The sequence below is a fragment of the Triticum urartu genome, chromosome 2A (assembly GCF_056163025.1).
Source record: "Triticum urartu cultivar PI428250 chromosome 2A, HENAU_Tu73, whole genome shotgun sequence".
NCBI lineage: Eukaryota > Viridiplantae > Streptophyta > Magnoliopsida > Poales > Poaceae > Triticum > Triticum urartu.
Genome location: NC_141874.1, coordinates 41457510 through 41529598, shown reverse-complemented (window position 1 = coordinate 41529598; position 72089 = coordinate 41457510).

Below are 72089 nucleotides of genomic sequence, written 5' to 3'. Positions count from 1 at the left end.
AATAGAATTCCAAAGAAAAACTTCATGAAAACAAGGGAGAAACCAACTCCCACAATAACAGTCAAAACTTTCTTACTAAAACTAAATTACTCTAATAACTTTTATACAACATGGAAAATATAATTCTAATAAAACAACAACAAAATAATTTACTAAAGCATTTACTAGCAAAAGGAACTAGTATGAAAACTATTGTAACTGACTAGTTAACACCAGAACAACTATAACAACTAGCAAAAGATAAAAGTAAACAATACTAAAATAATTATCAAACTAATTTACTCCTAAATAACAGAATCAATGACAACATATAATGAAGTGGCAAAAAGAGTTACTTTTGAAACTAATGGAACTACTTTTATCAACTATCACTATGAACTAAACAAACAAATACTAAAATAGTAGCTAAACACTAGTAAATAACTACAAAAATTTATCAACTGCAGTCTAACATAAACATATGACAACATGTTAAAATTTACAAAAAGAATTAACTAAAAATAATTAAAAACACTAATTATATGACTAAAACAACTACATAAGCAAAACAGTACTATTTTCTCAATAAACCTGATTAAATTAAACTAAAAAATGAATAACTATAAGCTACTGGATAGACAAAACAGTAACAAAACAGTAGCAAAAAGAATCAATCAAAAATATTTCATAAAACTCAAGATACGGCCAAAATAGCGATTTGGATAAATTTCATCAAATTCAATTTTAAAATACTCAAATTTGAAATACCATGATACAAACAGAAACTTCAACAAATTTTGAATCTAATGCAAAAAGAATAAATCAATTTGGATCTAAAACATAAAAGTTATAAGCAATATAAAATCAGAACTATTGTGTTTTTAAAACAGAAACGAAAATAACAAAAAATAACAAAAAAACTAACGGGCGCTACGGGGTGTGAGAGCTTAAACTAAACAGCGCTCGGGCGGAAAATAACCGAAACGCGTACGGGCCAAAATATAAAGACCAATCGGCTAAACCGATTAGATCTAAACCGTAAATAAACCGAAGCTAAACCGATCTAGTAAAAAAACCTAACTGTTCGATCCAATCTAATCACGACCGTATAATCTAGATCGGACGGACGAGGAGGGAGAGAGAGCTCAGCACGGTGGTGGTCGACGGCGAGTGCGTCGGGCGACGACGGTGGCGGCGCTCCGGTGATCTTCAGCGTCAGTGGGGTGGCCAGGGAGATGAAGCAGACGACGACGAGTCCAACGGTGGTCGTGGCGCCGGTGGAGGTGGTCGGAGACGGTCGGCGGCGAGGTCAAGGCGGCGGTGGCGTTCGGGCGTCGGCGGTGGCGGCGCTCCGGTGAGTTTCGGGCTCGCGCGAGCGCACGGGGAGGTGTAGATGAGCGAGGGGAGTGCGGAGGTGGTCTCGGGAGGCGGCGAGGGGGTTGGAGTAGCTCGGTGGGGCGGCAATGGCGCGGCGGGGGCGCTCGGCTCCGGCGAGCAATTGAGAAGGAGGCGGAGGTTCTCGGAGGGGGCTTTGGGGCGGAATCGGTCGAGGGAGATGAGTATATATAAGGGGAGGGTGCTTGGAGGAGGGGGCGGATCGAGGAGAGGGTCCCGAGAATTCCGGGATTCGGCGGCGGCGGCGTGGTTCTGGCGTGGGGAGGAAGAAGGTCGCAGGCGAGAGCGATCGGGCAGTGGGGCCCTGCGGTCAGCGGCACAAGGGCGAGCGAGAGGGGAGCGGGCGACCGAGGTGAAGGGGCTCCGGGCGTCTGGCGCGGAGCTGGGCTGGCAGGCTCGGGCGCGCTGGTGGGCTGCGGCGTTGCTGGGCCTATTGGCCTAGCCGCACGCTGGGGCTTTTTTTCTTTTTTTTTGAATCAAAGCAGAGAGGGAAAAAACTAAATATAGAAAAACCTATAGTATTTTTATGTAGGACATATATATATATCAAAATGTTCATAAAAAGAAATCCTAAAAGATGAACATATTTTCATCTACAAAAAAAAAATCAAAAAAATAATAATAAACCAAACAGTGCTAGTATTACATTAAAACCCAACAAAAATCATTTGTAAAATACCAACATGATTTCAAATTTATTTTCTCCTAATTTTCCATTGAAGGGTATCATTTTACCCTTATTTCCATTTATTTAATTTGAGGAGAAAAATAATTTGATTAAAAGTCAAATAACTCCTAAATGGTTTTGAATTTGAATTTCAAACTACTTCCAACTCTATTTCATATAATTTGAAGAAGTCATTTTATCTTCTCTCATGAAAATCATTGAGTTGCATAAATCTTCTGAATTTGAAATATGTCCAAAAGGAATTCAAATCTTTTCAAAACCCTTTTCATTTTAAATGGAAGAAGTCATATTTTCTTCACTCTAGGGTTTTGTGGTGAAATAAAATTTGAATTCATTGAGATAAAAAAATGCAAAGTGAAAGTTTGTGAAAGTAATTTCATTCCCTCTCATTCAACTTTTCAAAAAGTTTCAAATTCCACTCAGTTTCACACAATCAATGACTCACAATCAAACAAATAATCAAAGTTATTTATTTAATATAACATTCCAAAATTTAGAATTTTGGGATGTTACATCTCCCCATCCAGGGGGCAGGCCATGGAGGAGGAAGCACAAGGGGGAGAACCTCTCCTCCTCTCTCTTGGTGGCACCGGAGTGCCGTCGAGAGGGGAATCATCGCCGCGGTGATCGTCTTCATCAACATCACCATCATCATCACCATACTCATATCTTCTACGCGGTCCACTCTCCCGCACCCCGCTGTAATCCCTACTTGAACATGGTGCTTTATGCCACATATTATGATCCAATGATGTTTTGAGTAGATATCCTTTGTCTTTGGGTTGATTGATGATCTAGATTGGTATGAGTTGTATGTTTTACTTTGGTGCTGTCCTATGGTGCCCTCTGTGCTGCGCAAATGTGAGGGATTCCCGTTGTAGGGTGTTGCAATACGTTTATGATTCGCTTATAGTGGGTTGCGTGAGTGACTAAAACACAAACCCGAGTAAGGGGTTTGTTGCGTATGGGATAAAGCGGACTTGATGCTTTAATGTTCTGGTTGGGTTTTACCTTAATGATCTTTAGTAGTTGCGGATGCTTGCTAGAGTTCCAATCATAAGTGCATATGATCCAAGAAGAGAAAGTATGTTAGCTTATGCCTCTCCCTCGTATGAAACTGCAATAGTGATTACCGGTCTTATTAACATTTGCCTAGGACAATTCCGCACACCGATCCACTATTATTCCACACTCGCTATTTATAAGATTTAGTAATATATTCCAACTTTATGATAACAGCACCTACTTTTTTATTTTAGCTCTCCAATATCATACAAAGTTATCCACTTCATACCCACAACGTAGTTTTATTTCTCATTTCTAGTTGGAAGCAAATGTTCGGTGTACGTATAGTCGTGTCAGTGGCAGATAGGGCTTGAGAGAATATTGATCTTACCTTTAGCTCCTTGTGGGTTCGACACTCCATACTTATCACTTCCACCATTGGGAATTCCTACGATGATTCCCTGCACTTGGGGATTATCAGTTTCCCACTTAGGAGCGTATTACTACGCGGTTACAAATACTACTAGTCCAAGATGACTGCACATTCCTCCTCAACTCCCCATCCACAAAAAGTCAAAAACAAACAAGTCAATCATCATCGTTCCTTTGCGTCCGCCATGGCCAGCGTGAGTTCTGGGTCGAGAGATTGCCACCAGGGAGAGGCGAGCCTGGAACCAGGAGCATGAAAGATGTCCCGCCTCGCCGCGAAAGCAGCCAACATGTCCCGCCGCACGGCTGTAGCAGCAGAGAGGTCCCGTCGTGCCGCCGAAGCAGCACGAAGGACCCGCCGCACCGTCGATGTAGCGGACTGGTCCGGCCGCGCCGCAGAAGTAGAAAAGATGTCCTGCCGCACCGCGAATGCAGCAGAGATGTCCTCCCTCGCTGCGGCGGCCTGGGAAAATGCCTTGCGGGCAGGCGAGGACTCTTACATGCGCATGCGGGCCCTCGTCCTTAGGCAGATGGATTAGATCTCCAAGTGGGCGAGGTTGAGGGAGAAGATCGTTGGAAGTGCGGAGCAGCAGGAGCAGACCACTGCCTTGTTGAAGAGGACCGGCGTCATCGTCGAAAACTTATGGACGAGAATGCCATGCTACGCATCGAGCATAGAAGGCCGATGGAGGAATCCATGGATGCTCTCAAGCAGCATCTCGAGGACAAGAAAGAGCTCATTGCCGCTCGCCGCGGAGACTAGTTCCCGCGGCCTGCAGCAAGGCATCAAGAAAATAGAGATCAGCAAGCCTGATCGTTGTCTTCCTTCTACTTTTTCCCTTGCGTATTTCGGGAGTTGCCGCATGTGGATTTTTTAATTATGTTTCTAAATATGTAAGACAATTATTATCCAATGTCATCGTCCTTATATTCATCATGCTTGCTATAAGTCGCAGTCGATGCTATATAGGTCCGTTGGATCTTACATCAAGATCCATTCATACGTCCATTTTGCATGATGCTTTTATATCGATATTTATTGCATTATGGGCTGTTATTACACATTATGTCACAATACTTATGCCTATTCTCTCTTATTTAACAAGGTTTACATAAAGAGGGAGAAAGCCGGCAGCTGGGATTCTGGGCTGGAAAAGGAGCAAATATTAGAGACCTATTCTACACAGCTCCAAAAGTCCTGAAACTTCACGAAAGACGTTTTCCAAATATATAAAAAATACTGAGAGCAAGAACTTCACCAGGGGGCCACACCCTGCCCTCGAGGGTGGGGGGCGTGCCGTACCCCTTGGGCGCGCCCCCTACCTCATGGGCCCCCTGGTGGCCCTCCGGTGGCCATCTTCTGCTATATGAAATCTTTCGATGGGAAAAAAATCATAAGCCACGAGGCGGAACCAATCTAGGGCTCTGGCGGAGCTGTTCTGCCTGGAAACTTCCCTCCCGAAGGGGGAAATCATCGCCATCGTCATCACCAACGTTCCTCTCATCGGGAGAGGGCAATCTCCATGAACATCTTCATCAGCACCATCTCCTCTCAAAACCCTAGTTCATCTCTTGTATCCAATTCTTGTCTCCAAGTCCGGGATTGGTGCTAGTAGGTTGCTAGTAGTGTTAATTACTCCTTGTAGTTGATGCTAGTTGGTTTAATTGGTGGAAGATCATATGTTCAGATCCTATATGCACATTAATACCCCTCTGATTATGAACATGTTTATGCTTTGTGAGTAGTTACTTTTGTTCTTGAGGACATGGGAGAAGTCTTGCTATTAGTAGTCATGTGAATTTGGTATTCGTTCGATATTTTGATGAGATGTATGTTGTCTCTCCTCTAGTGGTGTTATGTGAACGTCGACTACATGACGCTTCACCATTATTTGGGCCTAGAGGAAGGCATTGGGAAGTAATAAGTAGATGATGGTTTGCTAGAGTGACAGAAGCTTAAACCCTAGTTTATGCATTGCTTCGTAAGGGGCTGATTTGGATCCATATGTTTCATGCTATGGTTAGGTTTACCTTAATACTTTTGTTGTAGTTGTGGATGCTTGCAATAGAGGTAAATCATAAGCGGGATGCTTGTCCAAGTAAGGGCAGTACCCAAGCACCGGTCCACCCACATACCAAATTATCAAAGTACCGAACGCGAATCATATGAGCGTGATGAAAACTAGCTTGACGATATTCCCATGTGTCCTCGGGAGCGCTTTTCTCTATATAAGAGTTTGTCCAGGCTTGTCCTTTGCTACAAAAAGGATTGGGCCACCTTGCTGCACTTTATTTACCTTTGTTACTTGTTGCTCGTTACAAATTATTCTATCACAAAACTATCTGTTAACACTTATTTCAGTACTTGCAAAGAGTACCTTGCTGGAAACCGCTTATCATTTCCTTCTACTCCTCGATGGGTTCGACACTCTTACTTATCGAAAGGACTATGATAGATCCCCTATACTTGTGGGTCATCAAGACTCTTTTCTGGCGCCGTTGCCGGGGAGTGAAGCGCCTTTGGTAGGTGGAATTTGGTAAGGAAAAATTTATATAGTGTGCTGAAATTTACTGTCACTTGTTACTATGGAAAGTAATCCTCTGAGGGGCTTGTTCGAGGTATCTTCACCCCGACCAGTAGTGAGCAGAGTACAGTAAGACGCAAGAATATAATACTTAAAATAGAAAATGAGCTCATAGACCTTACCACATTCTTGGTTCGGGACCAGTACAGAACAAGGCGTTCCCAGTCATCGTCCAGTAAATGTGTCTCAGGAGAACGTAAGGGAATTTGATGAGTTTCTTTGCCGATGAAGTCCGTTTTCTTCAGGTAATTCCGCTACTGCCACCAAGCATTCTTGACTCCGTGGGTTCACCATCACAATACGCTTCCGCCCAAAGTAGTGGCTCATATGTGATGCAAGAGATAATATGGGATATATTAAAAATTCGCTTAAGAAGTAGTGGCTCATATGTGATGCAAGAGGTGCTTTGGTTGGGCTTAATATTGATGCAAGAGGCTCATGTGTGCATGCAGTATATGCATGCACAGTAGTACAAAAGGGAAGCTATAAAGAATATTAGTATTCTGTGCATGTGTCCTGTACTGAGAAAGTGCAAAGCAGGCGATCTCTAAGCTGCCCATAAAACCCCACACTGGCTTGATACATGAAATTTGTATCATTTTTTCATCTTCTCCGCTCTATCGTCTAAAAAAATATGCAACTAATATGTGTTTTCTATAGAATTTGGTGTGCAACTCCCTGTCACCAGATGAGACAGTTCGGATGCTACACTGTTCATGCCAACCGAAGACATGCCCTGTTTCAACTTCCACCTGGGCTCCACGCTCATTCACTCCAACACCAGAGATAGAGATCAACATCACGAACGGTTGTGGACGTCTTTGCGATGCTGTTTTCAACACCTCAACTCTGCGCTCATCCATGCCGGCACTATGTTCGAACCGCATTGTCGCCTGATTCGTCGCAACCGAGTTTGCTCCGATCATAAACATGCTTACATGTCGCATTCAAGTAGGACGGTCCAAGGACACCTTTTCTTCCGTTGCAACGCACGGGCATGTTTTGCTAGTTTAACTAAAACGGATAGCATGATATAATTTCACATATATGATGTCTATCTAAACTGGATAGCATAGCATAACATAATTCAAAGATATGATGAATAACTAAACAGGATCGCATGGCATAATTCACCTACATGTTATCTAAGTAATCAGGATCGCATCATTTAATTCACATATGTGATTTATATGCTAAACAGAGGGCATTCGATATGATGTCTGAACTAAGAACATGGTGTTGAATACTGTGTATATGATGTCTAAACTATGCAATGCAAGACATCGTATGCATGATATGAGCAGTATAATCGTGCCAAGTTAGAGCATACACCTCAGTGGGGGAATAGGACTGGTCATCTGTCTCTGAATCCATCTCTGAGGAGCTATCGGGACCCAACAAGAGATCTGCTTCGACAGGTAGCACTGTCTGCTCTGAAGGCCTTGTTTTCACTCCAGATTTTTCCATCTCCCACCCAAATGGCTGATTCACAGGAAGAGTAGTTTAATGTACAAACATTGTCGACAAATGGAAATGTAATGAAGAAAAGGATGGGCAAGATATCATTCAAATATATGATGCCTGGTTAAACAGGATGGCATTGCACATTTCACATATATTATGGCTGGCTAAAAGACATGAGACTGCATAATTCCCACATATGATATAAAAACTAAACAGGTGGCATTACAGAACATGTCTAAACTAAGCAGATGACATATATGATGTCAAAAGTAGGCACTGCAAGGCAACATATGCATGATATGACTAACATCATCATGCCAAGGTAGAGCAAACACCTTGGGGGTAAATAGGAGTGGTCAGCGGCGTCCGAATCCACCTCAGAACAGATATCTTCCTCTGGATTACAATCTGGAGAGGGGTGGGGAGGGTTTGCCATTGAACCCACCATGGAGCGACGTCTCCATGACATTGTATTGCCGCGCAAAACTCTTCTCTTTTTCTCTACATGTTCAGCATGACTGTGTACAATATCTGACATGCATACGAAAAAAATATGGTGAGATGAAAAGCCTCTTGGTGGATGTTAATCGTCTTCGAAATCTTGCCACCAAGAATGCTTTCGTTACCCATGAAACCTGTCGTCGTACATGGAAAGGGCTATCAATGATGTGTACTGAAGCTGAACTTGAAGAGTATGGCTTCACTGAGCGATTCAAGTTTGACACCACACCTCCTAGAAGGGCTGTGATGCGAAGCACACCATCACTTGAAGACTCTGAGTTTTCTTCATCTGCTGCCACAGTCACTGCCAGAATCATTGATGAAGAAGACGATGCTACCTCACCGCCACCTGCTTCAGCACCTCCAAGCTCTTCTGCACCGCCAAACACCTCCAACGACCCTGCTGCTCCTGGGAACGAGTAGAAACTCTATGTCTTCAAACCTTTTTGGTCCTTGCTGACAAAAGGGGGAGAAGCATATGGGTTGATAGTCTTCAAGCGGGTCCATATGGGCGGGTGCTTTATGTTTTGTTATATTTTGCTTCGTGCTTACAACTCTCATTTTACATTTGGTTCTTATGAGTTGTAAGACTTAAACCAGATGGTCGTCTGCTATTCGTTTGCCACCCTGTTTTGCGAAGATAAATTCCGCATGTGCGACGATAAAATTCCGCACTTATCTCATTCTGCAGACGTCCATTTTCCATTATGCATGTCATTATCTTCATATACCTTCACATGCATAGTGGATTGTCATCATAAGTTGAAGTGGATCTCCACAAGTACAACGTGCCATGTGCATTTGCATTCCAAAGGCAAATTACTTATATGCACATCTTCAGGGGGAGCCCTTGCAACCTATGAAGACAATTCCTTATCCTTTACAATTTCACAGACTATATTCCCCGTTGAAAACTTCAACTAGTTTGTCATCAATCACCAAAAAGGGGGAGATTGTAAGTGCATCTAGTGCCATCCCTAGTTGGTTTTGGAGTATTGACGACAAACCTAGTTGAGGGACTAATGTGTTTGTGAGAATTGCAGGATAACACAGGTAGAAGTCCCTCATTGATTCGGTTTTACTACCAGGGATGATCCCTAAAATTGTATGAAGACACTGAAGTCAAAGGTGGTATATGAAGATATTCACATTGAAGACTATGACAAGAGAAGACACGATATGAAGCTAATGGAGCTCAAAGACTTAGATCTTTCATAGTTCTTTTTCTTTTGTGTTGAGTCATAGGAACCACCGTACTATTAAGTGGGGTCCAGGAAAACCAGTCAGAATGACTGAAGTGATGCCTAAACCAAAAACCTATGTCTTCGAGTGAAGACAATGAGAGCGAATCTTGTCCAGAGCCGGACAAGTCAGCTTTGCTTGTAGCCCAAGTAAAGTTGTCGCGTGAGTTTGAAATCTGACCGTTAGAACACGTGTCAGTTCCTTAGTGACCCAGGGTCATTTCGGACAAATCAGGTCGGGTTGCCAAGTGGCTATAAATAGCCCACCCCCTACAACCATAAACGGTTGGCTGCTCAGATTTCAGTGCACGGCTTTTGTCGTTTGAGAGCAACCCACCTCGAAGCCTTTGAGAGAGAGAATTCCTTGCGAGGATAAAGCCCTAACCACCCAGAGCCAGAGAACATTGGGCATCACTTAAGTCTTCTTGTCTATGTGATCTGAAGACTTATTACACTTGAGGTCTGTGCATCCTCCAAACGGTTAGGCGTCGCGTTCTGAGCATCCAAGAGACATTGTGGATTGCCAGTGAATGAAGTCTGTGAAGGTTTGGGAGTCTACCTTGAAGACTTACCTGAGTGATTGGGCGAGGACTATGTGACCTTAGCTCAAGGAGAATACGGTGAGGACTTGGTGTCCTGAGCTGCGTGTTCAGGACTGGGTGTCTGGGACTGTGTGCCGTAAGGTTTAAATACCTAGCCGCTCCAACCAGACGTACAGATGAGCTCCTTACAAATGCGGACTCCTCCTCTGAATCCATCTCCTTTCCAACAAACGCACGTGCCTTGCCAGATGAGCTCTTCTTGTGTGATGAAGACCTTGATGAAGTTTTGGAAGAAGACTTTGAGTATTTCTTCTTCTTCTTGTCGTCAGAATCATATTCCTTGCTCTTCTTCTTCCTTCTGTTCTCATTGTCCCACTGTGGACACTCAGAGATGAAGTGTCCAGTTTTCTTGCACTTGTGACATGTTTTCTTCTTGTAGTCATGAGCAGAAGCTTCATCATTCCTTGAGCTTGATCGTGAAGATTTCCTGAAGCCTTTCTTCTTAGTGAATTTTTGGAACTTCTTCACTAGCATTGCAAGTTCTTTTCCAATGTCTTCAGGATCATCAGAACTGCAGTCAGATTCTTCTTCAGATGAGGAGACAGCTTTTGCCTTCAAGGCACGAGTTCGCCCATAGTTTGGGCCATAGATATCTCTTTTCTCAGAAAGTTGAAACTCATGTGTGTTGAGCCTCTCAAGTATGTCAGACGGATCGAGTGTCTTGAAATCAGGACGTTCTTGAATCATCAGGGCCAGGATGTCAAACAAACTATCAAGTGATCTCAGCAGCGTCTTGACGATTTCATGTTTGGTGATCTCAGTGGCGCCGAGGGCTTGAAGCTCATTTGTGATGTCAGTGAGCCGGTCAAATGTGTGCTGGACATTCTCATTGTCATTTTGCTTGAAGCGGTTGAAGAGGTTGCGAAGAACACTGATTCTTTGATCTCTCTGGGTTGAGATGCCTTCATTGACCTTTGAGAGCCAGTCCCAGACTAGCTTGGATGTCTTCAAAGCACTCACACGGCCATACTGTCCTTTGGTCAGATGACCACATATGATATTCTTGGCAGTGGAGTCCAGTTGAGTGAACTTCTTGAAATCAGCAGTAGTGACACCTTCTCCAGCCTTGGGAACGACATACCATAGGTCGATGTCAATGGCTTCAAGATGCATGCGCATCTTATTCTTCCAGTAGGGATATTCAGTTCCATCGAAGACGGGGCAAGCAGCGGAGACTTTGATTATCCCTGCAGTCGACATAACTAAAACTCCAGGTGGTTAAACCGAATCACACAGAACAAGGGAGCACCTTGCTCTGATACCAATTGAAAGTGCGTTATATCGACTAGAGGGGGGGGGGGTGAATAGGCGATTTTTATGAAAGTCTTCAAAACGTGAGAGTTATGAAGACAAACAGTGAAGATTATGCCTATTACTATGCAGCGGAAGTTAGATTACACTAGGCCAGCCATGGTCATGTATTCAATAGAGTGAAAGCGCAGTGACAAACAGCTTCAGTGTAATAAGGATCAGGTAGGAAGAAGTTATGAAGCCAAACAGATCATACATTCATGTTGTGAAGACAAACGGTAAAGGAGGCATGTAATGGCTTCACAATGAAAAACTGTAAGTAAAAGGAAGTGAAGATGAAACCAGTGACACGTTGAAGACAATGATTTGTTGGACCAGTTCCAGTTGCTGTGACAACTGTACGTCTGGTTGGAGCGGCTAGGTATTTAAACCAAAGGACACACAGTCCCGGACACCCAGTCAAGGACACTTAGTCCAAGACACCCAGTCCTCACCGTTTTCTCCTTAAGCACAGGTCACACAGACCTCGCCCAATCACTCAGGTAAGTCTTCAAGGTAGACTCCCAAACCTTCACAGACTTCGTTCACTGACAATCCACAATTTCTCTTGGATGCTCAGAACGCGACGCCTAACCGTCTGGAGGATGCACAGTCCTCAAGTGTAATAAGTCTTCAAATCACACAGACACGAAGACTTAAGTGATGCCCAATTTACTCTGGCTATGGGTGGTTAGGGCTTTTCTCCTCACTGGGAATTTTTCTTTCAAAGGCTTCGAGGTGGGTTGCTCTCAAACGACAAAAGCCGTGCACTGAAATCTGAGCAGCCAACCGTTTATGGTTGTGGGGGGTGGACTATTTATAGCCACTTCGCAACCCGACCTGATCTGTCCGAAATGACCCTGGGTCACTAAGGAACTGACACGTGTACCAACGGTCAAATTTTGAACTCACACAGCAACTTTACTTGGGCTACAAGTAAAGCTGACTTGTCTGACTCAGGACAAGATTTTCTCTCAAAGTCTTCGCTCGAAGACATAGGATTTGAATTAGGCATCACTACAGTCATTCTGACTGGTTCTCTTCGACCCCACTTAACAGTACGGTGGTTCCTATGACACAACATGAATGAAATAAAACTACGAAGGATCTAGGTCTTCGAGTTCCAAAAGCTTCATAGGGAGTCTTCTCATGTCATTGTCTTCAATATGAATATCTTCATAAACAACCATTGTCTTCAATGTCTTCGTACATTTTTAGGGGTCATCTCTGGTAGTAAAACCGAATCAATGAGGGACTTCTACCTGTGTTTTCCTGCAATTCTCACAAACACATTAGTCCCTCAGCTAGGTTTGTCGTCAATACTCCAAAACCAACTAGGGGTGGCACTAGATGCACTTACACAAGTCATCTTCATCACTATTGAAATCAACATACTCGGGGTGTGATACCTTTGTACCTTTGGCCATGAAGCATCTTCCAATTCCTTCATTTGGTGAATCAAATATGTCATAGGAGTTGGTTGACACAAGTGCTAGACCGGCAACGCCTTCATCTTGAGTATATTCGAAGTCGGAGTGATAGCTTCTCTCGGAGTCATTGTCGAAGTCGGAGCAGGATACCCATTCACCAACATGAGCTTGATGTCTTCGTTTTGTGTAGCTCCTTGATGACTTGTCCTTCCTTTCCGAATGATTGCTTCTCCGAGAGGGTCTTGGTTCATATCGATCATCCATATTCCTTCTCTCCCTTGATGGTGATTCTTCTCTTCTACTTCTTCTTTTGGGAGAATCTTCTCTTCTCTTGTGGGGAGCCGTACACTCATTGGAGTAGTGTCCGGGTCTTCCATAATTGTAGCAGTTTCGCTCTCGACTAGAAGATCTTTTGTCATTGTAGGACCTTGACCTGGAACTTTTCTCTTTGCTTCTATTCTTGTAGAACTTGTTGAAGTTCTTCACCATTAAGCTCAATTCTTCATTGAAGGTTCGTTTCTCACTTGATGATGTGGGGGCTTCACATGAGGCTTTGTAAGCACCAGTTGACTTGTTATGGAGCTCCTCCTTATCCTTGAGTGACATCTCATGAGCAACAATTCTTCCAATGACTTCCATTGGCTTGAGATCTTTGTAATTTGGCATCATTTGGATCAATGTGCATACGGTATCGTATTTTCCATCCAAGGCTCTTAGGATCTTCTTGATGATGAATTTGTCGGTCATCTCTTCACTTCCTAAGCCAGCAATCTCATTTGTGATAAGAGCAAGCCTAGAGTATATTTCAGTGACACCTTCACCATCCTTCATTTTGAACTTGTCAAGTTGACTTTGAAGCACATCCAACTTGGATTCCTTGACGGACTCGGTACCTTCATGCATGTCAATCAAAGTATCCCAAATATCCTTTGCATTCTCAAGACGGTTGATTTTGTTGAATTCTTCGGGGCACAATCCATTGAAGAGGATATCACAAGCTTGAGTGTTGTATTGCAGCATTTTCAACTCTTCTGCGGTGGCTTCACGATTCGGTTCTCTCCCATCAAAGAATTCACCTTGCAAGCCAAAACACACAATAGCCCAAACGGCGGGGTTGTGTCCAAGAATATGCATTTTCATCTTATGCTTCCAACTAGCAAAATTAGTACCATCAAAGTAAGGACCTCTATGGTGGTAATTTCCCTCGCTAGACGCCATACTCTCCTAGGTTGTGAAACCAAGGCTATGACCACCAAAAGCTATGGAAATCAAAGCAAACGGAGACCAAACCTCTGATACCACTTGTAGGATCAAAAGTATGTCTAGAGGGGGGTGATTAGACTACTTGACCAATTAAAAATATATCCTTTTCCCAATTTTAGTCTTTGGCAGATTTTAGCTATCTTAGCACAAGTCAAGCGATCTTAACACAATTCAAGCAAGCATGCAAAGAGTCTATGAGCAGCGGAAAGTGAAGCATGCAACTTGCAAGAATGTAAAGGGAAGGGTTTGGAGAATTCAAACGCAATTGGAGACACGGATGTTTTTGTCGTGGTTCCGATAGGTGGTGCTATCGTACATCCACGTTGATGGAGACTTCAACCCACGAAGGGTAACGGTTGCGCGAGTCCATGGAGGACTCCACCCATGAAGGGTCCACGAAGAAGCAACCTTGTCTATCCCATCATGGACATCGCCCACGAAGGACTTGCCTCACTAGCGGTAGATCTTCACGAAGTAGGCGATCTCCTTGCCCTTACAAACTCCTTGGTTCAACTCCACAATCTTTGTCGGAGGCTCCCAAGTGAGACCTAGCCAATCTAGGAGACACCACTCTCCAAGAAGTAACAAATGGTGTGTTGATGATGAACTCCTTGCTCTTGTGCTTCAAATGATAGTCTCCCCAACACTCAACTCTCTCTCACAGGATATGGATTTGGTGGAAAGAAGATTTGAGTGGAAAGCAACTTGGGGAAGGCTAGAGATCAAGATTCATATGGTGGGAATGGAATATCTTGGCCTCAACACATGAGTAGGTGGTTCTCTTTCAGAAAGTGTGTATTGGAAGTGTAGGTATGTTCTGATGGCTCTCTCCATGAATGAAGATGTGGTGGAGGGGTATATATAGCCTCCACACAAAAACTAACCGTTACACACAATTTACCAATCTCAGTGAGACTGAATTGAGAAACTCGGTCGGACCGATTTAGCAAACCTAGTGACCGTTAGGATTTTCGGTGGGACTGAGTTGCAACTCGGTAGGACCGATATGGTTAGGGTTAGGGCATAACGTAATCTCGGTGTGACCGATTACACAAACCCGGTGGGACCGATTTTGGTAATAAGCTAATAAGAGAGTTGGTCAGGTAAACTCGGTGGGACCGATCGTTCATTTCGATGGGACTGAAATGTTACAAAAGGGAAACAGAGAGTTTACATTGCAATCTCGGTGGTACCGATCGCTCATCTCGGAGGACCGAAATGTTACGAAGGGAAACAGAGAGATTACAACCCCATCTCGGTGTGACCGAGATCCCTATCGGTGAGACAGATTTGCCTAGGGTTTGTGGCAGTGGCTATGACATCTGAACTCGGTGGCGTCGGATAGAAAGAATCGGTGGGGCCAAGTTTGACTTTTGGTTTAGGTCATATGTGGATGTGGGAAGGTAGTTGAGGGTTTTGGAGCATATCACTAAGCACTATGAAGCAAGAACCTCATCAAGCAACACCTCATCCCTCCTTGATAGTATTGGCTTTTCCTATAGACTCAATGTGATCTTGGATCACTAAAATATAAAATGTAGAGTCTTGAGCTTTGAGCTTGAGCCAATATTTTTGTCCTTAGTATTTTGAGGGGTCCACTTTCCTCATCCATGCCATGCCAATCATTGAGCTTTTCCTGAAATATTAATCTTGGAATAGCATTAGCTCAATGAGCTGTATGTTATTAGGAATTACCAAAACCACCTAGGGATAGTTGCACTTTCAACTATCGGTATACCTTACTCAGAGCTATATTTTTATTCGTCACATGATATGTGTTTTGCTTGGAGCGTATTTTCAATTTTACTTGTTGTTTGAATAAAATCATTGGATCTGAAATATTAAATGAAAAAGAATCCTCCCATGGCTACTTAATTATTTGACTACTCAGTGTCCTTCACTATTATCTTTTGGAGTAGTTTGTCATTTACTCACGTGCTTCACGTATATCCTATGAGTAAATGGTTGAATAATTGAATATCATAAATCTGAATTTATATATGTTTCATATGCTTATACCATGGGGAGTAATGACTTCACATAGAATAAGTATAGGTAGTAAACTTATTGAAAGTTAGCAAACGTAGAATTAGTCACTTGAACAATTCATGAAAGAATATTGAAGGAAGAGAGATTTCACATATAAATATACTATCTTGGACATCTTTTGTAATTGTGAGCACTCATTAAAATATGACATCCTAAAAGGTTGATGCCGGACAAGGAAGACAACTTAATGGGTTATGTTTTCTTATATCCGAGATAAAGTATATTGTCTTGGATCATCCAACATGTTGAGCTTGCTTTTCCACCTCATGCTAGCCAAATTCTTTGCACCAAGTAGAGATACTACTTGTGCTTCCAAACATTCCTTAAACCAGTTTTGCCACGAGAGTCCACCATACCTACCTATAGATTGAGTAAGATCCTTCAAGTAAGTTGTCATCGGTGCATGCAATAAAAATTTCCCTCTAAATATGTATGATCTAGTAATGTGGAGAAAATAAGCTTTATACGATCTTGTGATGTGGAAGAAATAAAAGCGACGGACTGCATAATAAAGGTCCATATCACAAGTGGCAATATAAAGTGACGTTCTTTTGCATTAAGATTTTGTGCATCCAACCATAAAAGCGCATGACAGCCTCTGCTTCCCTCTGCGAAGGGCCTATCTTTTACTTTTATCTTCTACCTTATGCAAGAGTCATGGTGATCTTCACCTTTCCTTTTTACATTTTATCCTTTAGCAAGCACATCGTGTTGGAAAGATCCTGATATATATATATATATATATATATATATATATACGGCCGGTCAATTCTGATAATATTATCAGAATAACTATTCTGATAACACTTCCGCACTGCACGCTCAACGCAAGTGCACGTCATTGTTTGAACTAAGTGTGCTGCAGTACTGAGGCGAGTGAACTTCCCGTGGCAAAAAACTGCACGCAGTGTTTTTTCTGGTACTGTTTTCTCTCTAGTTTTTTAACCGTTTGTCGGAACGAGGCGTGTAATATATCATTGAAAAGCTATGGATTAGGCACAACTTCTCCATGTTGAACACTTTCCGAGATTCCTCACGGTTTAAGAGCAATTTTGAAAATGGGGCAGCCACAACGAGTGGCAGCGAGCGTTTTTTCGTATTTTTTTCTAAACCGCTTGTCGGAATGAAGCAAATGATACACCATTGGATAGATATCGTCGAGGCGCATCTTTTTCATATTTATTTCTTTCTCTAATTCCTTACGGTTTAAGAGCAGTTTCAAATTTACTAAATCGCGGAATTCTGTTTTTTTTTTAAATTCAATTTTCGGTACTGTTTTTGCTCTAGTTTTTTAACTGTTTGTCGAAACGAGGCGTGTAATATGTCGTTGGAAAGCTATGGACAAGGTGCAACTTGCACATGTAGAAATAGTTTTGAGATTCCTTACAGTTTTAAGTTAATTTTGAAAACCGTGTGGCAGACGACAAGTGGCTGTAGCCGTTTTTCGCGAAATTTTTACAAACCGGTCGTTGAAATGATTCAAATGATATGCCGTTGGAAAGATATCGACGAGGCGCGACTTTTTTCATGTAGAACACTCTCTCTAATTCCTTACGGTTTAAGAGCAGTTTTAAATTTACCGAAATGCGGACACTCTGTTTTTCGCGACACCCAAATCGACGTGGGTACTTCATCCGACTGAAAACCGCACTGCATCGGATGGAAAACCACACTGCATCAGACGGGCAACAGAACTGCATGGTTTCTTTATTCGAACGTAATTTTTTCAAGGACGAGAAAGTAGAGTGCACTTCACGTCGGGTGTAAATGAACCACAACACTATCAAGAAGTGAACCTTATTTTTTTCGCTTTCCATAACAAGTTTTTTGCACTTATTGGATGAACAACTTCACACGGCCTACCGCACTGCTTCAGAATGAAAACCGCACTGCATCGGATGGGCAAGCGAGCTGCATAATTCCTTTTGTTGGACGTAAATTTTCTTCGAGTTTTTGTTGTCTTTTTTTCTAACGTTTTTGTGATTGAGAAGGACCGCAGAAATGATGGAAGGCAACCACGACATATATCCAAAGTGAACGTCCATGTTGAATGAAGTGAGTTGCATGATTTTTTACATCATTGCCGTCTGCTCTGAACCATGGGAGTAGTGCACTACACCGATAAAAGAAAACCTCTTCGTGGGACAAGAGTGAACCTCTTCGATAAAAAATCATACAAAAAAATCAGGCAGTAGAAAAATATTTTCACCGTAGCACACAACCATATGAACTGCATGGGCTACATCTGCCGTTGACCTGGTACTCTGCGCATTACATACAGGCATACATGTCTGCGACGGAGAAAAAACTATAAAAATGACACCATACAGGCATATAGGTACACGCTCACACACACACATACATTGCCGTCCACTATGCCCAATTCAGCACTGAAGCACCATGAGCTATAAACTGCACTGCCAATGCATAACCAAAGCTGAATGTAATAACATTACTTGCACTCGAGAAACTTAGTCAGAGTTTAATTTCTAAAGTTTCTTAACACACAGAAAACTCCAAACTGCACTACATATCTGGAATGGGTAAAAACTCCAAAGTGCACGGCCACAGACCCGAGCTCTGAATCCGAGCTCAGGCATGTGGCCATGATGCCGCCGCTGTGGAGGGGTGGTGTCGCTGCTCTTCCATCGGGAGTCACCGGCAAACTGCACGGCCACGACGAGCGTACTTCATGACCGTTATGTATAGGGGTGGGGTTTGCTCTCACCGGTGTCAGGGAGTTGCACGTACCGTGTTGATGAACTGCACGGTCGCCCGGGGTGCACTGCACAGAGAGGGTGAGAGGAACTGTAGGTAGACACGTAGCGGGGGCCTCGTCGTCTCTTTCTAGAGGTCGTTGATGCCTAGCCAGTGATCTCGTGGCGAGATGGATCCGCGTGGGGGAGGGTGTGGCCGTTCGAGATCCCTCAGGACGCCTGGATCCGTCGTCGAAGGGTCGTCAGATGTGGATGGACCTCCTACCACCACCTCACCGGCAGAAGCCCAGTGGAGCACCCCTTGATGTGATCTAGTGGCATGGGGATGAGGCTGCCAACCGGCGCGGTATTCGGCGAACTGCAAGTAGGGGAGGAGTTAGCTGCGGGTGTGACTGCCATGAATTGCAGGTAGGGGAGGAATGAGCTGTGGGGGCGACTGCCGCTGCTGGGGGGAGGCGATGGCGGAGTGGGTGGGAGCACCTGATTTGGATCCGGAGGCAGGCGATGTGCATCCGGTCTCTTCGGCGTGGATCGTAGCCGCTCGATGGGGGTGGGGATGAGAGGATGGGGTGCTGAGGCGTCGGGCAGGAAGTGACTGCTGGGGCAGGGTGGGTCCTGGGCGACGGAGGGAGGAGGAAGTTGGAGCTAGGGTGCTCTTGCTGCGCGATGAAGGTGGAGCGGGGCGAGGTACCAGAGTGAAGAGAAAGGTGGGCATTAGGGGCGCTTTGCCGCCCATGGCGAGGTCGGGGTGGCCTACCTCGTCATGAGGTGCAGGCACGCGGGAGGGGGGGTTCGGGTGCCCGGGATGGCGCCTGCGGGGGGCATGGCGGCACGGTTTGACCAGGGCCGCCTGGATCCTTCACCGGAGCGCCGTCGGAGGAGAAGGTGGCGTGGATTGGAGCCGCATCGCCTGGGAGGATGGGGTGGTCGGGCGTCGTGGTGGTCGGAGCTCCGTAGTAGTTGGCGGCGTCGGGGGAGTGGGTCGTGGGTGAGGAAGAAGGTAGTCAGGATGGGGTGGGGGAGGTGCAAACGGATAAGGTCTGGACGTGCGGGTGGGGTGGATTTTGTTTTTGTTGGGGCGGTTCGGTTCGTAGGTGGACGCAGCGTGGGCTGTTAGCAGAATAAGCGAAAGTGTTATCAGAATAAGACTCTTAAGGGTGTTATCATAATAGACCCACCCTATATATATATCCAATTGGATGTAAGTTATCATGAACTATTATTGTTGACATTACCCTTGAGGTAAAAGTTGGGAGGTGAATCTATAAGACCCAATCTTTCTCTGTGTCCGATTAAAACTTTGAACCCATAAATATCACGTGAGTGTTAGCAATTGTGAAAGACTAAATGATAGTTGAGTATGTGGAGTTTGCTAAATCAAAGCTCTGACATAGACCCTTCCTGAAAATAAGATGAATTGCAATTGTTTGATGACTGAGAATATAGTTTGTTAGTTTCAAGAGAGTTTATGATCTATACTTTAACATGTGAATAGCTTGTTACTTGATCATGAAATTTTTATGAAAAGTAGCTACTGTAATGATATATAATGATGCTAGAAAAAATGATTAGAACTATCATTGACGAAACTTATGCACTTGCTAGCATTCACACTTCATAAATTATTTCTTTTATCATTTACCTACTCGAGGACGAGCAGGAATTAAGCTTGGGGATGCTGATACGTCTCCAACGTATCTTTTATTTATGAAGTATTCATGCTATTATATTATCAACCTTCGATGTTTTATATGCATTTATATGCTATTTTATATGGTTTTTGGGACTAACCTATTAACCTAGAGCCCAGTGCCAGTTTCAGTTTTTTCCTTGTTTTTGATTTTTACAGAAAAGGAATATCAAACGGAGTCCAATTGACGTGCCAATTTTTGACGATTTTTTATGGACCAAAAGAAGACCCCGGAGTAAAAGAGTTGGGCCAGAATAGTCCCGGGGCGTCCATGAGGGTGGGGCGTGCCCACCCCCCCACCCCCACCCCCCAGGCGCGTGGGCCTACCTCGTGGACGACTCAGGCACCTCCTTGACGTGAGACCGACGCCAAAAATTCCTATAAATACAAAAACCTCCAAAAATTAACCTAGATCGGGAGTTCCGCCGCCAGAAGCCTCCGTGGCCACCAAAAACCAATCTAGGCCATCTCCGGCACCCTGCCGGAGGGGGCCATCATCACCGGAGGGCATGGAGGAGGATCCCAGAGGGGCCATCATCACCATGAAGGCCAAGGACCGGAGGGGGAACCTCTCCTGTAGCGACCCGACCTCAAACGGTCAAGCCTCTTTGTATCTGTGCCATCCCTGGATCGGTATGTATCAAAGTGCAATCACATGTATAAATAACATAAAACTGATATATATATACCTCATAAGTCTCAGCGGAAACAAATAATCGGGTGTGGAGTCCCATCAACGCCATCGGCAGGTTGAGTGTAGATCGTAACCCTGTACCGTACTCTTACTCGTCGGAAGAAATATCTGCAACATGATACGTTGCAGCCGTGTAGGTCAGTACATTGAATGTACCGGCAAGATCACAATAAGAGAAAACAAATGATAAACTATACTATATGCAATATGGCTTTGTGGCTCTGTAACTGAGTTTTGTTTGCATAAAAGCTGGTTTTATTTTCCCTACATCAAAGGAATTAACCAGAGTCTGTACTACGGAGTTTTCTATCATGACATGGTTCCGCCAACCGATGTCTCGTAGCCCAAACCATCATAAGTTGCCCACAATTAAATTATCAGTCCGGTGTTGAGAGTTCCGAGATAGATCCAAGTCCAGAGGCTCAAATTGTCCGTAACCGGGGACACGGCTAATCGATTAGGTTTTAACCCTCTGCAGAGGTTTGTACACTTTACCCGCAAGATTCGATCCCTCTCTTTACATTCTCGCACTTCAGGGTGTTTGAGAATAAGATGACCGAAACATGGTCTTCCGAAGAGTTCCTCTGACCACTGTCCGGTGCTCATCCAATCCTACCATAGTTCTACATCTGCTAGCACCGTCCCAGCCAGAGTCACCACTAAGGTCAACCAAGCCAGAGCCCATAGTGACTTGCCTTTGCACAGGTAAGCTTCCGGGCGTGAAGTATCCTTCTGTCTCTTTGAGTCTAGGTGAAGCTTTCCGCAAGATGTCATGGCGCTTCTCCATGCATCCCGGCCAACCACTGGTTTCTCCAGGGTGCCCGTCAACCGTCCTTCACCCAGTAGTGTGTATTGAATTCTTGTCTCCAGTCTCGAAATCTCAAGGCCTTGAAGTCTTGCGGCCTTGAAAATGCAGTCCTTGCAGATGCCATCATGGAGTTGCCGTCATTGGCGTAGAGTCCTCCATTCTCACACCACTCTCGTGCACTCATACCAAACCCCGTCTACTATAGCGTAGCAATAAAACTATATAACGTCCTGGGTTTGGTAACAGGGAGATGGGTTTCTACCTCATGCATTCTACTCAACTACAAGATTCAATAACACTACTGGAGGGATTATTGAAAGGGTGTTACTACATGCAAATAAAGCATAGGTAGGAAAAACATGGTCAAAGTGAACTTGCCTGGTATTACTTGATGAAGATAACAACGCTCTCGGAATCTTTGATAAACTATTCATCACTCCGAGAAAATCTATCTAGTCAAACATTATACTCACATAAGCAATAATCTTAGCAAACAATACTAGCAATCAAAATAACAATCGAAAAGCCATAAATAAAACAATAATGAAGTCAAAGAAAACCAAATAGAATTCCAAAGAAAAACTTCATGAAAACAAGGGAGAAACCAACTCCCACAATAACAGTCAAAACTTTCTTATTAATACTAAATTACTCTAATAACTTTTATACAACATGGAAAATATAATTCTAATAAAACAACAACAAAATAATTTACTAAAGCATTTACTAGCAAAAGGAACTAGTATGAAAACTATTGTAACTGACTAGTTAACACCAGAACAACTATAACAACTAGCAAAAGACAAAAGTAAACAATACTAAAATAATTATCAAACTAATTTACTCCTAAATAACAGAATCAATGACAACATATAATGAAGTGGCAAAAAGAGTTACTTTTGAAACTAATGGAACTACTTTTATCAACTATCACTATGAACTAAACAAACAAATACTAAAATAGTAGCTAAACACTAGTAAATAACTACAAAAATTTATCAACTGCAGTCTAACATAAACATATGACAACATGTTAAAATTTACAAAAAGAATTAACTAAAAATAATTAAAAACACTAATTATATGACTAAAACAACTACATAAGCAAAACAGTACTATTTTCTCAATAAACCTGATTAAATTAAACTAAAAAATGAATAACTATAAGCTACTGGATAGAAAAAACAGTAACAAAACAGTAGCAAAAAGAATCAATCAAAAATATTTCATAAAACTCAAGATACGGCCAAAATAGCGATTTGGATAAATTTCATCAAATTCAATTTTAAACTACTCAAATTTGAAATCCCATGATACAAACAGAAACTTCAACAAATTTTGAATCTAATGCAAAAAGAATCAATCAATTTGGATCTAAAACATAAAAGTTATAAGCAATATAAAATCAGAACTATTCTGTTTTTAAAACAGAAACGAAAATAACAAAAAATAACAAAAAAAACTAACGGGCGCTACGGGGTGTGAGAGCTTAAACTAAACAGCGCTCGGGCGGAAAATAACCGAAACGCGTACGGGCCAAAATATAAAGACCAATCGGCTAAACCGATTAGATCTAAACCGTAAATAAACCGAAGCTAAACCGATCTAGTAAAAAAACCTAACTGTTCGATCCAATCTAATAACGACCGTATAATCTAGATCGGACGGACGAGGAGGGAGAGAGAGCTCACCGCGGTGGTGGTCGACGGCGAGTGTGTCGGGCGACGACGGTGGCGGCGCTCCGGTGATCTTCGACGTCAGTGGGGTGGCCAGGGAGATGAAGCAGACGACGACGAGTCCAATGGTGGTCGTGGCGCCGGTGGAGGTGGTCGGAGACGGTCGGCGGCGAGGTCAAGGCGGCGGTGGCGTTCGGGCGTCGGCGGTGGCGGCGCTCCGGTGAGTTTCGGGCTCGCGCGAGCGCACGGGGAGGTGTAGATGAGCGAGGGGAGTGCGGAGGTGGTCTCGGGAGGCGGCGAGGGGGTTGGAGTAGCTCGGTGGGGCGGCAATGGCGCGGCGGGGGCGCTCGGCTCCGGCGAGCAATTGAGAAGGAGGCGGGGGTTCTCGGAGGGGGCTTTGGGGCGGAATCGGTCGAGGGAGATGAGTATATATAAGGGGAGGGTGCTTGGAGGAGGGGGCGGATCGAGGAGAGGGTCCCGAGAATTCCGGGATTCGGCGGCGGCGGCGTGGTTCTGGCATGGGGAGGAAGAAGGTCGCGGGCGAGAGCGATCGGGCAGTGGGGCCCTGCGGTCAGCGGCACAAGGGCGAGCGAGAGGGGAGCGGGCGACCGAGGTGAAGGGGCTCCGGGCGTCTGGCGCGGAGCTGGGCTGGCAGGCTCGGGCGCGCTGGTGGGCTGCGGCGTTGCTGGGCCTATTGGCCTAGCCGCACGCTGGGGCTTTTTTTCTTTTTTTTGAATCAAAGCAGAGAGGGAAAAAACTAAATATAGAAAAACCTATAGTATTTTTATGTAGGACATATATATATCAAAATGTTCATAAAAAGAAATCCTAAAAGATGAACATATTTTCATCTACAAAAAAAAATTCAAAAATATAATAATAAACCAAACAGTGCTAGTATTGCATTAAAACCCAACAAAAATCATTTGTAAAATACCAACATGATTTCAAATTTATTTTCTCCTAATTTTCCATTGAAGGGTATCATTTTACCCTTATTTCCATTTATTTAATTTGAGGAGAAAAATAATTTGATTAAAAGTCAAATAACTCCTAAATGGTTTTGAATTTGAATTTCAAACCACTTCCAACTCTATTTCATATAATTTGAAGAAGTCATTTTATCTTCTCTCATGAAAATCATTGAGTTGCATAAATCTTCTGAATTTGAAATATGTCCAAAAGGAATTCAAATCTTTTCAAAACCCTTTTCATTTTAAATGGAAGAAGTCATATTTTCTTCACTCTAGGGTTTTGTGGTGAAATAAAATTTGAATTCATTGAGATCAAAAAATGCAAAGTGAAAGTTTGGGAAAGTAATTTCATTCCCTCTCATTCAACTTTTCAAAAAGTTTCAAATTCCACTCAGTTTCACACAATCAATCACTCACAATCAAACAAATAATCAAAGTTATTTATTTAATATAACATTCCAAAATTTAGAATTTTGGGATGTTACATCTCCCCATCCAGGGGGCAGGCCATGGAGGAGGAAGCAAAAGGGGGAGAACCTCTCCTCCTCTCTCTTGGTGGCACCGAAGTGCCGTCGAGAGGGGAATCATCGCCGCGGTGATCGTCTTCATCAACATCACCATCATCATCACCATACTCATATCTTCTACGCGGTCCACTCTCCCGCACCCCGCTGTAATCCCTACTTGAACATGGTGCTTTATGCCACATATTATGATCCAATGATGTTTTGAGTAGATATCCTTTGTCTTTGGGTTGATTGATGATCTAGATTGGTATGAGTTGTATGTTTTACTTTGGTGCTGTCCTATGGTGCCCTCTGTGCCGCGCAAATGTGAGGGATTCCTGCTGTAGGGTGTTGCAATACGTTTATGATTCGCTTATAGTGGGTTGCGTGAGTGACTAAAACACAAACCCGAGTAAGGGGTTTGTTGCGTATGGGATAAAGCGGACTTGATGCTTTAATGTTCTGGTTGGGTTTTACCTTAATGATCTTTAGTAGTTGCGGATGCTTGCTAGAGTTCCAATCATAAGTGCATATGATCCAAGAAGAGAAAGTATGTTAGCTTATGCCTCTCCCTCGTATGAAACTGCAATAGTGATTACCGGTCTTATTAACATTTGCCTAGGACAATTCCGCACACCGATCCACTATTATTCCACACTCGCTATTTATAAGATTTAGTAATATATTCCAACTTTATGATAACAGCACCTACTTTTTTATTTTAGCTCTCCAATATCATACAAAGTTATCCACTTCATACCCACAACGTAGTTTTATTTCTCATTTCTAGTTGGAAGCAAATGTTCGGTGTACGTATAGTCGTGTCAGTGGCAGATAGGGCTTGAGAGAATATTGATCTTACCTTTAGCTCCTTGTGGGTTCGACACTCCATACTTATCACTTCCACCATTGGGAATTCCTATGATGATTCCCTGCACTTGGGGATTATCAGTTTCCCACTTAGGAGCGTATTACTACGCGGTTACAAATACTACTAGTCCAAGATGACTGCACATTCCTCCTCAACTCCCCATCCACAAAAAGTCAAAAACAAACAAGTCAATCATCATCGTTCCTTTGCGTCCGCCATGGCCAGCGTGAGTTCTAGGTCGAGAGATTGCCACCAGGGAGAGGCGAGCCTGGAACCAGGAGCATGAAAGATGTCCCGCCTCGCCGCGAAAGCAGCCAACATGTCCCGCCGCACGGCTGTAGCAGCAGAGAGGTCCCGTCGTGCCGCCGAAGCAGCACGAAGGACCCGCCGCACCGTCGATGTAGCGGACTGGTCCGGCCGCGCCGCAGAAGTAGAAAAGATGTCCTGCCGCACCGCGAATGCAGCAGAGATGTCCTCCCTCGCTGCGGCGGCCTGGGAAAATGCCTTGCGGGCAGGCGAGGACTCTTACATGCGCATGCGGGCCCTCGTCCTTAGGCAGAATGATTAGATCTCCAAGTGGGCGAGGTTGAGGGAGAAGATTGTTGGAAGTGCGGAGCAGCAGGAGCAGACCACTGCCTTGTTGAAGAGGACCGGCGTCATCGTCGAAAACTTATGGACGAGAATGCCATGCTACGCATCGAGCATAGAAGGCCGATGGAGGAATCCATGGATGCTCTCAAGCAGCATCTCGAGGACAAGAAAGAGCTCATTGCCGCTCGCCGCGGAGACTAGTTCCCGCGGCCTGCAGCAAGGCATCAAGAAAATAGAGATCAGCAAGCCTGATCGTTGTCTTCCTTCTACTTTTTCCCTTGCGTATTTCGGGAGTTGCCGCATGTGGATTTTTTAATTATGTTTCTAAATATGTAAGACAATTATTATCCAATGTCATCGTCCTTATATTCATCATGCTTGCTATAAGTCGCAGTCGATGCTATATAGGTCCGTTGGATCTTACATCAAGATCCATTCATACGTCCATTTTGCATGATGCTTTTATATCGATATTTATTGCATTATGGGCTGTTATTACACATTATGTCACAATACTTATGCCTATTCTCTCTTATTTAACAAGGTTTACATAAAGAGGGAGAAAGCCGGCAGCTGGGATTCTGGGCTGGAAAAGGAGCAAATATTAGAGACCTATTCTACACAGCTCCAAAAGTCCTGAAACTTCACGGAAGACGTTTTCCAAATATATAAAAAATACTGAGAGCAAGAACTTCACCAGGGGGCCACACCCTGCCCTCGAGGGTGGGGGGCGTGCCGTACCCCTTGGGCGCGCCCCCTACCTCATGGGCCCCCTGGTGGCCCTCCGGTGGCCATCTTCTGCTATATGAAATCTTTCGATGGGAAAAAAATCATAAGCCACGAGGCGGAACCAATCTAGGGCTCTGGCGGAGCTGTTCTGCCTGGAAACTTCCCTCCCGAAGGGGGAAATCATCGCCATCGTCATCACCAACGTTCCTCTCATCGGGAGAGGGCAATCTCCATGAACATCTTCATCAGCACCATCTCCTCTCAAAACCCTAGTTCATCTCTTGTATCCAATTCTTGTCTCCAAGTCCGGGATTGGTGCTAGTAGGTTGCTAGTAGTGTTAATTACTCCTTGTAGTTGATGCTAGTTGGTTTAATTGGTGGAAGATCATATGTTCAGATCCTATATGCACATTAATACCCCTCTGATTATGAACATGTTTATGCTTTGTGAGTAGTTACTTTTGTTCTTGAGGACATGGGAGAAGTCTTGCTATTAGTAGTCATGTGAATTTGGTATTCGTTCGATATTTTGATGAGATGTATGTTGTCTCTCCTCTAGTGGTGTTATGTGAACGTCGACTACATGACGCTTCACCATTATTTGGGCCTAGAGGAAGGCATTGGGAAGTAATAAGTAGATGATGGTTTGCTAGAGTGACAGAAGCTTAAACCCTAGTTTATGCGTTGCTTCGTAAGGGGCTGATTTGGATCCATATGTTTCATGCTATGGTTAGGTTTACCTTAATACTTTTGTTGTAGTTGTGGATGCTTGCAATAGAGGTAAATCATAAGCGGGATGCTTGTCCAAGTAAGGGCAGTACCCAAGCACCGGTCCACCCACATACCAAATTATCAAAGTACCGAACGCGAATCATATGAGCGTGATGAAAACTAGCTTGACGATATTCCCATGTGTCCTCGGGAGCGCTTTTCTCTATATAAGAGTTTGTCCAGGCTTGTCCTTTGCTACAAAAAGGATTGGGCCACCTTGCTGCACTTTATTTACCTTTGTTACTTGTTGCTCGTTACAAATTATTCTATCACAAAACTATCTGTTAACACTTATTTCAGTACTTGCAAAGAGTACCTTGCTGGAAACCGCTTATCATTTCCTTCTACTCCTCGATGGGTTCGACACTCTTACTTATCGAAAGGACTATGATAGATCCCCTATACTTGTGGGTCATCAAGACTCTTTTCTGGCGCCGTTGCCGGGGAGTGAAGCGCCTTTGGTAGGTGGAATTTGGTAAGGAAAAATTTATATAGTGTGCTGAAATTTACTGTCACTTGTTACTATGGAAAGTAATCCTCTGAGGGGCTTGTTCGAGGTATCTTCACCCCGACCAGTAGTGAGCAGAGTACAGTAAGACGCAAGAATATAATACTTAAAATAGAAAATGAGCTCATAGACCTTACCACATTCTTGGTTCGGGACCAGTACAGAACAAGGCGTTCCCAGTCATCGTCCAGTAAATGTGTCTCAGGAGAACGTAAGGGAATTTGATGAGTTTCTTTGCCGATGAAGTCCGTTTTCTTCAGGTAATTCCGATACTGCCACCAAGCATTCTTGACTCCGTGGGTTCACCATCACAATACGCTTCCGCCCAAAGTAGTGGCTCATATGTGATGCAAGAGATAATATGGGATATATTAAAAATTCGCTTAATAAGTAGTGGCTCATATGTGATGCAAGAGGTGCTTTGGTTGGGCTTAATATTGATGCAAGAGGCTCATGTGTGCATGCAGTATATGCATGCACAGTAGTACAAAAGGGAAGCTATAAAGAATATTAGTATTCTGTGCATGTGTCCTGTACTGAGAAAGTGCAAAGCAGGCGATCTCTAAGCTGCCCATAAAACCCCACACTGGCTTAATACATGAAATTTGTATCATTTTTTCATCTTCTCCGCTCTATCGTCTAAAAAAATATGCAACTAATATGTGTTTTCTATAGAATTTGGTGTGCAACTCCCTGTCACCAGATGAGACAGTTCGGATGCTACACTGTTCATGCCAACCGAAGACATGCCCTGTTTCAACTTCCATCGAGGCTCCATGCTCATTCACTCCAACACCAGAGATAGAGATCAACATCACGAACGGTTGTGGACGTCTTTGCGATGCTGTTTTCAACACCTCAACTCTGCGCTCATCCATGCCGGCACTATGTTCGAACCGCATTGTCGCCTGATTCATCGCAACCGAGTTTGCTCCGATCATAAACATGCTTACATGCGCATTCAAGTAGGACGGTCCAAGGACACCTTTTCTTCCGTTGCAACGCACGGGCATGTTTTGCTAGTTTAACTAAAATGGATAGCATGATATAATTTCACATATATGATGTCTATCTAAACTGGATAGCATAGCATAACATAATTCAAAGATATGATGAATAACTAAACAGGATCGCATGGCATAATTCACCTACATGTTATCTAAGTAATCAGGATCGCATCATTTAATTCACATATGTGATTTATATGCTAAACAGAGGGCATTCGATATGATGTCTGAACTAAGAACATGGTGTTGAATACTGTGTATATGATGTCTAAACTATGCAATGCAAGACATCGTATGCATGATATGAGCAGTATAATCGTGCCAAGTTAGAGCATACACCTCAGTGGGGGAATAGGACTGGTCATCTGTCTCTGAATCCATCTCTGAGGAGCTATCGGGACCCAACAAGAGATCTGCTTCGACGGGTAGCACTGTCTACTCTGAAGGCCTTGTTTTCACTCCAGATTTTTCCATCTCCCACCCAAATGGCTGATTCACAGGAAGAGTAGTTTAATGTACAAACATTGTCGACAAATGGAAATGTAATGAAGAAAAGGATGGGCAAGATATCATTCAAATATATGATGCCTGGTTAAACAGGATGGCATTGCACATTTCACATATATTATGGCTGGCTAAAAGACATGAGACTGCATAATTCCCACATATGATATAGAAACTAAACAGGTGGCATTACAGAACATGTCTAAACTAAGCAGATGACATATATGATGTCAAAAGTAGGCACTGCAAGGCAACATATGCATGATATGACTAACATCATCATGCCAAGGTAGAGCAAACACCTTGGGGGTAAATAGGAGTGGTCAGCGGCGTCCGAATCCACCTCAGAACAGATATCTTCCTCTGGATTACAATCTGGAGAGGGGTGGGGAGGGTTTGCCATTGAACCCACCATGGAGCGACGTCTCCATGACATTGTATTGCCGCGCAAAACTCTTCTCTTTTTCTCTACATGTTCAGCATGACTGTGTACAATATCTGACATGCATACGAAAAAAATATGGTGAGATGAAAAGCCTCTTGGTGGATGTTAATCGTCTTCGAAATCTTGCCACCAAGAATGCTTTCGTTACCCATGAAACCTGTCGTCGTACATGGAAAGGGCTATCAATGATGTGTACTGAAGCTGAACTTGAAGAGGATGGCTTCACTGAGCGATTCAAGTTTGACACCACACCTCCTAGAAGGGCTGTGATGCGAAGCACACCATCACTTGAAGACTCTGAGTTTTCTTCATCTGCTGCCACAGTCACTGCCAGAATCATTGATGAAGAAGACGATGCTACCTCACCGCCACCTGCAGCACCTCCAAGCTCTTCTGCACCGCCAAACACCACCAACGACCCTGCTGCTCCTGGGAACGAGTAGAAACTCTATGTCTTCAAACCTTTTTGGTCCTTGCTGACAAAAGGGGGAGAAGCATATGGGTTGATAGTCTTCAAGCGGGTCCATATGGGCGGGTGCTTTATGTTTTGTTATATTTTGCTTCGTGCTTACAACTCTCGTTTTACATTTGGTTCTTATGAGTTGTAAGACTTAAACCAGATGGTCGTCTGCTATTTGTTTGCCACCCTGTTTTGCGAAGATAAATTCCGCATGTGCGACGATAAAATTCCGCACTTATCTCATTCTGCAGACGTCCATTTTCCATTATGCATGTCATTATCTTCATATACCTTCACATGCATAGTGGATTGTCATCATAAGTTGAAGTGGATCTCCACAAGTACAACCTGCCATGTGCATTTGCATTCCAAAGGCAAATTACTTATATGCACATCTTCAGGGGGAGCCCTTGCAACCTATGAAGACAATTCCTTATCCTGTACAATTTCACAGACTATATTCCCCGTTGAAAACTTCAACTAGTTTGTCATCAATCACCAAAAAGGGGGAGATTGTATGTGCATCTAGTTCCCTCCCTAGTTGGTTTTGGAGTATTGACGACAAACCTAGTTGAGGGACTAATGTGTTTGTGAGAATTGCAGGATAACACAGGTAGAAGTCCCTCATTGATTCGGTTTTACTACCAGGGATGACCCCTAAAATTGTATGAAGACGCTGAAGTCAAAGGTGGTATATGAAGATATTCACATTGAAGACTATGACAAGAGAAGACACGATATGAAGCCAATGGAGCTCGAAGACTTAGATCTTTCATAGTTCTTTTTCTTTTGTGTTGAGTCATAGGAACCACCGTACTGTTAAGTGGGGTCCAGGAAAACCAGTCAGAATGACTGAAGTGATGCCTAAACCAAAAACCTATGTCTTCGAGTGAAGACAATGAGAGCGAATCTTGTCCAGAGCCGGACAAGTCAGCTTTGCTTGTAGCCCAAGTAAAGTTGTCGCGTGAGTTTGAAATCTGACCGTTAGAACACGTGTCAGTTCCTTAGTGACCCAGGGTCATTTCGGACAAATCAGGTCGGGTTGCCAAGTGGCTATAAATAGCCCACCCCCTACAACCATAAACGGTTGGCTGCTCAGATTTTAGTGCACGGCTTTTGTCGTTTGAGAGCAACCCACCTCGAAGCCTTTGAGAGAGAGAATTCCTTGCGAGGATAAAGCCCTAACCACCCAGAGCCAGAGAACATTGGGCATCACTTAAGTCTTCTTGTCTGTGTGATCTGAAGACTTATTACACTTGAGGACTGTGCATCCTCCAGACGGTTAGGCGTCGCGTTCTGAGCATCCAAGAGACATTGTGGATTGCCAGTGAACGAAGTCTGTGAAGGTTTGGGAGTCTACGTTGAAGACTTACCTGAGTGATTGGGCGAGGACTATGTGACCTTAGCTCAAGGAGAATACGGTGAGGACTTGGTGTCCTGAGCTGCGTGTTCAGGACTGGGTATCCGGGACTGTGTGTCCTAAGGTTTAAATACCTAGCCGCTCCAACCAGACGTACAGTTGTCACAGCAACTGGAACTGGTCCAACACATCATTGTCTTCAATGAGTCACTGGTTTCATCTTCACTTCCTTTTACTTATTGTTACTCATTGTGAAGCCATTGCATGCTTGTTATATCTTTTGTCTTCACAACGTAACTGTATGATTTGTTTGGCTTCATGACTTCATCCTACCTGATCCTTATTACACTGCACCTACTTGTCATTGTGCTTTCACTCTATTGAATACTTGACCATGGCTTGCCTAGTGTAATCTAACTTCCGCTGCATAGTGATAGGCATATCTCTACTGTTTGTCTTCATAGCTTCCACGTTTTGAAGACTTTCATAAAAATCGCCTATTCACCCCCCCTCTAGTCGATATAGCGCACTTTCAATTGGTATCAGAGCAAGGTGCTCCCTTGTTCTGTGTGATTCGGTTTAACCACCTGGAATTTTAGCTATGTCGACTGCAGGGATAATTAAAGTCTCTGATGCGTGCCCCGTCTTCGATGGAACTGAATATCCCTACTGGAAGAATAAGATGCGTATGCATCTTGAAGCCATTGACGTCGACCTATGGTATGTCGTCGAGAACGGTGTTCCCAAGGCTGGAGAAGGTGTCACTGCTGCTGATGTCAAGAAATTCGTTCAACTGGACTCTACTGCCAAGAACATCATCTGTGGTCATCTGACCAAAGGACAGTATGGCCGTGTGAGTGCTTTGAAGACATCCAAGCTGGTCTGGGACTGGCTCTCCAAGGTCAATGAAGGCATCTCAACCCAAAGAGATCAAAGAATCAGTGTCCTTCGCAATCTCTTCAACCGCTTCAAGCGAAATGACAATGAGAATGTCCAGCACACATTTGACAGACTCACTGACATCACAAATGAGCTTCAAGCCCTTGGCGCTACTGAGATCACCAAACATGAAGTCGTCAAGACGCTGCTGAGATCACTTGATAGTTCGTTTGACATCCTAGCCCTGATGATTCAAGAACGTCCTGATTTCAAGACACTCGATCCATCTGACTTACTTGAGAGGCTTAACAGACATGAGTTTCAGCTGTCTGAGAAAAGAGATATCTACGGTCCAAACTATGGGCGAACTTGTGCTTTGAAGGCAAAAGCTGTTTCCTCATCTGAAGAAGAATCTGACAGTAGTTCTGATGATCCTGAAGACATTGGAAGGGAACTTGCAATGCTAGTGAAGAAGTTCCAAAAATTCACCAAGAAGAAAGGCTTCAGAAAGTCTTCACGATCAAGCTCAAGGAATGATGAAGCTTCTGCTCATGACTACAAGAAGAAAACATGCCACAAGTGCAAGAAAACTGGACACTTCATCTCTGAGTGTCCATAGTGGGACAATGAGAACAGAAAGAAGAAGAAGAGCAAGGAATATGACTCTGACGACAAGAAGAAGAAGAAATACACAAAGTCTTCTTCTAAGTCTTCCTCAAAGTCTTCATTACACAAGAAGAGCTCATCTGGCAAGGCACGTGCGTTTGTTGGCAAGGAAATGGATTCAGAGGAGGAGTCCGCTTCTGAGGAGGCAGAGGTGGAGTCTGAGGAGGAGTCTGATTCTGGCATTGCAAGTCTGGCTACAGCATACGTCGCCAAGTCCATCTTCAACACTGAAGACAATGATTTCATCACCGACACCGATGCAAATGACAAGGACTACTCCACTCCTACCTACTGCTTCATGGCACGCGGTGCCAAGGTAACAAACGCACTACTCACTATCAAACATCTAGTGACGATGACTCTGATTGTGATTCAAAACCCAGTTACAAAACACTTGCTAAAATTGCAACTGAACAACAGAAAGCCATGGAACATATTCAAAAACTATTAGACAGAAGCAACGATCTGTTGGGTGCTGAAATGACTCGATCTGAATCCTTAATTGAAGACATAAAAAATCTTCACGTTAAGTATCAGGAACTTGAAGATCGTCAAGATACTCTCTCAACAACTCATGAAAAGCTTTCCTATGATTATCTTCAAAGGAAGAAAGAACTTGAGAAATTGAGAGCGGCTCATGAAGATCTTCAAAAGGAAAACGAGTCACTTCGCGCCGAACAGATCAGTTCCGCTCAGGAAGGATTTGAACCACCATGTCTTAAATGCATTGAGCGTGATAATGCTACTTCTGTTGCTGAATGTTCCACTGCTACTGCTGTTGCAATATCTGCAACTGTTGATGTGGTAACTAACCCCTCTGCCGAGGATACCACTGCTATTGCTGATGAGAATGCTAGGTTGAAGACATTGCTTGAAACAGGGATGTACAAAAGTCTTAAAGGACATCAGACATATTGTGATGTCCTCAAGAAGCAGATTCTGAACCGAAACCCTAGGAAAGAGGGTGTTGGGTTCGTAAGGAAAATAAATGTAGATGGCTCTTACTGGAAACCTAAGCAGTACCCCCAAACCAAGTGGGTTGCTGCAAAGGAACCTTCAGCAAATCCATCCAATTTGTCTGGCTTCACTTGTGCTAACCCCATTATCATTGATGAATCCTTTGATGCAAACTATATACTGTTTAAGAATCAGAATGGTGAAGTGTTTGCCAGGTACATTGGTACTAACTGCAGGAATGGACCGCCTATGAAGAAGATCTGGGTTCCGAAAAATTGTCTGGAAAATCTTCATGTGAATGTCTTCATGACACCTCACGTGAAGAAGGCAAACCTCAGACCAAAGTCTTCATACGGTCCAAAGGCTTCATACAAACAAAGGACTCACCTGAGTCACACTAACGCAAATGTTTTGCGGGGAAACCATACTCAGGCATATGAATATGAGAGCGGTTCATCAAACCGTCATGTTCATATGACCAAAAACTATTCTGCTTATTCTTATGAGTACTATTGTCCACCTGCAAGACTGTTTGCTAAGGCTTCAAAGCCAAAATTCTCAGATGCTGCACTTAGACTTATTGCTTCTAAGCCACCCTTGAAGATGTGGGTGGTTAAGAAGGCTTAACTCTCTTTTGCAGGGAAAGGTCTCCAGCAGAAAACCAAAATCTTCTGACGCTATTGCTGGGGACCTTAAAAAACTTGTAGGGCGCAAGATAAAATGCCCGAATGGCATCATTATGTACTTTGTCCCTGAATCGCATGCTACTCTCCCTATTAGTCCTAATCTGGATCTAAGTTTTCATAACCCACTGGTTCGTCAAATGTTTTTGCTTCACAATTCTCTTCGTGAAGCCTATCCCCCTAACTGCACCGTAGGGTACGACATCAGCGTCTTCAAAGTCTTCAGAATGGATTATTGACAGTGGGTGTACAAATCACATGACTGGCAAAAGAAGCCTTCTTATGGACTCAACCTTACGTCCATCTGACAAGAGCCACATCACATTTGCTGACACTGGTAAAAGTAAGGTATTGGGTCTAGGTAGAGTTGCAATCTCAAAGGATCAACACATGGATAAAGTCATGCTTGTTGAATCCCTTGGTTTCAACTTAATGTCTGTCTCAATGCTTTGCGATTTGAACATGGTCGTAATATTTGGAAAATATCATTGCCTGGTACTAATGGAATCTGACAAGTATCTAGTGTTTGAAGGGTATCGGAAAGATGATTTTTATGTGGTAGATTTCTCAGCAGGGCCACAACTTGCAGTATGTCTTCTTGCAAAAGCTTCAGAATGCTGGCTTTGGCATCGGAGGCTTGGGCATGCTGGCATGAGGAACCTCCACCCCCTCGCGAAGAAGAAACATGTCATAGGCATCGAGGGCGTCAAGTTCAAGAAAGATCACTTATGCGGTGCCTGTGAAGCAGGGAAGATGACGAGGGCAAAACATCCCTCGAAGACAATCATGACCACTACTCGACCCTTCGAAATGCTTCACATGGATCTTTTTGGTCCCACTCACTACTCAATTTTTACTACTACTGCTTGCCTCTATGGCTTCGTTATTGTTGATGATTATTCTAGATATACTTGGGTGCACATAATTCTTTACAAGACTGAAGTGCAGGATGTCTTCAGACGCTTCGCCAATCCTGCTATGAACAATTTTGGCGCCAAGATAAAGCACATCAGAAGTGACAATAGCACTGAATTCAAGAACACTGGCCTTGATACATATCTTGATACCTTGGGCATCACACATGCATTCTCAGCTCCGTACACGCCATAGCAGAATGGCGTCGTCGAACGCAAGAACAGAACACTCATTGAGATGGCCAGAACGATGCTAGATGAATACAAGACTCCAAGAAAATTCTGGACTGAAGCCATTGACACTGCATGCCATACAATCAATCGTGTTTATCTTCACAAGCTTCTGAACAAGACATCTTATGAGCTCCTTACTGGCAAAAAGCCAAACGTCGGTTACTTCAGAGTATTTGGCGCAAGGTGCTAGATCAAGGACCCACATCACACCTCAAAATTTGCACCAAAAGCACATGAGGGTTTTATGCTTGGATATGGAAAAGATTCGCACTCCTACAGAGTCTTCAATCTCTTTCATTACAAAGTGGTTGAAACAGTGGATGTGCGGTTCGATGAGACCAACGGATCACAAAGAGAGCAGCTGCCAAGTGTGCTAGATGAAGTTACATCCAGTGAATCAATCAAGCTAATGGGAACTGGGGAGATTATACCTTCTGAAGCTCATCCTGAAGAAGAACTTAACATTTCAGCACCTGATCAATATGAAGACATTGCTCAGCCTGAAGACATTCCTTCCAACAACGACAGTGAACAGCAAGAGCAAAGTCTTCGCCCTGTACATCCTCGCGTTGCCAATGAAGTGCAGATTGAAAGAATAATTGATAGCATCAATGCACCTGGTCCACTCACTCGTTCAAGGGCAACTCAGCTAGCAAATTTCTGTGGGCACTTCGCATTCGTCTCAATATCAGAACCCAAGAAAGTTGAAGAAGCCTTCATGGAACCTGAATGGATTCAAGCTATGCAAGAAGAGCTTCAACAGTTTGAGCTGAATAATGTATGGGAACTGGTTAAGCGTCCTGATCCACGGAAGCACAACATAATAGGCACCAAATGGATATACCACAACAAGCAAGATGAGCATGGTCAAGTTGTCAGAACTAAAGCTCGTCTTGTTGCTCAAGGATATACTCAAGTGGAAGGCATTGACTTCGATGAAACATTTGCTCCTGTGGCTAGGCTTGAAGCCATACGCATACTGCTGGCCTATGCAAATCATCATAACATACTTCTATATCAAATGGATGTGAAGAGTGCCTTTCTCAATGGCAAGATTGAAGAAGAAGAAGTGTATGTTGCACAACTGCCTGGCTTTGAAAATCCAAAACATCCTGACATGGTATACAAGCTCAACAAGGCGTTGTATGGCCTCAAACAAGCCCCTAGGGCCTGGTATGACACACTCAAATACTTCCTGAAGAGCAAAGGCTTCATACCTGGTTCCTTAGATCCCACTCTTTTCACGAAGACATATGATGGTGAACTGTTTGTGTGCCAAATATATGTGGATGACATTATCTTCGGCTGCACAAATCAGAAGTACAGTGAAGAGTTTGGATATATGATGCAAGAGCAATATCAGATGTCCATGATGGGGGAGCTGAAGTTCTTCCTTGGTCTTCAAATACGACAATAACGCAATGGCATCTTCATATCTCAAGAGAAGTATCTCAAAGATTGCCTGAAGAAGTTCAGTATGCAAGACTGCAAAGGCTTCACAACACCAATGCCAGCCAAACATCATTTGGGTCCTGACGACAATGGTAAAGAGTTCGATCAAAAGGTATACCACTCCATGATTGGTTCTTTACTTTATCTATGTGCATCTAGGCCAGATATTATGCTTAGTGTTTGCATGTGTGCTCGATTTCAAGCGGCACCAAAGGAGTCGCATCACTTAGCTGTGAAGCGAATTCTTCGATATTTGGCTCACACCCCAACTCTAGGATTATGGTATCCAAAGGGCTCAGAGTTTGATTTGGTTGGATTTTCGGATGCTGATTATGCTGGTGACAAAGTTGATCACAAGTCTACATCAGGCACATGTCACTTTCTGGGACGATCACTTGTATGTTGGTCTTCAAAGAAGCCGAACTGTGTATCTCTCTCCAGTGCTGAATCTGAATACATTGCTGCTGGATCTTGCTGCGCTCAGCTTCTGTGGATGAAGCAAACACTCAAGGACTATGGCATTCATCTGAAGCAAGTGCCACTTTACTGCGACAACGAAAGCGCCAGCAAGATTGCCAACAACCCAGTTCAGCACTCGAAGACAAAGCACATTGAAATTCGTCATCACTTTCTCAGAGATCATGTTGTGAAGGAAGACATTGATATCATACACGTCAACACTGAAGAGCAATTGGCAGATATCTTCACCAAGCCCTTGGATGAGAAGAGGTTTTGTGAGTTACGGTGTGAGCTAAATATCCTGGAATCCTCAAATGTCCTGTGATCAGGCACGCATCCTAACACTTATGCATATGATGACTTAGATGTGCAACACACAAAGTAAAGTATATCTTCAATCAATGAAGACATACATTCTAAGTGTGAATACATTAATGTGGAATTTGACTTCGGAGCGCCACGATAATTGTGCGCCGTGTCTGGGTCTAATACTTCCTATACGGTGGGTAACGCCACCACCAAACGTTCTATTTTGAAGTGTTTCACTCATGGCATTACCTTGCAATGTCTTCACATTTGGTTTGGCTTCGAACTCAACATATTTTCATGATTATCTTCACTATGTTGATTATATATATATATATATGCTAGTGTTCTGTCCTCTACAGCATTCACTTATAGCTATATCTTCATGTTGAATCTTTTGAACTAAGTGAATGTGATCGGACCCAAACTTTTCTATGCTTTCTATCTCAAACTCTATCTCTCTAAGTCATATGCATTCTATTGAAACTGTCGAATGTCTTCACTGCGTCCTTGTCAGCAGAAGATATAGAGACAACCATAAAGTCCGCTTTCAATGCTCATTCCTCCACATAAAATCCGGAGAAGCAGGAACGACCGCCCGACAACCCAGGCGTGCGTGGGACGTGGAACAAACCCCAAACTTCCGCAAACTGGCCACGCGTTCCTTAGATGCGAATCGCCAGGGGCACCTGTGTAATAGCACAGTGCCACCCCTATGCCTATAAATACACACTCACAGTGGTAACTATCTCTTCTTCCACCCTCGCACGAACCCTAGGGCCACCGCTAGCTCTCGACGACGCCAGCGACGAAGCGCTTCGCTGCCGCAACCTCTCCGACGCCGTCTTCACGCCGATCGCGGACATCGTCCTCTCCGCCGTCGCCGTAGGTGTCTTCCGTCGCCAAGTTAGGGCATGGAGAATTGAACTGCTCGGCATCATCTCCCACTCCATCTAGCAGTTCCAAGCGTGGTAAATAAAACTCCTTTTTACAGCCCCTTTTGATCTCATGGTTCTGTCACTTTCTACCATAAGAAGTTTCTCTTCACACAAGTTAGATCTCTCAATCTGCATCTCATAACATGCCTAGTATATTCACTTGTGCTTCATGAAGTAGTTAGATTCCTCACTTGTACTGATCTGTGGGTTCGTACAAATCTGGAACCAACTTCTTATCTATGAGTGAATGTCTTCGCACGATGAGGTCAATGTCTTCTAAACTGATTAATCTTCAAAACCTTCTGAGAATGCATATGACCTCTTCTCCTTCCCTCGCACCTTAATGCTGTCACAGGTACATGTCCGTGGGAGAATCCTTTGGTTCTCATAGTCTGCATTCATTTTCAGAGTTCTTACAGCATCACATAAATTCTCCTGAAGCCAGTTCCTGTTGGTCCAGCAAAAGAAAGCCTTTGAAGCCTTTGAACGTCTTGAAGCCTTCCAAGTTAAGGTTTATGGCTTCAGAAACAGCAGCAAGGAAGGGGGGCAGATAGAGACGTGGAGGAACATCCAAAGATCTGCCTGATGAACTGGCAGAAATGTACAAAACAGATCCTGAAGAGAATTATGGTCAGCGCAAGACCCGAATCCAATGGATTCGACGCTATTGGGCAGAACAATGGTTCCAATACCGCTTCGTCACCCAGGAGTATGCTGAGAAAAGTGCCATCAAGAGACTGTGGGGGGACATCCTTTACAAGAACCTCATACCCAGGACCAAAGATGAAGCCATTGCTCAAAGCTTCTACCCATGCATGGTCCGAGGACCACAGCCTGCTGAAGCACATCCGTCGTCACTACTCTGGTGTCGTGACGACAATCTGTTCAAGCGCAACTTCCAGTTTGCCCAGAACTCAGCGAAGCAGAACAAGAAGAAGTTGGGGTTAGACTTCAACCCTGGTCCCTCCGCACCAAGGGCAGATGGCACACGCGACGCAGAACCCAATATCATCGGTCCGTATGCCAACCTTGAGGGCCTCATCACCCGCATCTTAGTCCATGAGCCTGCTTCCACAGAGGCTCCTGAAGCTGAAGACATACCAGCAGCCGACCCCATCGCTGCTGAAGACATTGGTCATCAGGACAATGTACAAGATGATGCAGCCCTTCCTCAGTATGAACACAACGAACTCATCAGCATTGGTCGTCCTCTGACGCCAATTGCACAAGATGCGTCATGGGCGGATCGCCCTCAAGAGGAAGAAGACAATGAGGCCCAGCCCACACCAACCCCACAGGCGTCGTCTGCATTCCGCAGGCTTCACAAAGGTCCAAGGCCTCAAGTCTATGCTGATGACATTCCGGCTGCATCAGCCGCAGAAGAAGCACCATAAGAGCCCACTCCTATGCTCCATCAAGAAGCAGTTCTCCAGGAGAACGTGCTTGTGACCGACCCTCCAGCTAGTCAAGCGGAGGCTGAAAATATTGAGGCTGCCACAACCAACACTGAAGCCAATGTGGAGCCCTCCCCACTAAAAGCTTCAGAAGACAGCGAAGCTACTGATCCAGACACTTGTGTTCCTGAGTCTGCTGCAGGTCCTCAATTTGATTACCATGTTGAGCACAGGCCTCATGTCCAGAAGCCAGTCCCAAGGCTACCGAGGTTCCCAGGTCCTGCATCAGCACCTGGCTCCTTTAACATAAATAGCTTCAAGGCAGATAATACGTTCTTCAACAACTCCAAGAACCCCTATTCAAGGGAAAGGATTTCATCAGATAGGTTCTGGAGCTATCCTCAGCGCAGCTACTATTCATGCATCCTATACAACCAACGTCGCATCTTCCCGCACAAGCGCCTTGATGTTGAAGCCATTGCTGGTCTGCCTTGTTTAGAGGAAGTGTTGGATTGCTTCAAGCAGGTGGGTCTGCTGCAGTTTGTAACTGATGAAGAGCACTGGAATTAAGAGCTTCTGCTGCAATTCTATGCCACCCTCCACATCAAAGGATACAACAGAGATCCGAAGACTTGGGCCCTGGAGTGGATGACCGGCAATGTCCATCACGAAGCCAATGCATTTGATATCATTGAGCTCACCGGCCTGCCCACTCCTGGTGAATTCTTCGAGGAAGGCTGTCCACTACACACTGAAGCTCTTGAGAGCATATTCCAGAGGCCTGAACCGAATATGAGTCAGATGCTCTCAATGATGAAGCCATTGCCCCACGATGCTCCTTATCCAACAGAATTCTTCGTTGAAGACTTTGAGTACCTGCCCAGAACCATCTATCACATTATCCGGCGGACTCTCTGGCCTATCAAAGGGCACTCTCCAAATGCCAAGATCGTGGGTGCAATGAAGTCTCTGCTGTTTTGTATCCTTCATGGCAAATGCTTCAACGCACAGGACTTCTTCATACGCCAACTAGCTGCATCAGGCTTAGATTTACTTGGTTTGAAGTTCTATGCTCCTTGGGTAATGAGACTGATCAAGCTTCACTCTGCGATCTCATATCAGCCCTCAGCTCGCAACCATCGGATCTTCTTGCCAGATGTGGATACCTCTGCTGAAGCTATATATCCTGAGCCTGCCAAGCAACCTTTGAGTCTTCAGAATGCAGAACACCAGAGCTTCACTCAGAATGTTGAAGGTGTTGAAGCCATCTCCAGGGTGTATCCTTTGGCTGGCACTACACGTGCACCACACCCTGCTTCAACTGAAGCCACTGACAGTGCAACTGCTGAAAGACCCAAGAAGCGCGCTCGTGTTCTCAATGACCGAGAGCTTCTTGTGGCCCTTCATCAAAAACAAGATAGGCATCATGACTGGATAAAGCGTCAGATGAAAAGCCTCTTGGTGGATGTTAATCGTCTTCGAAATCTTGCCACCAAGAATGCTTTCGTTACCCATGAAACCTGTCGTCGTACATGGAAAGGGCTATCAATGATGTGTACTGAAGCTGAACTTGAAGAGGATGGCTTCACTGAGCGATTCAAGTTTGACACCACACCTCCTAGAAGGGCTGTGATGCGAAGCACACCATCACTTGAAGACTCTGAGTTTTCTTCATCTGCTGCCACAGTCACTGCTAGAATCATTGATGAAGAAGACGATGCTACCTCACCGCCACCTGCTTCAGCACCTCCAAGCTCTTCTGCACCGCCAAACACCTCCAACGACCCTGCTGCTCCTGGGAACGAGTAGACACTCTATGTCTTCAAACCTTTTTGGTCCTTGCTGACAAAAGGGGGAGAAGCATATGGGTTGATAGTCTTCAAGCGGGTCCATATGGGCGGGTGCTTTATGTTTTGTTATATTTTGCTTCGTGCTTACAACTCTCGTTTTACATTTGGTTCTTATGAGTTGTAACACTTAAACCAGATGGTCGTCTGCTACTTGTTTGCCACCCTGTTTTGCGAAGATAAATTCCACATGTGCGATGATAAAATTCCGCACTTATCTCATTCTGCAGACGTCCATTTTCCATTATGCATGTCATTATCTTCATATACCTTCACATGCATAGTGGATTGTCATCATAAGTTGAAGTGGATCTCCACAAGTACAACCTGCCATGTGCATTTGCATTCCAAAGGCAAATTACTTATATGCACATCTTCAGGGGGAGCCCTTTCAACTTATGAAGACAATTCCTTATCCTTTACAATTTCACAGACTATATTCCCCGTTGAAAACTTCAACTAGTTTGTCATCAATCACCAAAAAGGGGGAGATTGTAAGTGCATCTAGTGCCATCCCTAGTTGGTTTTGGAGTATTGACGACAAACCTAGTTGAGGGACTAATGTGTTTGTGAGAATTGCAGGATAACACAGGTAGAAGTCCCTCATTGATTCGGTTTTACTACCAGGGATGACCCCTAAAATTGTATGAAGACACTGAAGTCAAAGGTGGTATATGAAGATATTCACATTGAAGACTATGACAAGAGAAGACACGATATGAAGCCAATGGAGCTCGAAGACTTAGATCTTTCATAGTTCTTTTTCTTTTGTGTTGAGTCATAGGAACCACTGTACTGTTAAGTGGGGTCCAGGAGAACCAGTCAGAATGACTGAAGTGATGCCTAAACCAAAAACCTATGTCTTCGAGTGAAGACAATGAGAGCGAATCTTGTCCAGAGCCGGACAAGTCAGCTTTGCTTGTAGCCCAAGTAAAGTTGTCGCGTGAGTTTGAAATCTGACCGTTAGAACACGTGTCAGTTCCTTAGTGACCCAGGGTCATTTCGGACAAATCAGGTCGGGTTGCCAAGTGGCTATAAATAGCCCACCCCCTACAACCATAAACGGTTGGCTACTCAGATTTCAGTGCACGGCTTTTGTCGTTTGAGAGCAACCCACCTCGAAGCCTTTGAGAGAGAGAATTCCTTGCGAGGATAAAGCCCTAACCACCCAGAGCCAGAGAACATTGGGCATCACTTAAGTCTTCTTGTCTGTGTGATCTGAAGACTTATTACACTTGAGGTCTGTGCATCCTCCAGACGGTTAGGCGTCGCGTTCTGAGCATCCAAGAGACATTGTGGATTGCCAGTGAACGAAGTCTGTGAAGGTTTGGGAGTCTACCTTGAAGACTTACCTGAGTGGTTGGGCGAGGATTATGTGACCTTAGCTCAAGGAGAATACGGTGAGGACTTGGTGTCCTGAGCTGCGTGTTCAGGACTGGGTATCCGGGACTGTGTGTCCTAAGGTTTAAATACCTAGCCGCTCCAACCAGACGTACAGTTGTCACAGCAACTGGAACTGGTCCAACACATCATTGTCTTCAATGAGTCACTGGTTTCATCTTCACTTCCTTTTACTTACTGTTACTCATTGTGAAGCCATTGCATGCTTGTTATATCTTTTGTCTTCACAACGTAACTGTATGATTTGTTTGGCTTCATGACTTCATCCTACCTGATCCTTATTACACTGCACCTACTTGTCATTGTGCTTTCACTCTATTGAATACTTGACCATGGCTTGCCTAGTGTAATCTAACTTCCGCTGCATAGTGATAGGCATATCTCTACTGTTTGTCTTCATAACTTCCACGTTTTGAAGACTTTCATAAAAATCGCCTATTCACCGCCCCTCTAGTCGATATAACGCACTTTCAAACCTACACCCCCCTGAGCCGCCAGCCACCACCGGCCTCGCCGCCGGCCCCAGCGCCGCCTCGCCGCCCCGAAACAACTCGCCACCGCTGCCCCGGCCATCCCTCTAGGCCCCCCGCCCTCCACCCTGAACCCTAAGATAGATAGTGGGGTACCTCTCCGGCGAGCCCCCGTCCCCGCTGCGGCTGGTTCTTCCTTAACTCTGGCGATCCCCCCAACCCCCAAAAATCGACTGACCCAAAAGTCGATTCAGTCAACTGAAGTGTGGCTTAATCGGAGCAGAGCAGCAGCACGAGCGAGGGGGAGAGCAGCAGCAGCTGGGCGAGCGAGCGATCGAGCGAGAGCCGGAGCAGCAGCAGCAGATCTGGCTGGTATGGACGTCGCCGCCGAAGGGGCCTCGCACTAGGGGAGAGCCGCCGTGGAGATGTCGCCCGTGGCGCCGGCTTCAAGGTAGCCGCTCCATGGGGGTGTGGGATGGAGCACCGTCGTCACCGGGAGGTCGAGTTAAGGAGAAGGGTGATGCGATGAGTGTACAACCTCTTTGGTGGTGCCGAGTAGGCCTCGGCTTCGTCTGAGGAGTCGGTGAGGATGTTGCGGTTCCGGTTGAGCAGGTTAAGGCGGCGCTGTGGGGATGGAGCAGCCGCGATAGACGAGGCGGTCGTCGGAGCAGCTCCTTGGAGGTGGAGGACGAGGCGGCTGAACCAACGGGACGGCGAGATGGACGACGGATCCTCATCCGGGGAGGTGGACGAGGGACGTCGAGCTGTTGCGCTGGACAACGTCATCGGGGAAGAGGCTCTGGCTCGGCAGCGGTGACGTGGCGGACGGAGGAGGGTGGGGTTTCGCGGGTGGAGCGGAGAGGTTATGGCGGCCTGGGATTTCGAATGGCGAAAAGGGGGGCGATGGGAGGGGGTGCAGCATGACTTAGGAACGCGCTTGTCCAAAATGTAGGGTGTGTTACAAAAGTACCCCCCACCGATTTGAACTAGCGGCCCTTTCGGCTCAGGGTTAGAAGGGGGATTTCGCGTGTCGGGATTTGGCAGCTGGAGGGAGTTTTCACGCGCGTTGTAATTTCGGGATAGCAAAGCGCGGGTTGTGAAGGCGCCAGTTTTGGGAGCACGATATCTGAATTTTTGGGATATAACAAGACGAGGGTTGAATTTTAGGGACAAGCCTAACGTGTAGTAATATTGTACTTGTACTTACCAAATTAATTTGCACTTCCCTCAACCAAAAAGAAAATGAAAAAAATAAAACTATTCACACCACACAAAGAGAGAGTCTTGCCCCATTTTACTATACAAATGCTATTCAAAGCTACTCCCTCCTTCCATCTATATAGGGCCTAATGCGTTTTTCGATGCTAACTTTGACCAAATATTAGAGCAATGATATATGACATGCAACTTACACAAAGCACACCTTTAAATTCGTCTGTGAAAGGTTCTTTCAATGATATAATTTTCACATTGTGCATGTCATGTACTATTAATCTTGTCAATAGTCAAAGGCGGTCTTAAAAATCTCATTACGCTCTATATAGATGGAAGGAGGGAGTATGAATCCATGTTATGTTTGATTAAATTTTTTCGCTTGCTGTATAATGCATGTAACCTACTCATACCAACATTTTGGTGCATTCCAAATGTCTATACTACCGCTGGAATTCGAACTAGATTTGAATTCGTTTCTCTATTTCAATAAGAATCTACAATCATGATTGTTGCCAACTTCAACCATCATAGTTTCCTTGCTATCCGCCAGATATAAATCAGACGGCCTATAATGGAGGATGGCAGGCACACCATCATCAACAACTCCGTTTTTTATAAGAGTAGAGATAAAACATATTAAATGTAGTATACCATGTTCATAACCACACCATGTGTATCACCGTTATACATATTCACACATCCGTCGGTTTGAAACACTATGATAAATTCTTCAAATATCTGAATTCGCTTTTTATAATGAAGTATATATGATCTCTATTCATCTTTTACACTCACACAACCCTCTTATCTTTGTAGCTAGCGCTAACTTTCTCTTGTGCAAGCACACGCCCGCATCCCTCTCACCCTCCCTCACCATTCTCTAGCTCCATCGCGCAAATTCGTCTTTTCACTTTAGGTCGTTCACCCACGGTGTGTGTAGGCCCCCCAGCTCCTTCTTTACGGCACACATCGATCGATATGCCTCTCTAGCCAGGTGTGCCTAGCACAAACACAAGCTTCCCCTCTTCTCTTGTCACCGTCCATGCCTCACTCCCACCACTCTTTTCATCGTTCTCGCACTCGCACACTCCTCCCCTTCGATATAGTATGCCTCTCGTACCACCTCCTACATGCATCCCTCTCTCTCTATCCTTCTCCTCGTGCCCCATTTGCTTCTAACACACACATGCATGTATACCGATCGATCTCCCAACATATACCTAGATCGACTTTAACTACCCCCCCCATCGATCGACGTACCTCACAAGTTATGTCTCTCCTTTATCTTACAAAGGGCGATTGATCTTCCTATGTAGTTACATCTGCTTACCACAGCCACATCGTCCCCCCTCATCATTCGTGCATGCCTCCTGACCCGTCTCTCACCAGCACGTGCACAAAGAACAAGCAGCCATCTCCTCTCTTATTGATATTGCAGGCGTGCCCTCCGCCCTATCCCACCATTTGTTAGAAGCAACTCCACTACCACCCCTCCAACACTCTAGCTCTGTCTCTCTCCCAACCTTATTCATCTCCTGCACATATGCATGGATGCCGATCGATCTCCCTTAATACATGAGGCAGATCGATCTCCTTAATACATGAGGTAGGCCTCTCTCCTCCTCCACACATATACCAGCCATTGTACCTCTATAGTTAATTGGGCCTCCCTCTTCCCCCACCACACACCGATAGTCGAGCGCTGCAGGTAGGTATCCATGCCACAGAGACAAACTGCACATGTCCCATCTCACGTTCCAGTAGGCCAGCCACTCTATATCTTTGACGTGGGCACACACAAATTCGATGACACTCTTTATCGATCGCGCGCGCACACACACACACACACATCATCCCTCTCTTCGATTCTATGGACACCTCAAGCTGATGATACCTCCACTCTCTTCTCGTGGATCGCCCCCTCTATATATATATATGTTATATCCAGGACTCTATTTCACACACATTGCATATGTTAAATTTTTTGATTGACCCCCCCCCCACAAAAAAAACTCTCAAGAACCCACACACTATATCTCTCTAGGTTTGTATCTCTCTCACACAACCCCACGTAGGTGGTGTACGTATACAAGAACAGAATAGGTGCACCGTGCACGTACTCACGCTTCGTGCCCAGCCACACCCGCGTGGGTACACGGTGGAGCTCATTTCTCCGTAGAAGCTGAATTTGTTTATGAAACATCAAGTGGCCAGAGACTCGAAAACTTATTTGCCCATTAGTGACTTGTCAGGGCGGTGGATTTTAGTTTGTAAGATAATGCTGCATCCACCTAAGGTAACGAAAGTTCTTACGTAAACTTCCTAGTAATTCCTTCTTCGTAGGTGCAGCATTACTCCTAACATTTGTAATATCAGTTTGAAACTTGTAATATTGCCGTGTCCTATTCCTGCGTTTTTCAAAATCCTGCGAATCAAACAGGTCCTGAGTTGGTGATGATGTTGTGCCTCCCATCTTTCACCAATAGCCGTCGGATCCAGATCTGACGCATACAAACCAAGCTTCTCCATTTTTGCAAAATGATGCCCGCACTTGTTCCCTTTTTACAAACAACTCCTTGTCTCTCACAATCTAGGAGTAGAAGGTCGTGGAAAAATCTGGCACGATGGCCGCTACCAGAGCCGTCCACCCTCAATCTTGGTGTTTCGTGCAATGCACGGGCATCTACGCATGGGAAATTATGTTGAACATGGATAGTTGTAAGCAGGCTAGCTCTACAGCCATGATGATAGTGACTGTAGACGGTGAGGCTGACTATGGTATGCCAAACACGGCGCCTATACTCAGGTGTCATCTCCGGCGCAGGGTCTTCTCACTTCACTGTGAGGAGCAGCACGTAATAATTTGACCAACGGGTAGTACAGTGCTAGTACTCCTACTACTACATTGGTAGTACTACTACTAGTACTAGTAGCACCACCGTCTGGATTTAGGAGTACTACCACGTCCACCGGCACCGAGGAACGTCTCCAGGTAGTGTTGCTTGAGGCCGCCAGGGCGAGGGGCCGCTTGGACGACAGCTTCGTCTCCTTGTTCGACGAGGTCCTCGTCGGTTTCCTCGACAAGTTCACCGTCGTCAAGAAGCTTGCGGACGACTTTGACGTAAGCCTCCAGCCGACGCGCCCAGGCTCTGCGATGCCCGCCACCCTCAATGGCCACTATGGTAACAACCTCTTCGACACACTGGTGGCCCTGCGACTGCCCGCCGTCGCACCGGAGAATGTCCACCTCGAGGTCGCACTCGCCGCGCAGCGCCTGGCGCAGCAAGACACCATCGACATAATCACCCACGTCTACGCGCAAATCGTCCACAAGGACTACTACATGCAAGAGGAGGACGATAGGACGCTGGCCTTCTTGGAGCGCAGAGCCACCTTGGACGGCAGTGTTCAGAAGCACGTTGAGCTCGCCGCCAACGCCGATGCTCCTCACACGTCGGTTGGTGACCCGGCGCACTAGGGCGTGAGGATGTCGTTGAACGTTGATGGATCCGTATTTATTTTTATCTTTCCATCAAACCCATGTAGTAGTATATGATACTACAGTGATTATCTTGTCGGATGGCTGAGTAAACAGGAGGGAGAAGAGATGGATGTAGCATGGACTCCAAGAAAATTGGTGTCGGATGGGACTCATGTGGGTGGCGTGTGCCGTACTGCTAGACGTGAATGCTACTGAGTTATGGCCCATGCCACCCCACTATATCGAGGTACGTAGAACAAATTTCCTGCAGTCCGTGCTCAGCCCTCCTCTATCTCTCTTCTCAGCCAGCCAGCGGACGCGCGGAGCCCATCGTCTGTTTGCTCACATGCGGCCCCACATGTTAGTGAAAACGCAAGAGGACCCACTGAACCTGCACATCTTTCACCTCGACGTGCTGGTGATGAAAAACAAATCCAATAAAGATCTTCGGTGGCCGCTTTTGGAGTTACTCAAGAGTAGTAAGATTCTATTTACAGTTTAACCCAAGATGCACATCTCATGGCTTCAACTACCACTCTATTTTCTTTCATGAGACAACCTGGATGCTGGATGTCCCACGTGTCGGCAAAAGGAGGAAGAACCCGATCAAATCTTCGGTTCTGCTCTCGGATTAGACTAGTTGTGCTAACTTAAAAAATTTATTGCGTACTCCCTCCGTTCCAAAATACTTGACTTCCATTTGTCCAAAAATGGATGTACCTATATACTAAGACATGTCTAGATACATATATATTTTGACAAATAGAAGGCATGTATTGTGCAATGGAGGGAGTAGAATGGATGCAAGTTTTTGTATTGGGAAGAAGAGTACATCCATATATTGATAGAGCGCAATTTAGTAGATGTTCTATCACTTTTAGCTAGCACAGACGCAAGATCGAGCCTCCGCAGATCAACAATGAATGCATCGAGAAGGCACTAATCCAACTTATAGGAGTAGTAAAATGTATTCTTGTGGTTCTTGCTTTCTTTGGTCTTGCTTTTCTAGTCAAAATTATCGTTGGAGTCCGTGCAAAACGGAGGTGCGTTTGGGGTCGTGCGTTGGAGTTGTCCTTACAAGTGGGAACGCAGTTAAGAAAACCGACTATCGGCAAACCCCCACCTCGCCCGCCGCGTGATGGCTGAAGTTAGAGAAACGACGAGGTTGAAGAGATTGCTCTAGAACGGACTCCAAGAAATAATATGGTGTTAGATGTATGTCGTGGTGGTGGCGTGTGTTGTACTCCTGGACGTGAATGCTTGTTCTGGCCCATGCCACCCTACTACTCCTACTACTTACTCCTACTAGTATATAGTATACTAGTATCGAGGATTCGAGGTGCTGGTTACGTACAACGAACACATTAACATATGGCTACAGTAAAAACACCCGCCCGACGCGTGAAGCATGTGAAGCTAGTACAAATTTAGAGAAGCGACTCGAAAGCCATTCATAAATTTAGTAAGTTTATCACAGGCATATCATTTTATTACATACAACAGGTCATCAACCCACATCGACAATGAGGATACATAATAAATACTAAAGTTTTCACCACACAACAAATAACAAGCCATGAAATGAACTTCAACTCAACCATTCCGCGACATTGGAAACGCTTGCTTTGAACCACAACTGATTCTCTGGGACGGGCCATCTGTTGTTGATCTGGAGACCAACGCAGGACCGATCATCCAGGCTGAAGCGGCCTACTATATCAGTACGAGGGTAGGGAACCACCCAAATGTCCGAGGTATAGACACAGTTGCTTCTCATAAATGTGTCAACAGCAGTTGGATCGCCTTTCACCATCATCGGATAGTTTTGTCCAAGGAAGAGCGAGTTTTCTCCAAGACTATCAATTCTGTGCCAGGGAGAAGGAGTTGGCGCTAGCACACTAGTATCCATCCCGAATACCATGCAACGGGTGTTGGAATAGGTCCGGAGAGTGCAACCATGGGAGACACCTTCTTCATTACCAGTAACATCATCAGTGGGTTGTATACACACAAGAAGAGGTGATCCATCGGAATTAGTTGCCAGGCGCCACAGAGTATATCGGTGTTGCTCGTCCTCATGCTCGTGATCATCACCATCGTCATCTCCCCCTTGGTTATAAAAATTTTCAAGTATAGGTGGTGGGATGTTCACAGGACCTTGGAAACACAAGAACAAGGTTAATTAGTAAAGGGAAACTTGCTAACCCGCATGCATGTGGATCAAACAATTATAATTATGGTGGAAGACAAACGTACCGAAACTACTAGGATGCCATGCAAAAACAGTGCCACGAGTGGTGGCAGCAAACACAAGGCCCTCGTATTGAATTGCATCACAGTACTCATCCGTGTATAGAAACTGATTTTTGAGCAATATCCATCGAGTCGAACCACGAAGGATGGCAACAAGCTTGTCGAAGATAGCAACAACTTGATAGTTGTTGTAATTCCAAGAGCGGTTGGGAACTCGACAAATTGCTATCTTCCATAGAAGACAGTCACCATGATCGTATTTGAACATGCGTACATTACCGGTGTGCTCAACCTCTGGGCAGTGTGCTGAGATTTTTGGAAGTGGAACCCGGTGACGAGTGTACACATTCACAAGTTCCCACTCGTAGTTGGACCCAATGTAAACAACCCAATCTCCATTTGCGCCCGCCCAAGCCTTGCCCTCGAGCGATGTCATCTTAACATCATACGTATCATTATCAAGCGGCATCAACTGGCATAGGGCGAGGCCTCCTTCGTGCCGGCGCCAGTCATCAGGGTCACGGCGAAGAAGATAGGGGAGATTAAACTGCTCCTTGACTCTTGGGTTCTTTGTAATGATGTTATTAGTTGATTCGAGAATGGGCTTGAACGAACCTGCCATGCTAGCCGAGGGGATTACGTCGCACCGATCAATGAGTTCCTCCACCACGTCATCTTTCAGATCGGGGCAAGAATAACGGGGTCGTTTCCGGCCTGTTCCCTCCATGGAGAAGACGATCGAACAATGGCAGAAGAAAGGGTGAAGGGCTGAAGAAAAATGGAGGAGGGAGAGGAAGAGCGTGCGACAGCAGTTCCAAATCGAGAGGGAAAGGCGAAGAGTCGGTGGACGGTTGCGAGTTTGCCACGGTTCACGAAGAGGCGCCCTGGCCTACACGTCCGTTTGGAAATACTCCTACTACTCGCCGTCGTCTCACTGATATGTTGGAACGGGACCACATGTCAACGAAACATGGTGTGTAATTTCTCGTGCAAAATTCGATCTGGCCACGTTGGCCCGTGGTGCCACATTAGTTATCGACCTTTATTTTTTTAATGGCGTGCCCATCAGTTTTGAAGCATGACTAACTAGTATTGTACGTGGAGAGGATGACAGCAGGGACCCGCCAAGGTCATGGCAGTACGCAAGCAAGTGCCTCCTTATTTCAAGCCAATAAAAAAATGGCTCCTCCTAGTGGATTTCTGACATCTGGGTCCCATGCCATTGTCAACGTAGTCAATAAACGAGAGAATTGCACAACGTGCGGCTGACACCAGGGACCCAGCAGCTCGCCCAGTTATTTTTGTTTTGGGTTAATTGGATAAATGCCACTCCAAATCTGGTGTATCTGAGAAATGCCACTTCAATTTCCAAACTTTGAAAAATGCCATTTCATTCCATTTCTAGTGGCATTTTTCGAAGTGTGGAGTGGCATTTTTCAAATTTGCAAACTGCAGTAGCGTTTTTCAAAGTATGCAAAAATTGCAGTGGCATTTTTCAAAGTTTGGAAATTGTAGTGGCATTTTTATGAATCGCCATAATTGGAGTGGCATTTATCTAATTTGTTTTTGAGACGGAAGCAGGGTGTCAACTGGGCTGTGCAGGACACTCTGGCCTGTCTAGACAGCCTTTTCTTTTATGTTTACCACACACCAGCCCAGTAGATTTTTCTTTCTGAAAATGGCTAGCCCAGTTCTTTTGTGATTTGTCAAGTAAGTCACTTTATCAGGCCTGCTGGGCTAAAAATATTTCAAGACGAGGAGAGCTTCATTCGGCTGACCGAGAAAATGGCCTATCAGTAATGAGAAATGGGCTATACATTTTTAAAACACATCAAACCGGCAATTATTTTCAAATATCTTTTTTTCATTTCGAGATTTTAAATTGCATTGATTTTTATGCATGGACAATTTATTGGATTTTATATTGATATACATTTATTTTTAAAATCAGTCTGAATGTGACTCAAAATTTTATGATTAAAAACAGTTCAGACCGCACCGACATATGCAAAATTTCGTATAATTTTTTAACCATGGCCACAATATGGGCTGAAATGCTAACATAAAGAATATGGGCTCCAAAAAACCCGTAAGAATTTGCAAATGGGCTGTAAATTATTTAAAATAATGGCAGATGGGTTGTATGCTGTTTTCCACAGATTTGAGGCTTTCCATAGATGGCCTGTATACTGTTGGATGTCCATCCAACGGCCGTCGTGCTTCTTCAATCTCTGCTCTTCCTGCTCCAGCCGCTCAAACAAGCGCCGGCGGGATTGCCTGCTCCCTCCTCCCCGCGGCCGGCTGTGCTGCCGTGCAAGCCTCACCACCCCACCGTACTCCCATCGCTGGCCTAGCCATCCCTCTACTCACTCACACCTGTTTTTATTCTCCGGCGACGACAGATGAACCAGTAAACCCTCATACAGTCGTACTCCCCTCCGTGTGGGAAACAAAAACAACGGCCGAGTCTTCCCTGCCTCCATGTCGTTCCCTTCCTAGGCCTCGCTGTTGTCCACCACCCTGGTGCTCTCGGCGTGGCGTGGTCAGCGTGGTCAACGACCGACATGCATCTGAAGTGGACTGTACGTGGAGAGGCTGACAGCTGGGTCCATGGCCGCACGCAAGGAAATGCCTCCTTATTACGCACAAAATAATGACTTCCTCCACCTGACATCTGGGACCCACCAAAACGGCCTCTGTATTTCGTGAAAAAAAACGTTACCGCCGCTGACAACTCGGACCTACCAGCTATATCTTCGCACGCAAGGAAGTGCCTCCTTATTACGCATAAAAAATGAATACTCCCCCTGCTAGCTGGGACCCAGTATAGTGGGCCTACTAAGTTGACGGGGACGAGGGGCTTTGTCAACTTAGTCAATATGCACGATTCTAGATCGATTGACCGTACGATGAAAATCCAACGGCTGTAGTGCTTCTTCAACCTCTGGCCTTCTTGCTCCAGCCGCCCAAAGCAGCGCCGGTCGTGCCGCCTGCTCCTGCCTCCCGTGGCCGGCTGTGCTGCCGGAGAGGCCTCACCGCCCCCTACTATTCCCACCGCTGGCCAGGCCATCCCTCCACTCCACTCACCCACACCCCCTGTTATTCTGCGGCGAAGGCAGCGCAGCCGAAGCAGTGAACCCTCGTACTCCTCTTCGCGTGGGCATCCACTGCCGCGTCTTCCCCGGCTCCGCGTCATCCCCTTCCTAGGCCTCGCCGTCGTCCACCGCCCTGGTGCTCTCGGCGCGGCGTGGTCAACGTGGTCAAGGATAGGCTTCCATCAGACGTGGACTGTACGTGGAGAGGCTGACAGCTGGGTCCACGGCCGCAGCAAGGAAGTGCCTCCTTATTACGTGCAAAATAATTATTCCTCCACCTGACAGCGGGGACCCACCGGACGGGCCACCAGTATTTTGCGAAAAAAATCTTTTCCCCCTGACTGCTGGGACCCACTGGACGGGCCACCGTATTTTGCGAAAAAAACGTCCCCCCCCCCCCCCCCGCTGTCAGCTCGGACCCACCGGAAGTGCCTCCTTATTACACAAAAAAATGAATACTGCCCCGGCTAGCTGGGACCCATCTTGCTGGGAGGCTGACTTGTGGGCCTACTAAGTTGACGGGGACGAAGGGCGTTGTCAACTTAGTCAATATGAACGATTCTAGCTCCAGTGACCTTACGATGTCCATCCAACGGCCATAGTGCTTCTTCAACCGCTGGTCTTCTTGCTCCAGCCGCCCAAAGCAGCGCCGGTCGTGACGCATGCTCCTGCCTCCCGTGGCCGGCTGTGCTGCCGGAGAGGCCTCACCGCCCCTACTATTCCCACCGCTGGCCAGGCCCTACGGCGACGGCAGCCTCCCACCGCAGCCGAATAAGTGAACCCTCGTATTCTTCTCCACGCGGGCTTCCACTGCCGCGTCGTCCCCTTCCTAGGCCTCGCCGTCGTCCACTGCCGTGGTGCTCTCCGCGCGGCGTGGTCAACGTGGTCAAGGAACGACTTCCATCAAAAGAGTATTGTACGTGGAGAGGCTGACAGCTAGGTCCACGGCCACAGCCCAGTTTTTTTGTGATTTGCCAAGTAAGTCGCTTTGTCAGGCCTGTTGGGCTGCAAATCTTTCAAGACGAGGAGAGCTTTCATTTGGCTGGCCGAGAAAATGGCCCATCGGTAATGAGAAATGGGTTGTACATTTTTAAAACACATCAAACTGGCAATTAGTTTCAAATATCTTTTTTTTCATTTCAAGATTTTAAATCACATTAATTTTTATGCGTGGAGAATTTGTTGGATTTTATATTGATATACATTTATTTTTAAAATCAGTTTGAATGTGAGTCGAAATTTCGGGATTAAAAACAGTTCGGACCGCACCGAAATATGCAAAATTTCGTATAATTTTTTAACCGTTGCCACAATATGGGCTGTAATGCTAACAAAAAGAATATGGGCTCCAAAAACCTTAAGAATTAGCAAATGGGCAGTAAATTATTAGAAATAATGGCAGATGGGCTGTATGCTATTTTCCACACATTTGAGGCTTTCCTAAAAAAAGGTTGACGCACAAGCACTGACTGTTGGATGTCCATCCAACGGCCCTCGTGCTTCTTCAATCTCTGTTCTTCCTGCTCCAGTCGCTCAAACAAGCGCCGGCGGGACTGCCTGCTCCCTCCTCGCGGCCGGCTGTGCTGCCGCGCAGGCCTCACCGCCCGACCGTACTCCCATCGCTGGCCTAGCCATCCCTCTACTCACCCACACCTGATGTTATTCTCCGGCGACGGCAGACGAACCAGTAAACCCTCGTACAGTCATACTCCCCTCCGCGTGGGAAACAACTACCGAGTCTTCCCTGCCTCCGTGTTGTCCCCTTCCTAGGCCTCGCCGTCGTCCACCGCCCTGGTGCTCTCGGCGTGGCGTGGTCAACATGGTCAAGGAACGACTTCCATCGGACGTGGACTGTACGTGGAGAGGCTGACAGCTCGGTCCACGGCCGCAGCAAGGAAGTGCCTCCTTATTACGCGGAAAATAATGATTCCTCCACCTGACAGCTGGGACCCACCGGAAAGGCCACTATATTTTGCGAAAAAACGTTTCCCCCTGACTGCTGGGACCCCCAGCTACATCTTCGCACGCAAGGAAGTGCGTTCGGGCAAAAAAGCGATTCACCCCCTGACTGTTGGGACCCACCAGCTACATCTTCGCAGGCAAGGAAGTGCCTGACAGTCGGGACCCACCTGGTCGAAGCGTACGTAGCGTTGTCATTCTGGTCGCGAACGTGTACGTACATACTGGTCGATGTAAAGGCGTGCACGTGTCGTAGTAGAGGCGCGCACATGTCGTAGTAGAGGCGCGCACGTAGCATGTACACGTACATGCAGCGGTCAGGGTGCAAGAAAGAAAATACGGCCACGTATGTGTACATACGGGCAGGGTCTCGAATGGCTACTCGCGCATACGTACGGCGAGGGCTCGTGTATATGGCTGGGTCAGAACGGAGAAACAGTGTCGTCGTCGTGTTCATGGGGAGGCAACCGAATGCGTCGTGTTCATGGGGAGCCAACGGAATGCGTCATGTTCATCGGGAGGCAACGGAATGCATCGTGTTCATCGGGAGGCAATGGAACGCATGGGAGCCAACCGGCTGGGTCGGAACGGAATGCGTGGTCATGTTCATCGGGAGGGCTTGGACGGAACAGGCGATGGAAACGAGGCCTGGCGTACCGCACAATGGAGGAAACGGACCTCCTACGTTCGGAACGGGGTCCTGTTGATCGGGAGGGGTCTGGTGTACCGCAAAACGGAGGAAACGGACCTCCTACGGTCGAAACGGGGGTCCTGTTGATCGGGAGGGGTGTGGTGTACCGCAAAACGGAGAAAACGGACTTGTGTTGGAGCGCTACGGTCGAAACAGGGGTCCTGTTCATCGGGAGGGGTGTGGCGTACCGCAAAACAGGACACTGTTTATCTCCACCGTCGACCCCCTCCAACCTCCACGATCTACTGTTCATCCACCGTCGACCTCCTCCAGCCTCCACCTGGGATTGTTCATCCACGGGCTCCTGTTCATCTAGCCTCCACCGCGCGCTACTCCACCAGCTACTGTTCAACTAGCCCTCTCCACGGGCTCCTGTTCAACCACCCCTCCACGGGCTACTGTTCATCCTGCCCTCCACTGTCTACTGTTCATCCTGCCCTCCACGGGGTGGTCCTGTTCATCCAGCCCTCCACGGGGTCCTGTTCATCCAGCCCGAACCGGCTCGATCGATCGGGGTCATGTTCATCCAGAGGCAACACCACGGGGTCCTGTTCATCCACCCCCACATGGAACTGTTCATCCAAAGGCAGTATCGATCGGCTTCAGTTAGCAGCAGTAGCGAAGGAATCGCTCGATCGGGTTCAGTTAACAGCCATCGATCGATCGCTCGGGTCTAGTAACGCGTAGCCTGCAATGCAATCACTCGAGTTCAGTTAGAGCCCAACGCCTCGCTCGGGTTCTGTTAGAGCCAACTCCTCGCACACATGCGCGTACGTGTACGAGAGAAACGCGCATCGCTCGGCCCCCAACCTCCCACCGTAACCGGGAACTCCCCGAAATTTCCTCCCCCTCGCTTCTACCATGGTTTTTTCCGTCATGGACGGCCCAAAGAATGTCATGCAGCTGCATCTCCGGCCTGCCCAGGACGAAAAGCCCATTTTCTGTCATCATTTTTTGTCATAGAAGTAGGTGCCCTCCACATCTATGATGATACCGGGTTTTGTCACAATTATCGTCATAGAAGTGTCATATGTATGACAGAAAAAAAATTCGTTCGGCCCAAAATGTCACGGATGTGTCTTTTTTTTGTAGTGATGTCATGAGACCATGCTAAGTTTCATGATTTTCAGGCGTGTTTTGGAATTACAGGAATTAAAAAACCAAGTTTCTCAATCTTTCCGGTTAAGCCACAACACCCAGATGTTTGAATTTCACTCACATCTCTTGCATGGGACCAAGACAATTCACCTAAGGATACACATGTGATTTTTTAAACAACTTTGGTGCACCAGAGTGTGTGCTTATAGTTCAAATTTGAATTATGCGCATTAAATGCCCAGAAGCTCAATTAATGTATAAAAAAAGGCCAAACGAATCCGGAATAATTCCAAAATTTAGCACGATACTTCTATTTGGTCTAATCTAGCTGTGTAAAAAAATTAAGGCGGGAGAAGGCAGTGTGCGTATGTCGTTTCACACACGGATGTGACACGTTCCCTCTCGGAACCACAAGCCTTCTTGAGGGAAGCTCCGGTTTGCAAGAAGCTTACACCAAAGCTTGTCCCAATTTGGCCAAAGAAATTACTGCAGCATGTTGGTGCCATGTCATGACACCATGCCAAGTTTCATGATTTTCAGGCGCGTTTTCGAATTACAGGAATTAAAAAACCAAGTTTCTCAATTTTTCCGGCCGAGCCACGATGCCCAGATGTTTGAATTTCACTCCCATCTCTTGCATGGGAGCTAGAAATTCACCCAAGGACACACATGTGATTTTTCAAAAAACTTTGGTGCATTGGAGCACGTGCTTGTAGTTCAAATTTGAATTATGCACATTAAATGCGCAGAAACTCAATTAGTGTATAAAAAAGGGCAAACAAAACCGGAATAATTCCAAAATTTAGCACAGTGCTTCTATTTTGTCTAATCTGGCTATGTAAAAAAATTAAGGCGGGAGAAGGCAGTGTACGTATGTTGTTTCACACACGAAGGTGACACATTCCCTCTCGGAACCATGAGCCTTCTTGAGGGAAGCTCCAGTTTGCAAGAAGCTTACACAAAAGCTTGTCCCGATTCGGCCAAAGAAATTAGCGCAGCATGTTGGTGCCATGTCATGGCACCATACCAAGTTTCATGATTTTCATGTGTGTTTTAGAATTACAGGAATGAAAAACTAAGTTTCTAAATCTTTTCGGCCGAGCCACGACGTCCAGATGTTTGAATTTCACTCCCATCTCTTGCATGTGACCTAGAAATTCACCCAAGGACACACATGTGATTTTTCAAACAATTTTGGAGCACTGGAGCCTGTGCTTGTAGTTCAAATTTGAATTGTGCACATTAAATGCCCGGAAACTCAATTAATGTATAAAAAATCCAAACGAACCCAGAATAATTCCAAAATTTAGCATGATACTTATATTTGGTCTAATCTGGCTGTGTACAAAAATTAAGGCGGGAGAAGGCAGTGTACGTATGTCTTTTCGCACACGGAGGTGACACATTCCCTCTCGGAACCACGAGCCTTCATGAGGGAAGCTCCAGTTTGCAAGAAGCTTACACCAAAGCTTGTCCCAATTCGGGCAAAAAAATTACCACAACATGTTGGTGCCATGTCATGACACCATGCCAAGTTTCATGATTTTCAGACGTGTTTTGAAATTACAGGAATTAAAAAACCAAGTTTCTCAATCTTTACGGTCGAGCCACGATGCCCAGATGTTTGAATTTCACTCTCATCTCTTTCATGGGACCTAGAAATTCATCAAAGGACACACATGTGATTTTTCAAACAGCTTTGCTGCACTGGAGCATGTGCTTGTAGTTCAAATTTAAATTATGCACATTAAATGCCCAGAAACTCAATTAATGTATAAAAAAGGCCAAACGAACACGGAATAATTCCAAAATTTAGCATGATACTTCTATTTGGTCTAATCTATCAGTGTACAAAAATTAAGGCGGGAGAAGGCAGTGTACGCATGTCGTTTCGCACACGGTGGTGGCATGTTCCCTCTCGGATCCACGAGCCTTCTTGAGGGAAGCTCCGGTTTGCAAGAAGCTTACACAAAGCTTGTCCCAATTCGGCCAAAAAATTTACTGTAGCATGTTGGTTCCATGTCATGACACCATGCCAAGTTTCATGATTTTCAGCCGTGTTTTGGATTTACAGGAATTAAAAAAGCAATTTTCTCAATCATTCCGGCAGAGCCACGACACCCAGATGTTTGAATTGTATTCCCATTTCTTGCATGAGACCTATAAATTCACCCAAAGACACACATGTGATTTTTCAGGAAACTTTGGTGCATTGGAGCATATGCTTGTAGTTTGAATTATGCACATTAAATGCCCAGAAACTCAATTAATGCATAAAAATGCCAAACGAACCCGGAATAATTGCAAATTTAAACACGACAGTCATGTACTAGTTGCATGTTCACTATAAGTAAATGTTCTAGCAATTCAAACACCATCCTTTCCCTCCGTAACACCATTTTGTCTTTAAAAACATAATGAAAAAAAATCAGGTATACCACAAAGAGTTTACTAGAAAGAATCGTGTGGGATGCGATATAAAATATCTTGGGGCACCGTCTTGTCTGGCTTACACAGGAAGCTTCGTCGTCTACAGTCCACCGCCCCAGCTTGAACCACACTTGCGCGCCAGTTTCTCGCAGCACCGAGCGAAATTTTTTTGTCACTGCGGAAATATCTATCTCCCCGCCCCCTCCCTCCTACCAAAAGCCACATTTCCACGGTTCCTCCTTGCTTTCCAAGTTCAAACCTTCACTGCTGCTGATACGTCTCCGTCGTATCTATACTTTTTTATTGTTCCATGCCAATATTCTACAACTTTCATATACTTCTGGCAACTTTTTATACTATTTTTGGGACTAACATATCGATCCAGTGCCCAGTGCCAGTTCCTATTTGTTGCATGTTTTTTCTCAGAAAATCCATATCAAACGGAGTCCAAGCGGAATAAAAATGGACAGAGATTTTTTTTGGAATATATGTGAATTTTGGGAGGTGAAATCAACGCGAGACGATGCTCGAGGGGCCCACGAAGCAGGGTGGCGCGCCCCTAACCCTCGTGGCCACCCCGTAAGGCGGTTGATGCCCTTCTTTAGCCGCAAGAAAGCTAATATCCGGATAGAGATCGTGTTAAAATTTCAGCCCAATCGGAGTTACGGATCTCCGAGAAACGGTGAAAGGGCAGAATTTGAGAACGCAGAAACTGAGAGAGACAGAGAGACTGATCCAATCTTGGAGGGGCTCTCGCCCCTCCCACGCCATGGAGGCCATGGACCAGAGGGGAAACCCTTCTCCCATCTAGGGAGGAGGTCAAGGAAGAAGAAGAAGGAGGGGGCTCTCTCCCCCTCGCTTCCGGTGGCGTCGGAGTGCCACCGGGGGCCATCATCATCACCGTAATCTTCACCAACAACTTCACCGCCATCATCACCAACTCTTCCCCCCTCTATGCAGCGGTGTAACCTCTCTCTTACCCGCCATAATCTCTACTTAAACATGGTGCTCAACGCTATATATTATTTCCCAATGATGTATGGCTATCCTATGATGTCTGAGTAGATCCGTTTTGTCCTATGGGCTATTTGATGATCAAGATTCGTTTGATTTGCATGTTTTATTATTGGTGCTGTACTATGGTGCTCTCCGTGTCGCGCAAGCGTGAGGGATCCCCGTTGTAGGGTGTTGCAATACGTTCATGATTGGCTTATAGCGGGTTGCGTGAGTGACTGAAACACAAACACGAGTAAGGGGGTTGTTGCGTGTGGGATATAGAGGACTTGATGCTTTAATGCTATGGTTGGGTTTTACCTTAATGATCTTTAGTAGTTGCGGATGCTTGCTAGAGTTCCAATCATAAGTGCATATGATCCAAGTAGAAAAAGTATGCTAGCTTATGCCTCTCCCTCATATAAAATTGCAATAATGATTACTGGTCTAGTTATCGATTGCCTAGGGACAAATAACTTTCTCGTAACAAAAAGCTCTTTACTAAAACCAACTTAGTTATTCCTTTATCTAAACAGCCCCTACTTTTTATTTACGTAATCTTTATTACCTTGCAAACCTATCCAAAAACACCTACAAAGTACTTCTAGTTTCATACTTGTTCTAGGTAAAGCGAACGTCAAGTGGGCGTAGAGTTGTATCGGTGGTCGATAGAACTTGAGGGAATATTTGTCCTGCCTTTAGCTCCTCGTTGGGTTCGACACTCTTACTTATCGAAAACCATTGTGATCCCCTATACTTGTGGGTTATCAAGACCTTTTTCTGGCGCCGTTGCCGGGGAGCAATAGCGTGGGGTGAATATTCTCGTGTGTGCTTGTTTGCTTTATCACTAAGTAATTTTTATTTGCGGTTCTTAGTTGTTCTTTATCTTTAGTTATGGATATGGAACACGAAATACCAAAAAAATTAGGTGTACTTTCTGCTCATGGAGATGGGGAACCTCCTAAAACCCTCGATGTTGGTTATGTGAAAGATATTATGTACTACTTTAATAATCCTGAGAAAACCCCATTCAATTATGTAATGGGAGTAACATTGGATCAACGCGAATACTTTAGGGATTACCGCTTGACACAAAAAGGGAAACTATTATGGGATCAAATTCATATATTGAAGTGGTATGCTAGGCAACTACGCTTGAGATATGATTATACTTGTTGCTCTAGGATGAAGGCTCAACACCTTCCCTTTTCATGCGAATTTAATGATAATAAAACCTTAGCTAATCGTATATATGATTACTATGATGTGGAACAAATAGAAGAATTTGTTGCTTTTATGGGTGCTTATGAAATTGAATCTATGTTTAAAGAGTTTGAAGACTTTGATGATTTGGTTTATAGACCTGAAAATTTAGCTATCCTTAAATATTGTTAAGAGAATTATGATTACAATTACGATATTAATGCACTTATTGAGAAAGTCTCCACTGTCCAAGAACATACTAATATTTTGCAGGAGTCTATGGAAGAAGAAATTGATGAAACTGTGAGCTCATTGGATGAAAAAGATGAGGAGGAGAGCGAAGAACAAAAGGAGGAAGAGCGGATTGATCACCCGTGCCCACCTTATAATGAGACTAACTCTTCAACTCATACATTGTTTAATTTCCCTTCGTGCTTATCGAAGGATGATTGCTATGATGACTATTATGATCCCGTTGATTCTCTTGAAATATCCCTTTTTGATGATGCTTTCTATGCTTGTGGCCAAGATGCCAATATGAATTATGCTTATGGAGATGAACTTGCTATAGTTCCTTATGTTAAACATGAAATTGTTGCTATTACACCCACGCATGATAGTCCTATTATCTTTTTGAATTCTCCTGATTATACTATATCGGAGAAGTTTGCACTTATTAAGGATTATATTGATGGGTTGCGTTTTACTATTACACATGATGATTTTGATAGATATAATATGCATGTGCTTGCTGCTCCTACTTGCAATTATTATGAGAGAGTAACTATATCTCCACCTCTCTATGTTTCCAATACAACAAAATTGCAAGAAACTGTTTATACTATGCATTGGCCTTTAATATGTGTGCATGAATTGTTCTTTTATGACATGCCGATGCATAGGAAGAGAGTTAGACTTCGTCATTACATTATATATGTTACTTTGCACTCACTACTAAATTACAAATCATTGTTAATTAAAATTGGCTTTGATATACCTTGGGATCTGGGTGGATCCATTACTTGAGCACTATATGCCTAGCTTAATGAATTTAAAGAAAGCGCTGCCTGGGAGACAACCCGGAAGTTTTAGAGAGTAATTTATTTCTGTTGAGTGCTTTCATATAGTTTAAAAACAACAAAAATAAAGAGGGGAACCCAAAACTTTTTCAAAAAGGAAAGTGAAAGTGAGAAAGACAAGCATTGTTGAAGTGGGAGAGCTCCTTGTACTTTGTTCATGCTCACTGAAACTTTGTGAATCTTGATTACAGAAACTTTTCAACAAAAATAATTATCCCCTTGTACAATTCCATTGTATTATAAAAATAATGTGCCAAGGTTTGCCTTTAGGATGTTTACATTTGCTTGATGGTCTGTACGGTGCAGGACAAAAACTTTGGCTGTAGTGTGCGATTTTACATTTTTAGCTGGAACGTAAAATTGTTCTGGTTCTTTTTGCACTGTCTTTATATACAAATTTTTTATTTTTCCTAATTTTTGCAGAATTTTTCAAGTATCAGAAGTATGGTGAATGTTCAGATTATTACAGACTGTTCTGTTTTAGACAGATTCTGTTTTTGATGCATAGTTTGCTTGTTTTGATGAAACTATAGATTTATATTAGTGGGTTAAGCCATGAAAAAGTTATATTACAGTAGACACAATGCAAAAACAACATATGAATTGGTTTTCAACAGTACTTAGAGTAGTGATTTGCTTTATTATACTAACGGAACTTACCGAGTTTTCTGTTGAAGTTTTGTGTGGATGAAGTGTTGGATTATCGAGAAGGTCTCAATGTGAGAAGAAGGAAGAGAGGCAAGAGCTCAAGCTTGGGGATGCCCGAGGCACCCCAAGTAAATATTCAAGGAGACTCAAGCGTCTAAGCTTGGGGATGCCCCGGAAGGCATCCCCTCTTTCTTCAACAAGTATCGGTATGTTTTCGGATTCGTTTCCTTCATGCGATATGTGCAATCTTGGAGCGTCTTTTGCATTTAGTTTTCATTTTTATTTTATGCACCATGCTGGTATGAGTCAGTCCTTGGTTGATTTATAGAATGCTCTTTGCACTTCAATTATATCTTTTGAGTATGGCTTTATAGAATGTTTCATGTGCTTCACTTATATCATTTGAAGTTTGGATTGCCTGTTTCTCTTTACATAGACAACTGCCATTTGTAGAATGCTCTTTTGCTTCACTTATATTTGTTAGAGCGTGGGCATATCTTCCATAGAAAGAATTAAACTCTCTTGCTTCACTTATATCTATTTAGAGAGATGACAGGAACTGGTCATTCACATGGTTAGTCATAAAATCCTACATAAAACTTCTAGATCACTGAATATGATATGTTTGATTCCTTGTAATAGTTTTGCGATATAAAGATGGTGATATTATAGTCATGCTAGTGGGTAGTTGTGGATTGTAGAAATACTTGTGTTGAGGTTTGTGATTCCCGTAGCATGCACGTATGGTGAACCGTTATGTAACGAAGTCGGAGCATGATTTATTTATTGATTGTCTTCCTTATGAGTGGCGGTCGGGGACGAGCGATGGTTTTCCCTACCAATCTATCCCCCTAGGAGCATGCGCGTAGTACTTTGTTTCAATGACTAATAGATTTTTGCAATTAGTATGTGAGTTCTTTATGACTAATGTTGAGTCCATGGATTATACGCACTCTCACCCTTCCACCGTTGCTAGCCTCTCTAGTATCGCGCAACTTTCGCCGGTACCATAAACCCACCATATACCTTCCTCAAAACAGCCACCATACCTACCTATCATGGCATTTCCATAGCCATTCCGAGATATATTGCCATGCAACTTCCATCATCTTCATATACATGACTTGAGCATTCATTGTCATATTGCTTTGCATGATCGTAAGATAGCTAGCATGATGTTTTCATGGCTTGTCCGTTTTTTTATGTCATTGCTACGCTAGATCATTGCACATCCCGGTACACTGCCGGAGGCATTCATATAGAGTCATATCTTTGTTCTAGTATCGAGTTGTAATATCGAGTTGTAAGTAAATAAAAGTGTGATGATCATCATTATTAGCGCATTGCCCCAGTGAGGAAGGGATGATGGAGACTATGATTCCCCCACAAGTCGGGATGAGACTCCGAACAAAAAAATAAAATAATAAAAAAGAGAAAGGCCAAAAAGAGAGAAGGCCCCAAAAAAAATTAAAAAATCAGAGAAAAAGAGAGAAGGGGCAATGTTACTATCCTTTTACCACACTTGTGCTTCAAAGTAGCACCATGTTCTTCATATAGAGAGTCTCTTGAGTTATCACTTTCATATACTAGTGGGAATTTTCATTATAGAACTTGGCTTGTATATTCCGATATGGGCTTCCTCAAATGCCCGAGGTCTTCATGAGCAAGCAAGTTGGATGCACACCCACTTAGTTTTAGTTTGAGCTTTCATACACTTATAGCTCTAGTTCATCCGTTGCATGGCAATCCCTACTCACTCACATTGATATCTATTGATGGGCATCTCCATAGCCCGTTGATATGCCTAGTTGATGTGAGACTATCTTCTCCTTTTTGTCTTATCCACAACCACCATTCTATTCCACCTATAGTGCTATGTCCATGGCTCACGCTCATGTATTGTGTGAAAGTTGAAAAGGTTTGAGAACGTCAAAAGTATGAAACAATTGCTTGGCTTGTCATCGGGGTTGTGCACGATGTGAATATTTTGTGTGGTGAAGATGGAGCATAGCCAGACTATATGATTTTGTAGGGATAACTTTCTTTGGCCACGTTATTTTGAAAAGACATGATTGCTTTATTAGTAGGCTGGAAGTATTATTGTTTTTATGTCAAATGATAGACTATTACTTTGAATCACTCGTGTCTTAATATTCATGCCATGATTAGATATGTGATCAAGATTATGCTAGGTAGCATTCCACATCAAAAATTATCTTTTTTATCATTTACCTACTCGAGGACAAGCAGGAATTAACCTTGGGGATGCTGATACGTCTCCGTCATATCTATAATTTTTGATTGTTCCATGCCAATATTCTACAACTTTCATATACTTTTGGCAACTTTTTATACTATTTTTGGGACTAACATATTGATCCAGTGCCCAGTGCCAGTTCTTGTTTGTTGCATGTTTTTTTGTTTCGCAGAAAATCCATATCAAACGGAGTCCAAACAGAATAAAAACGGACGGAGATTTGTTTTTGGAATATATGTGAATTTTGGGAAGTGAAATCAACGCGAGACGATGCTCGAGGGGCCCACGAGGCAAGTGGCGCGCCCCTGACCCTCGTGGCCACCCCGTAAGGCGGTTGATGCCCTTCTTTCGCCACAAGAAAGCTAATATCCGGATAGAGATCGTGTTAAAATTTCAGCCCAATCGGAGTTACGGATCTCCGGGAATATAATAAACGATGAAAGGGATGAATTTGAGAACGCAGAAACAGAGAGAGACAGAGAGACATATCCAATCTTGGAGGGCCTCTCGCCCCTCCCACGCCATGGAGGCCATGGACCAGAGGGGAAGCCCTTCTCCCATCTAGGGACAAGGTCAAGGAAGTAGAAGGAGGAGGGGGGGCTCTCTCCCCCTCGCTTCCAGTGGCGCCGGAGTGCCACCGGGGGCCATCATCATCACCGCAATCTTCACCAACAACTTCACCGCCATCATCACCAACTCTTCCCTCCTCTACGCAGCAGTGTAACCTCTCTCTTACCCACCGTAATCTCTACTTAAACATGGTGCTCAACGCTATATATTATTTCCCAATGATGTATGGCTATCCTATGATGTTTGAGTAGATCTGTTTTGTCCTATGGGCTATTTGATGATCAAGATTGGTTTGATTTGCATGTTTTATTATTGGTGTTGTCCTATGGTGCTATCCGTGTCGCGCAAGCGTGAGGGATCCCCGCTGTAGGGTGTTGCAATACGTTCATGATTCGCTTATAGTGGGTTGCGTGAGTGAGTGAAACACAAACCCGAGTAAGGGGGTTGTTGCGTATGGGATGAAGAGGACTTGATGCTTTAATGCTATGGTTGGGTTTTACCTTAATGATCTTTAGTAGTTGCGGATGCTTGCTAGAGTTCCAATCATAAGTGCATATGATCCAAGTAGAGAAAGTATGTTAGCTTATGCCTCTCCCCAGTGGCGTAGCTAGGGGGTGGCCAGGGTTGTCCATGGACCACCCTGGAATTCCCCCATAGCTTATGTATAGTGTAGTAAAAACATTTCGTTTAAAATAAAACAAAACTTGTGTAAATATTTCTATTACTGGACCACCCTGACAAATCGGGCTGGCTACGCCACTGCCTCTCCCTCATATAAAATTGCAATAATGATTACTGGTCTAGTTATCGATTGCCTAGGGACAAATAACTTTCTCGTAACAAACAGCTCTTTACTAAAACCAACTTAGTTATTCCTTTATCTAAACAGCCCCTACTTTTTATTTACGTAATCTTTATTATCTTGCAAACCTATCCAAAAACACCTACAAAGTACTTCTAGTTTCATACTTGTTCTACGTAAAGCGAATGTCAAGCGTGTGTAGAGTTGTATCGGTGGTCAATAGAACTTGAGGGAATATTTGTTCTGCCTTTAGCTCCTCGTTGGGTTCGACACTCTTACTTATCGAAAACTGTTGCGATCCCCTATACTTGTGGGTTATCAGCTGCTTACTGGCAGCTCAGCCTCCTCGCCAGCGACCCTTCTCCTTGCAGCGCCGCCTCATCGCCGGCTACCCTTCTTCTTGCAGCGCCGCCTCCTCGCCGGCGACCTTTCTTCTTGCAGTGCCGCCTCCTCGCCGGTGACCCTTCTTCTTGCTGCGCGGCCTCCTCGCCACCGACCCTTCTTGATGTGCGGCCTCCTCGCCGCCGACCCTTCTTCTTGCTGCGTGGCCTCGTCGATATGGTCAAGTAATCCACACCCCGCCCACACCATCCTCCTCCTTACCCATCCCACATGCCCCGACTGATGGAGCGACACCTTCCACCGAAATTACTGCCCCCCTTCTCCAATTAAGCGCCGCCCACATCCATTTTACACGAAGTATAACGTGGAGCTGAGTAGCAGGCGGCCGCACGCGTGAACGAGGTCGCTATGGCTGCCATGCGTGTCAACCGCCAGATCTTGGTGGAGCACCTCATCTTCGAGGCCATCGTCGACACCACCACGCGGTTGTCTACTTTAAAATACAGTTCATGATATTTTCTCGAGGCCACCGCCAGTGCCTTCTAGTGATTTGTCCTCTATAATGTTAATATGGAATCTGATGTTCAGTTAACAGTTTGGTTCTCTGAAATGTAATGTTCAATTAACACTTTGGTCCAACAATTGCTACATTTCGTAGTACTGTTCTAAAGCATTCTTTATTTTGTTAACTGTCTTATCTTCTATTACATGTTTCTATTCTGCAATGTCGTGCTCAGTTAACTATTTTGGTTCATTTGGTCTGCTGTCCATTTAACTGTTTGGTTCAGTTCTGCAATTTGATTTTCATTTGTTGTGGGTACAATTTTGTATTGTTATGCATGTGACACCAATCGAATTTGGCTGTACTCAATACATATTTTCTACTGATAGTATGGCAACTCTTAGTTAACCTGATCAAGATCTTCCTTATGTGTGTTGCAGGGAAACAATGGGATACACTGCGGTTTACCATCAAGGTTTGTTCACGCAGGATCCTTTGGCTAATAGCACATTATTGTGTAGTTGCAGGAATCATTCTAATATTTAGGTTTCTTACAATTTCGTCTTTCACATGTACATCCTGCTTCGAGAGGCTTAGACCCACTGTCCGACCTATTTTGCATATGGGGAAATGAGATGTCCATGAATATCAGTCAAGTCAAGAAACTCAGAAAGATTGTTAGGATGAAGAAACTTGCGATGAATAACAGCAAGATCTTTGTTTGCACAATGAAGAAGACATCAGTCAACTATAGGATGCTACCAACTCTTTTACCTTGTTTTTACCCCTTGCGCCATTTCAAAATTTATAACCGCGATTTATGCATAGCTTTGTTTTCAGTACTTTTCAAAGCAATTCACCGATGATTACCTCTCAAACCACCTGCATGGTCAAGAGGCGAGAAAGGTATTCATTCAACACCCACGGTACAATATTGAAGTCTTGCTGAAGAGGATGAAGGTTGGGTGGGCAATCTATATATATCTCTATCTATCTATCTATACCTATACTAATTACAGACTCCCTAGAAATTACCACGTTAATCAGTAATTAGGAGCCGTTAATCTGGTGGGACCGAGTTATTACGGTGTAGATTAGTCCAAGAAATTTCCACGTTAATCAGAAAATTAGGGCCGTTTATCTGGTGGGGCCGAGTTATTACGGTGTAGATTAGCTCAAAAAATCACCACCACAATTTACATTACTCACGTGGTGGAGAAAAAGATCGAAGCTGCATGTAACAAATACCAAACCTGGCCCATCTAAAAACATGTCCATATTCATATATATATTTCACAAAAAAACATCACGATATCTCTATCCCACGTGAATTTCAAGAGAGGAAATTACGTGGCCTCTCCCTCTCTCAAGCTAAGATTGAATCATGTATTGTTCTAGAAAAAGTGAACAAATTGTAATGATCAAGATTTCAGAAAGAGTCCCATGTTTATAAGTCCAAGAAAAAAAACAAAATCTCATGTAAAAAAACTTAGGTAGCTCCCTGTTGCTCAATCTCACGTGGTCAACTTATCTCTCCCTCCGTACACAATCCCACCCTCACGCCCTCCAACCCAGCCGCCTCCGATCTACTGAACACGCCACCATCGTCCTCTCGCGTTCATCCTTCCACTGCCATGATTTTTCGTCTTGCAGTGCTGCCGCCGCAAACCAACACAACTGGCTTTCTTGCTCCTTGACCCATCTTCTCTCTCTTCATGGATCATCTTGAGCCGATGTTGCAATCATGGCTTCCCCCAGTCTCCTACATCTCCAACCCTTGGTGTGACGTCCCTGCGATCTCTACGGATCCCTTCAGTCTAGATTGCGGCCGTTTCCTCTCGAAAGGTTCATGCAATCTGATTCATTAGTCACAGTTTCTTCTCTCCGCCAGCGCGCCAGGTATGGTTTGGCCCAAGATCTTACTCCATTGCAGCGCTACCTGTCTTTAGGGCCTCTTTTGCCTGGCGATGCAACACCAAGGACGACCATGCGCTGATAGATTGTGTATGTTAATCCAAAAGGAACTAGAGTTCCTATATCAATGGCATCAAGTCGTTTAGATAGAACTGGGCCATGGTGTTCATAGATTTATGCTTGTTGACATTTATAGCACAACAGCCTGCTGCGACATGTTGAGATGATTGCTTCATCTGTATGAATTCAGTAGCTGTACGCGTTCTAATTTTCATTGGTTAACGACATAACTTGCAGATCTAATTATCCAGGGACAAACTTAATGCAGTTTTATTAGGCTTCGCGATCCGGTTCGTCCAAACAATGGAGGATTGTCAAACGTTTCAAGTATATACAATCTGGTCCTCATCAAGAGCACGTGAAGCATATATCACTTTTTCTATCACTCTTAGATAAATTGTTCTCCTGGACTTCCAGTCTGACATGTCCTCTTTTGATACAAAAAATCACACTATCTTTACATTATGCATTTTTTGCAGGACAACAAGTTTACCAATGTCGATGAATAAACGCCTGCAGCTAGGTGGTGTGCACGGGTCAAGTCTCAAGACCCATATATGTCCAACTGTGTAGGTATGTAGAGACATGTAATTAGCAGTTATACATTAGAAATTTCTAACCATATGGAGATACACTAGCCTTGAATGGTCAGCTGAGGTTGTTCC